This window comes from Euphorbia lathyris, chromosome 5 (genome assembly GCF_963576675.1).
Source record: "Euphorbia lathyris chromosome 5, ddEupLath1.1, whole genome shotgun sequence".
Classification (NCBI taxonomy): Eukaryota; Viridiplantae; Streptophyta; class Magnoliopsida; order Malpighiales; family Euphorbiaceae; genus Euphorbia; species Euphorbia lathyris.
This window is the reverse complement of record NC_088914.1, coordinates 32,769,806-32,841,894: the sequence shown is the minus strand read 5'-3', so window position 1 is coordinate 32,841,894 and position 72,089 is coordinate 32,769,806. Positions and strand designations below refer to the sequence as shown.

Here is a 72,089-nt window from a genome sequence, read left to right as displayed (position 1 = left end):
ATTCCGCCGCTCAACCCACTGAACCATCGCCACTCTCACCAAACCTAGCCCTCACTCAACATCACCGCCACTTTCTTTCCTTCTTTTCTTCCTTCACCAATCCATGCCACCTCACTCCCTCAATCCCACTTTCTAATTTCTTTTGATTCCTTAACTCACACCACCGCCACTTTCTTTTCCATTCCACAAACCCACCATTCACAAACTCAAACCACTCACCACCACTCACCACTCACTCCTCTCTAATTTCTTTCTTTCCTAAAATTTGAACAGCATCTTTAATCTTTCTTTCCTTTAATTTCTAATATCCATCCATACAAATTCAAACCCACCAAATTCCACTTCCTTCAATCACAGCAATTTTCTCAACCGGCTACGAACGAGGTCTCTGCAACTTCGATAGATATAGCGCCTGAGTCACCGCTTACAGCACCACAGCCACAAGCACCGCCGAACTCCTTCGTTGTTACACCAGTAGAAACTTAAGCCGTACCAGAAAGTCGTACAATACCTCCTCCAAAAGGGGTAGTAAGCTTTTCCACAACTCGTTTATATTTTGTTTTTAGTTTGAATTTTATCTTTTTCGTTATGGTGTTTGCTGCCCTTCGCCCCTAATTGTGTGAATTCCGCACTGAGATAGTGCGAGGAGAAAGTGGGGGAGGGTTTTTTGATATAGAAGTGTGTTTTGGTTATTTGTTTGTTTTGATTTTGTCTAACTTTCATAGAGATATACTGTTTCATTGCCTCATTTTATGCCTGTTTTTTTCCAGAATTCTGTCTATTTTTGTCTGCAATAGTGTGGGGTGTCCACCCTTGTTTTTTCCCTAGAAATAACAATGCTAGCTCTCAGCTTTGCACTCGGTTGAAACTAGGTTGCCAACTTAGTACTAAAACCCCTAAGTCTTGTTTTGAGTAAAGCTGTCAATTTCAAAAGGTCAGGGTTGCATAATTGTCTTGAGCATGCATATGAACCACTTGATTAATTTCCCATTACATGACAGACGTTTTGAATGAAACAACACCAATTTACCCCAATTTTTGGAAAGATTTTGAGCCTAAATGCAAGAACAAAACATTACACTTTGTTCTATATTTTTCTGAGTGTTGTCCAATTCTAGTTTGAAATTCTAGAACTTGCCATGTTATGCATTTCGAGACCACATTGATGTATTCGAGCATTAAAAATGATAAGGGCAGTAGGTTTTTTTTTCTGTTAGCCATTTCGAATAAACTTTAAACCCTTAGTCTTGCCCAGGACTAACAAAAAAATAACAGTACCAGCCCTTAGTTAGCCACATTTGAGCCTTCCCCCATTCTTGACATACCCCTGTTCAAATCCCTTGGCCAGGGATGTTCTAGCCATCAGAGTCTGTACATTCTCTCGCTTAGTTATGTGTTTAGTTGTTGCTTTAAGCAATCTCCGTATTCGAATTAACCACAAGCTCATCAAAGTATGAGGATTTAGCACAAGCCTGTTGCTTATATGTGGTTGTGCTTCAAAAGGTGTCTAAATGGATATTAGCTTGGAAAGTAGTAGCTTTCTTATTCTAGTTTGAAATATTATCTTTAGAAAAAAAGAAACAAAAAAAAAGCCTTAAAGAAAAAAAAAGAGAAAAAGAAAAAATCAGAGGCACAAAAAAAAAAGAAAAAACAAAAGCAAAAAGAAAAAAAAAGAAAAAAAAATGTTTCGTTAACTTATTCATTTTAGTATGTTTGTAGTTGTTTAAGTTTGTCTTGAACATTCATTCAATCTGAAGTTTAAGAATTGTGAGTCGTTTGTAAATAATCGTGTCTTGATTCCATTTTGGCCATTTTCAGAGTAAATGTACATTTTTATTACTCTCGATTTCCCTTTCTTCCTCATTTCCTTTCCAAACCTTAACCCCAGCCTACGCTACACCCTGTTTTAAGTCCCTTTGATTTAGTGTCTTGAATTCATACTAAGTGGTGGAGATTTGATATATTGGCAAGCTTATGGTAATTTAATTCTAGGTTGCGACATGAGTGATTTCTTGAAATTAATTATAGCCTAAACACTTGAGTGCAATGAGCGATTTTCGTGAGGGTGTTGTTGATTTTAATTCATACCTTATGTACGTGGTCAAAAGCTTGTTTGCTGAGATTTTTCAAGTGGTTACATTGTATGTTTAAACATGAATAATGTCTTGGCTTTAAGAGTTGATGGCTGATAATCTTTACATTATGAGGGGGGATCGGGAAAGGTTGGTAAACACGAAATCATAAGAGTAAAGAACTGTTGACATGATCTGATATGCTTAGGGACAAGCATTGGGTAAGTGTGGGGTGTTTTGATAAGTGTCCAATTCAACGTTCAAATGTCCACTTTAGTGCTATGTTATTTAATTAATTTAGTGTTATTTCGGATATTATTGCTTGTTTTGGTATGATTTGTCTCCACAGGACTCAAATGATTAAAAGGAGCAGAATTGGACTTAACTTGAAACAAATTTGGACTAAAAGGGAATTTGGAGCTGATTCAGAGGAGCTGAAACGAAAATGGAGTTAGTCTTGCCCAAGACTAAGGATTTCGGGAATCGCAGACTCCAGAATGGATCAGGACTCTCCCTTATTCTATCAAGAATGAACCTGGACAGTTGGGAATGACTAACCATGCACGAAATTAGGAGATATGGGAAGATTAGAAAAGATTTGTGATTGGGAAAGATATTATTTTGTTAGCTAATTTTTAGGGATATATTTTCTCTACAAAACATTAGGTTTGAGATTAGATTATCTCTCTCTCTTCTCTCTTAGACTTTTTACATTTTTTGCAGAGAACGTATCGTTCTTGAGACTGGAAAAACTAGAAACATTTATTTTGTTCTTTATGGCTATTCATAGCTAAATCCTTTATTTCAGTTAAGGGATAATTCAAAGGCAGGAATCTTCAAGTATTGTGAGATCGTTTCTCTTCTAGTATTTTCTCTTTATTCATATCATTTGTTTATTCACTGTGTTTAGGGATTTTATCTCAATTGTTAGTTTGCTTTTGAATGATACGGTCGATTGTTCATTTGATTAAACTGGCATATAGCTGTCTGATTAAACTAGATAATCAACGAGTCATTATTTAGTTAAATCTGAGTTAGTAGCAATTGATGCTATAAAGTTGAAATCTAGATTGTATTTGGGGATAATCAGATTGACAAACTGAGAACTCTCCATGTGACATTAATACATCTATTTTCAACTTTATCACATCAAGTGAATGAGTAATTAAGTTTCTGAATCGATATCGCTGAGAATCGGTTGGCTTAGATTAGGTTCTTCTAATTCATAACGATGTTAACGGGTTGAATCTTAGCCGCTGAGGTAAGGTTATTCGTTAATTAGGAGTTAACTACAGTCTTACTTGGTTAATTCATTATTTAGGAAGAATATACCAAACTAGTCTGATATGCAATTTAGAAGAAACATCATTTCTATCAATGATCAAGACTAACTAAATTCCTTGCCTGAGAATCCCTTAGTTGAAATTCTAATTAATCATTTTATTCAATTTCAACTCAACTTCATTACTTTTGTTAATTTAGCAAACATCTATTCCAATCCCCCTTTTTACTTTTTATTTATTTGCTTGGTTATATTTACAAATTAGATCAGTATTAGTCCTTTGGGTACGACCTTTGCTTACCCTTGTGTAAGCCTGAGGGCTGTGAAGTTATATTTTATTTTTGGTGGATTCGACAACTCGTCACCTACCATCCATGACAAATCTCAGCGCAAGACACAGCTCCCATCCTAACCGATGTCCAATTTGTGATGATACGGGAGAGGACAAGAGTCATATTTTTCTGACATGTTTTTTTGCTAGACATGTTTGGGAGAAGTATTATCAGGATGGACGAATGGATGGGATTAGCGACTTTTTTCCCTGGTTTAATCAACTATTGGAAGTAAATTCACCAGCAGCTGATATGATTGCGGTAATACTTTGGCAAATTTGGAAAAACCAAAACTGAGTGGTCTGGGAAAAGAAATTCAGTATCGTGGACGGAGTTCTAACAGCTGCCAATAACGAATATCAAAGTTGGATTTTGGCGAGTCGTAAAAAGGAACAGCATCAGCAGGAGATCGCCGAGCATCAGGATAAATGGAAGAAACCCAGGCAAGGATGGCTAATTTGCAATGTCGATGCTGGCATGGGGAGCGGAGCACCTGATGTAGAGGTATCGATGAAATTCAGTTCGGCTGGCATGTTGATTCGAGATCATGAGGGTCGATGTTTGTGGGCACGGAAGATAGGATTTCCTGACACAATCAATCCAACAGTTGCAGAAGCGGTTGCGGTTAATGAAGCCCTTAGTTGGATTAAGTCTCTTAATCTATCCAGGGTGGAGATTCAATCGGACTACTATGAAGTAGTCCAAGCAATGAAACATCAAAATTTCAATCTTTCGTATCTATCTGATGTTATACAGGAGAATTGTTCATTACTAAGAGATTTGAGTTCAGTTTCAATCTCATTTATTAGAAGATCAGCGAACCTAGCAGCTCACACTTTAGCAAAGGCTGTTAGTTCTAGCTCTGATTTTGGTGAGTGGGCATGTCCACCACCGTTTATTTCCGATATTCTTTCGTTTGATTTAATATAATTCATTTTATTCTTTCAAAAAAAAAGTACCTATATATAAGTGTATGAAAACATCGTGCTGCACTAAAATTGTTAAAAAATAAAAGGATACCCTCGCTTTGCTTCGGGGCAAGGTGTATCTTATATATTATCCTTATCAATTGAATCTTATTCTATATAAATTTTTTGTATATGGTCTTTCAAACTATATATTCTCATATAGAAAGAATATAATAAGTAGTTTTTTTTTAATAATTGTTAATTTCTAATAGAAATTCAAATTTGAAAATACACAATCAAAAAGGTTTTTACATAGTCTTTAGAGGAAACAAAAAATTTATTGATTCAAGGGTACAAAAGTGCAGTTTTGCATACAAAACAGAAATAGTTAAAGTAAATAGGTGCACAAATGATATTCGCATTAGATAAGCAGAGTTCGAGTGGGATGGATGGAGTTGGATGCAGCCAAATGTTTTCGTTTGCTATATCTGTATAAGAAAATAAAAAAAATTATAATTTTGAAGCAAAATTTAATGGTATTTGTTGAACAATTAAAAGGAGGATAAACTAACCTAGGAAAGGTTAAACTGGGTTCTTTAATGTTACTTTGACGATGTTGAGGCGGAGCTGAAAGGAATAAGTTTGTTAGAATATTAAAAAATGAAGTTATATTATGAAAAAGTGATCATATCATACTTACTCAGAGCGTCTTTTTTTGGTCGGAGGATCAGTGTTCGAGTTATTAGAGGATGACTGACTATTTTTGAAATCTAGAATTCTTCGTGTAGTTGGTGTGATTGAATATGAGGATATTGGTGATGTTAAATGAGTTGAAGGTGCTGATATCGGGCTTGGAATTTCCTTTTTGGGAGTTAACAGAGTATCCTTGAATATGTAGATAACTTTAAAAGTTCTATTAGATGGATCTTGAACTATATTACTAACTTGAACTTGAAATATTTTTTCACTCCCATAAATTTTGGTCATAGCAGGAGGGGTTTCATGCCTGTCTTTGAATCCAGTTGCTATTGTACTTGCTGGTATTCCAATCAAATCTGCAGCCATATGACCAATAATAACAAAGGTTGCTATTCCTGTTGCATCTTCAACAACTAACCTGACCCTGTACCTGCATTTAGGAAAAACAAATCTTGTTCTTTAATTTTAGATAAGTATGTAGGAAAATAAAGTTTTTTAAAAAAATTCGAGACAACACAAACCATGTCAATGGGAACTCATCAATGAATCTGCAATTTTTACACCAAAGTTTATCTTCAAAATTTTGAATACTACTTTTGCATCTTGGGCAAGCTCGATACCACCAACCTTCACTTGGATCAATTTCTTTGATTGTTGCTTTGCAGGTAAATTTAATTTCCTAAAATAAGTTGATGCAATCAAACTAATATTAATGTTTATTGAGTAACTATGATTATACAGTTCTTTACGTGGGAAGGGAAATTGTCAAACCTTGTCAGTATGAATATCAACTTGTAGTAGTTCTGAAATAGTTTTTCTATTTGTCTCCTTTTCTTCTTCTATGTTGATGACTTGAAGAGACTTCTCTTTGTTTTTCTGAATTGATGGATAAGGTCTCTGGACGCTGAAAATGAATAAAAGAAATGCAAATTATGTCTCTAAGTGTGGTATGTATGTATTTAAAAACATAGGTTGATGGAAATACTTTTCTAAGAAAGTAGAAATCTCTGGAATATTTGGATTGATGAAGAATTTAGTTGCAACTATGCTGTTCAGTGTGAAATCATCTACAAATCATTTTATAAGTTAATGTTCAAGAAACATTGTAGGTATATAATTTCACTAAAAAATTGGAAAAAGTACCATTAAAAGGTTTTGGAATCATAGATACGAAAGCAACAACAATTGGTTTATCTTGTGCAATGGAGACAATATAATCTTCGGGAAAAGTGGTTACTGATTTGGACCATAAAGTAACCGTCATTTCTTCACCACTGATTATAAGAAAGTATGATTGCTAAATTAGAAAGCAAAACGCAATGGACACACACACAAATATATATATATATATATATATATATATATATATATATATATGGATTAGTTTAATACTTTATTCAAAAGAAGAGAGCAAAAATAGTGTGTTATACAATTACCCAGAGTTTTTCAGGAGAATTTCACGCTTGTTCTTTATTTGATCAATTGTTCGAATTTGGTGAATCGGCCCAATTTTCATAAGTAAACCGAATGTATCTATGACATTTATTTTTAAATTAGTGTGACTAATAACAATGATAACATCAAAGTAGGTAATTAAAATTCTATATTAGAAGCCAAATATATATTAATGTGATTATGTGAAATTACCACAAACATAGTCGAAAAGGCCTAGACGTTCTTTGATTTCATTGAAGCTGAGGAAATTGAACTTGTCATATGGAATTTGCGATCAGTTTCCTCTAACATCTTGATATATGTGTTGTAATGGAGTCTTAAGCGAAAAGGGTGGGTTGTTATTCGGTAATTTTGTTGTGCTGGTATAACCATAAATCCGGATATATGATAAAGACCCCCTTTTGAAAGAAGCTCACGAAATTTCGTAGAAATATCATTGGAAATTGTTGCGTGAATTATGTCGCCCTACAAAAGTGAAAAAATAATATAAGAAAAGGCCAAGTAGTAAGTAAATATGTATATATATATATATATATATATATATATATATACACACACACACACAAATACAGAAAGAGTTACGATACATGTTCATCGATAAGTAGTAAATCGAAGCTGAAAATGTGGTCGACGTTTCTTGTACTAACAAAGTCCCAGCATCTCGCGACACAAACTTTTATTCAAATATTCTTGCTTTCCTTATTGATTCTTGAAACATGTGTGTAAGACATGACTTAACCCTAGAAAAAAAGTTAAAAAGGCTATAAGATTATAACTTGAAATAAATATTTATATGTAGTTAATTCATGATAAGTATTCGAATTATGGAAAGTAAAAAATGGCGAAACTAAAAATATAATAAATTAATCGAATTATAGAAAGTAAAAAATAGGAAAAGTAAAAAATATAATAAATTTGAAAATTTATTTTAAGATGAAAATAAATGATCAAATATTTCCGAATAAACAACATTTTTTGTAATATGCATAGAAGGATCATCATGATAGTTGAATGAAGCATTACACATTTCTGATGGTTGTGGAACTACAATTCGTATATTTACACTATTAGTTACTCGTGACAAAGCAACATATAAATGACCATGTGTGAAAACAGGTTCATTTAAAAATAGACCTACTCGTTTAAGGGTTTGACCTTGGCTTTTATTAATAGTCATACAATAATAAATTTTTAAAGGAAACTGCCTTCGTTGTAGAGTAAATGAGAATTTTTTATCAGTGTAATTCAATGTTATTCGAGGTATAAAAACCTTATTGCCAGTAAAAGAACCGGTTAGAATATGAGCTTCAATGACTCTATTTCCTAATTGAATAACAACTAATCTAGTGTCATTGCAAAGACCAATTGCTGGGTTGAGATTGCGTAACAACATAACAGGGATATTAATTTTTAAAGCAAGTTCATGGTGGGGATACCCATTTGGATTAATAGAGTTCAAAAATTCGACTGGGTACAAAGTTTCAAATTCTTCAAGGTTAGGAGTTGTTTTACATATTGAATCACAACTGTAGTATGTTCGCTTATTTCCTGGAACTAACTGTAGCATACGATCATTGATTATATTTGCGTATTCATTTCTTGGTGTTACAATTGCCCTTTCTTGTAGATAAAGGAAATCCGTATAATTATGTGTAAATCTCGGATAAGTTTCGTCTATAATAGTTAAGATTTGATCTTCATTTGGCAGCAGTATAATGTTTTTTGGTAATGTAATCCAGTTTTTTTCGGTGTCAACTGAGATATTTTTGTATGTTTTAATTTTACCATCACCAAGTGCTAAGAGCCAGTCCGCAAAAGAAGTGTATTTCTCATGCAAAAAGTTATTTTGAGTTTCATTTAATCTCATGTTTGTTTTTAATGTGTAGATGTTGAAAAACTTCCATAAATAAGAATTTGTTATTGATGCATCTAAAATATCTTCTTTTGACCCATTTGGTACAACGGGCAAAATTTGTCTAAAATCACCACCTAAAATAAAAGGTTTTCCTCCAAAAGGAAGGTCATCATTTTTAGAATCGTTGTTATGTAAAATATCTTTTAAGGTTCTGTCAACGGATTCAAAAGAAAAACGATGGTTCATTGGAGCTTCATCCCAAATAATGAGTGAACTTATTTTAATAAGTTCAGCAAGTTTGGATCATTTTTTAATGTTGCACGTAGAAAAAGATGATGGCTCTAATGGTATTTTGAAACGGGAATGAGATGTCCGTCCGCCTGATAATAACAGTGCAGAAATTCCAGAAGATGCCACGACCAAAACTATTTTAGACTCTGAACGCAACTTTGCAATAATTGTTTCATATAAATAAGTTTTCCCTGTACTATCGTGGCCATATAAAAAAAAGACTTTGGATTCTTTATTAGTAACAGTGGCAATGACAGCATCATAAAAAACCTTTTGTTCAAGATTTAGAGTGTTGACCATTTTCTCGTGGTTTATATTCAATTGGACAATATCATACGATAGTTCCTCTTGAATTAAGCGGTTATGTAATGGGGATTCATCAGATGAAAAAGGTAGTGGTAAGTTGTAATCAGACAATGAATATCCATTACGATTGAACAACTTCTCTAATTTTTGTAATACATGATTTTTAATATGTGTTGTCGCTAGGAAAGATGTTGGAAGGTTTAATGTTTGACGGAGTTGATGTTCAATGTCTTCTGATAAATTGTTGATAAAAGAATTGAGTAGTTTATTTGGCTCTGTGACATTACAAAAGATAATAATTATGACAAACAAATGTCGTAATTGTTGTGCAGAGCTTGTGAATGTGCATTCTTTTAATGCATCATGCCATTCTTGATCGTTTCCAAGTAAACCATATGCATCACATGCTGATTGGAAGGTTGGATGGAGCACACCGTTAATGGTTTTTACTTCATCGAAATTGCGAGGCCCTTTAATAAAATTTAGTAGCATTCTCAAATAGTAAAGTTCACCTGAGTTTGGATGTACATATGCAATTCTTCCAAGGGACATGCGTCGTGACAACCAAATTTTATTTTTTTGAATCCCAAATCAATTTTGTTGGAAATTATGCATATGTAAGTTCTCGAGCATGCGAATGTAGGTTATTTGTAACCATCCATTCAGTTAGCATTGTTTTATGCGCTTCAGATGAATGAAGTATAGTACTCAATCTATTATGTTCATGGTATAGTACTACATTTTTATCGGGTAGATGTATAGTTAGTCGTTCGATTGATGGTTCTCTATGATGAATAGGAAATTCAAATAGACGCCAACATGCTTCAGATGGAGAAATATAACAACAATCTAAATAATTTTTTATCTTATCTTTTAAAATTATATCATTGTTAAGGTTATTTTCTCCATCTACGTAGTTTTCTTGTACAACAACACGAACTCTATCAGTTCCTTTACTAATATATTTGAAAAGGTATTTTACCATAGTAGAATAACAACATGATTCAATATTTAAATGTGCTTGATACCTTACAATCAAATCGCGATTATGGGGGACAACATAGCGATTGTCTAGACGTATGCCATTTTTTTCAACAAAAACACCATTGTCTCTTCTCTTGTAAGAAATAAAACCATGGTCATCGATTGATGTTGAGTCTTCAAATTTTTTTGGGTAGAACTTAGAGCATCTATTATTTTTCATGCAAGGATATTTTGGGTTTAATACGCCACATGGTCCATGTATCATGAATCTTGAAACAAACTTATACCCAACTGGATCTAATTTAGGACATGGCAGTTCAACACTAATAAAATAATCAATTTCTGGTGTCGTTAGATCTTTATTTTCTCTTTGTAGCCACAATAGACAATGTATATGAGGTAAGCCTCTTTTTTGGAATTCAACTGTATATAAGAGTGTTGATGGCTTTCCAAAAATTTGTTTATTTTTTATATCGTCAATTAGGCTATTAATTTTCATTCTAAATACACGTGCAACTATATTTGGTCTATTTTCAGGTTTTTGGGTTTGTGATAAATGAAGTATTTCACATATTTCAGGCCATAGTGGATTACATGTGAAAGTTATAAACAAATTTGGGTTAACATAGAATTTACAGATGGTCATGGCGTCTTGATAATGTTCTAACATATATCTAGGACTACCGGTATAACTGGAAGGTAATATTATTTTTTTACCAATGTTAGAACCATCATGGTCACCTTGGAAAAACGCATCACAAATACCTGAATATATTTCAGACCTAAGGCTTGTTTGGTTGCGATGAATGAAATCCAAGCGTTCTTGTTCTACACATGTGTAAGCATCGACAATAAATTGTTGGAATAAACGACCAGCTCTAAAGAATGATGTACGTTCCCTATGGCGAGCATACAAATGGTAGGCATAATATTCTCTTATGGTTACAGTTTTTCGTTTTATTTGTTTATGAACAGGAGAAATTGAATATTTAATATCCTCGGTATATCCATCTTCTCCATAAGGAAATAGGATTGGATATTGCATAGCCATCAAGCTAGGATGCAAAATGTTTACACGTTTTAATATGTTGTTCTATGTTTCTACAACTATGTCTCTAGTTAAGTCATAATGTTCAAAATCTCCAACAATTAAATTTGCTATTTCATTTGATTGAGGTACTTCGTATTGCCTACTATCTGATTGACGTCCTCCAATTAAACGTAGCTTCAAAGGAATGAGTTCATTTTCATTAAATCTATCTCGAATCATCCTAAATGTTTTGGCTAGTTGATTGTGTTCGTCAAACATTTTTGATAAGTTGTTAACAACATCTTCATCATACGCCTTTTCATTTGTTCCAAAATTGAAATGGGACAATCTATTTAATATCTCCTTTTGTGTGTCGTATATATATACTTGGGCAAACTTAGGTGTATTATTTGGACGAGGCAATAAAGACCCAATTAAATGGTGATTTTGACCTGAAATTCTAAATACATATGGATCGGGTGTTTTATTTATAGTATTATCAATTTTAGCTCCAATTGAAGTAAATGAAAACATGGAATTATTGTTGGTCCCATATAACGTGACAAGGTTAGTTCCAAGGGGGGGATAGGAACTATTTAAAATTTTGTCCGTTAAGGCTGACTTCTTTTCTTTTAGAAAAGGTTTACACAGCGGCGCTAAGTAGTTTTAAGACACAAGCTTAGTTAACTGGTGACTAAGTCTGCTTCTTTCCTTGAGTCATGAGATAACACTTAAGTCTATTCCTGAACTCAGCTTCTTAGTGCACTCAACTCAGTGTCTGTTCGTTACTTAGTCAGTTTTATAGCAAGCAATATATAAAGGAGTTTAAATGTTAGAAATATGTTACTCAGCAGACATATCCTGGTTCGGCCTCTCCGCCTACGTCCAGTCCCCGGAACTCGTTCCGAGCTTTTTGAATCCTCTACTGAGCTCTTTAAAGGTAGAGCACGAAACCCTTTACAACAAAAGCTGAGTATACAAGAGTACCTTCCTCTATTCCTCTACTCACTCCTATAACTACCGCTGAGTACTATAACCGAGTACTCAGCTTCTCCTTTCTATTCTTCTAGAAATGATAAGTGTTTGTCCTAAACAACAATTGCTAAGACACTTTAGATGAATGAAATCACTCTAGACTTTTACACAATGATTGGAATTGGTGTAAGATTTGCTTTGCTTTTCTCACAGAACTTCAAGTATGAATTTGGTCAGCGTTTCGACTTGATTGAAGATCTGCATCGAATGAAGTATTTGAAAGGCCTATTTATAGTGACACTTCAAGCACCGGTGATTTCGAATTTCGAAATAACCGTTGGAGGCTAACGGCTTCCTGTCGCTTTCACTCTGGACGTGCTCAGTATCGTTGGCCAATGAGATTCTTATATCTTCTGTCTTCGGCAGTGCTTAGTAGCTTTTCGTCAGAAGAACAGAATGTTTCGACATTAATAGTAAAGTCTTCCAGACAGCTTATTGCGTCTTCTGAGCTTTACCCAAAGTGGAAATACTTTGTCTCAAAGTTAGTTCTGTTCTGCCGCTGACTTGTACTTCTTGTCGTTCAACTCAGCAGCTTCATCTTGAAGCAATTGATAGAAGGCTTCTCGATCCTTCTTCATGCTGAGTTAGTGCTATGCTTAGAACAACTGCATTTTGTCTTCCTGTGCCGTGAGGTCTTGATCTGTTGACTTGGGCTTGACTTCCTCTTATGGGCCTTTAGGCTTTTTATCTTAATGTCTTTAAATCAAATTAACTCAACATTGAACAAACACATTAGTGTGAATAAATCAAAGCATTTAAATTTAATGTGTTAGAATATTTTTATCATTTACATAAATAATTTTGTCAAATCAAAATCATGTGGAAAGGTGTTTCAACAATTATAACCTCGAATATTTTCCATAAATTTTACGGATTTAGAAGTAGAGTTGTGACTTAAAAGGGAATCGAGATAGGGTGGAGGATTTTTGAAAGGAGGTAGTTTGATTAGACCTTTCTTACAACATTTATTAAATTCAGGATTTGGTCGCATAACTGTGATTTTCACAGCTTCTTCCCTCCAAAAAGAAGCACCACAAAAAGGGCATAAGCATGATGGTATTCCCATATTGGATATTTCAACATCTGGGTAAAAAAAAAGAACTTAAAGGCATATAGGTAGAGGTAACTTTAGATATGTGTATAGAATACGAACTTTTAATGTAGTCGGTTGTCGTGTACAAAGTATATATGGTTGGATCGACAGAAATGTGTATGTCAACCAATAAGTCTTCTGGTCGGTTAACACGATCTATTGAAGAAGTGAATGGAAGATGCTGACCGGATGATGTCGAGTTTTTAAAAGGGAAATCGATGTTCATATTGTTGGTCCCGTGTAACGTAATAGGATTAGTTCCAAGGGGGGGGTTAGGAACTAATGTAACTTTTTCGCTTAATAATGCTGACTTAATTGAATGTTTAATAATTTAACTCAGCTTTTAGGTCAGCAAGGCTGAGTGAGATGTAAGACAGCTTTAATCAGATACTGACTAGAGCTGTTTCAGTATTGAGTTGGGAAATAACACTTTAAATTAGTTTCCAACTCAGCACTCTGGTTACTCAGCATCGGCTTTTACAGATTATTTACTGAGCAAATTTAAGCAAGCAACACATACACACACACACACACACACACACACACACATATATATATATATACATATATATCAAGAGAAAGGGTTAGAGATTACTCAACAGACTTATCCTGGTTCGGCCTCACTTCCTACGTCCAGTCCCCGGAATCCTTCCGAGCTTTTTCAATCCTCTACTGAGCTCTTTAAAGGTAGAGCACAAACCATTTACAATAGCAACTGAGTATGCAAGAGTACCGTCCTCTATTCGTCTACTCAATCCTATCTACCACTGAACACTATAACCGAGTATTCAGATTTTCTCTACCACTGAGTACTATAACCGAGTACTCAGCTTCACTCTTCTAACCTTTTACAAATGATAAGAAATTGTTCTTAATACAACAAAGAACACTTTAGATGACAGAGTCAATCTAGACTTTTACACAATGATTGGAATTTGGTGTAAGAGCTTGCTTTTTCTATTCAGACAGCTTCTATTTTGGATTATCACTTTGTGAAGATTTTGCTTGTCTGTATATCTTTTGTATGTATGTTGTACGATCCAAGTGATGATTTGGCCTATTTATAGCAATCTTTGTGGCTTCAATCATTTGAATTCTGATATAGCCGTTGTATGATAAACGGTCTTCTTCGTCATCACGTGGTCATCTTTCAGAACCGCAGGCCAATCCTGTCTTCTGATTCGCGCAGGAGCCAGTGTCACGTCCTTGTCCAAAAATTTCAATATTTGTATTCCGATACAGATTATAATATATATATATATTAGAGTATTAATTGGACATTATAACTATATTGGGTGTAATTTAATATTTTTAGGTATAAACTATTATAAATTTCATAAGATAGTATAAATTAAGAGTACCACAAATACTAATATACAAACTTTAATGTAGTAAATATCTACTAAACTAACAGTATATATAATTATTATTATACTTTTTTATTATTAGCAGAATTAGTGGTACATAATTCTAAATTGGAATGTAAAATTTGATTTAAGGCTTTAGTTAACAAGAATCCATATAAACAATGATATGGTAATTTATCAATATGGAAACTTTCTATTTTATTTATATAAAAAAATAGAATAATAGAATTAAAAGAATAATTGTATTATTATTATTACTATAAATTCAAATGTTTACATTGTGAAGTGTCAAATTGCATGTAATGTACATCACATGTGTTGCTTAGAATATTTACATATTTGACACATGTAAATTTTGCATGAAAAATTCATGTCATTTGTTTAATAATAATAATAATAATAATAATAGTAGAAAAAAAGGGATTTCTATTTCAGAATAGGGGAAGTTTTATAAAAAAAAAGGAAAAGAAATGGTTTTCTGGAAAAAAAAAGGAATTTTGTGGTTTTTACAAAGAAGTGATTTACTTAAGAAATTGATTTTCTTTAAATTATATATATATACACTATGGTTTCAAATTGATTTTCTGTAAATTCATTTACTTAATAAATGAAGTTTTATTTTTCTTAAAACTCTTAAAGAGCAAGAGTAACGAAGCTTATGAAATTTCCGCGACCGGCAACGGAGACCGAAATGACATTTTGGCGACGACACTTCGGTAATGATATTTTAGACTCAAATTATTTTTAAAATGTTATAAGTATGATTTTGAGTAAGTTTAGTTTCGGTAGTTTCGTTCAATTTTAACAGATTTAGATTTATGATTAATAATTTATCGGCTATGGATAATCCATATAAATTTTAGACTAGTTGTCTTTAGATTTATTAACGTGAAATTCGTTATTAATGAACTTTTAGCAACGTTACGAATTTAAAAGTATAATCGGTCCAAATTAATTATGCCGGTTTAAAAATTATATTTTAGTGACCGAAAATATTCCAATAAGAATATTTTGATTAGTTTAAATCCTATCAAGTTAAAATTACAATAAGTTATAAAATAGACATGGTGATTATTGATAATTGTCTTAGAAAAATAGAAATGATTACTATTGATAATTGTCAATTAGAATCCACAGAAGAGTTGAATATAAAATTAATTGTATATAAAATCAGTACAAAAATGAGGAATATAAAATTTGTACAAATAGATTTATGATAATCTCACGAGTTAAATAAATAGTTAACTACTCTAATTTAGAGTTACTAATCTCGTGCTTAAAATAGCCGATAAGAATATTTAACTTTATTGATACCATATTTTGGGAAACTTGATTTTTGGGGTTGTATTAAATTATGAATTGGTGATTTTATATGAATTTTTGACAATTTTAGCTATTATTAAAGGAGTATTTGATTTTAAATGATTTTATATTTTGAGTAATTTTTAGAGAATATTTGAACAATTGTGCTTCTTTTGTGGAAGTCAAATGGTTTATGGTTTATGGTTATGAAATTTGATTGTGAAAAGAGATTTGAGCATGTTATAATTTTATGATTTTATATATATCCATCTAGAGTAATCTGGATCGGTGGTTTTATATTGGAAGCCCATGTTCAGTGAGGGACATGGCCTGTGTACACAGTTGAAAGACCTAGCGGGTATGGCAAAGAAGTGCTGAGTAAGACCATGCGGGTTAGGCAAAATTATGAGATATCTCGGTTCTATTATGGGGATTGATACGTAAGGGGAGAAACTCTAGGATGGATATAATGTTAAGTTTGTTGATTACGAATATGGTTTGCTAAACCGTTTGTTTGATTATGAATTTGGTTTGGTAAAACGTTTATTTGGTTACAAATTGGTTTAATAACCCGTTTATTTTGGTTACGAACTCGTTTAATAAAGAGTTTATTTGATTATGAGCCATGTTTGATAAACATTTTATTTGATTACGGTTTATTTTGTATTTCAAAAATATCGATATTTATTTGTGAATTGATTTCATTTGTGATACGGGTTGATTTGATAAAGTGATTTGGGAACTTAAAAGTTATCGATTTGATGTATATCTTTTATAAAATATATTTACATTTTAAGAGAATTATATTATATGAATTATCATAAATTCGAGATACTACATATTAATTTATGCTCAATAATTTATTGTGAACAAGAATAAAATTATATAGTAATAAAGTGAATGTACAATTAAATGATTAATGAGTCAAACAAGATCTGAATAATTAAAGAGAACTACCTAATTTAAGAGAACTACCTAAGACAGGTAGAACTACGTGGCTTTGATTCCCGATTTAAAGATTAAAACGTTCGGGATACGTAGGAAGCTCGATAGAATTATCGAGTCCAAACCAATTAATTAATAAAAATTTAGGTAGTCCAAATAAAGTTTATCTATTAGAAAATTTAATTAAGAATTGAACGAGTTAAAGATTGAAGAGCCGAATTCGTAGATCGTTATCTTGTTTTCTTTTCATACCCGATGCCGTTTTGGGTCGAGTGTGACAGCCAAGCTTGCCAAATTCGTCTTTTTACGCCAGGTTCGTCTTCTAGCGCTAGGTTTGTCTTCTTACCAAAAGTCCAAGACTTCTGATTTGTGTCAGACCTTGTTTGTCAAGTTGACGGATCATTGACGCTGACTTAGTTGTTACTCAGCTTGACTCAGCGGCTTCGCCTTTAAGCTTTTCTGAAGAAGACATTTCTTTCCTTAAGGCTGAGTTGCATTCTTACTCAGCGTCTGTTGTGTGGTTTGCTTATGCTGACTTTGTTCTGTCTTTCTTTTATAGACTTTCATTTCATGTTCTCGTTAGTTAACTTACTCAACATTGAACAAACACATTAGTACAATTAAATCAAAGCACTTAAATTTAATTGTTTTAATCATGGGAATGATTTTGTCAAATCAAAATCATGTGGAAATGTGTTTCAACACATATGGGATAAACAAAGTCTTTTAGGAGATCTATTTGAATTATTTAAAAATGAGGTTAAGTAGGTATTGTCAGTGTTTTCTGCCAAAGAATTTAGAAAAGTTAATGGTAATGTAAATGCTAAATGCTAGTAATGTCTATATACTATAACCAAAAAATAAAGAAATAAGTTACCAAAGCAAATTTCAATGGGAATATTTGTAAGTTCATCTTCACCAATTGGAGATATTGATGTTGATGCCATTAAATATTTTTTTATGTAATATTGTTTGCTGGAAACAAAAAAAAAAAGTTAAATTGGTTTTTAGAAAAACAAATAAAATATTCATAAAAACAATACAATACAAAAGGCAAAATGGTGAGAGATGTAATATAATTATTTAAGTTGGAAATAATTGTATTAGATAAAATTGTTAACTTAAAATTTAATAATATTTAAATCTATGGAACGTTTGTTTAAGACTTCGGAACCAAAATTGGAATCAGAATGTTATGGAATCAAAATCGGCATGACTATTTATTTATTTTGTTTGGTTAAATGTTATGAATCAAAATCAGAATAACTAATTATTTATTTATTTATTTATTTTGTTTGGTTGAATGTTATGAATCAAAATCGGAATGACTAATTACTTATTTATTTATTTTGTTTGGTTTAACCCGAAATTGAAATCTGATCATTTTTAAGAGTGTTTGGTTCAAATTTCGGAATTGAAATAAGTAAATCAGTTTTTTTTTTGAAATTTTAATAGATAAATAAAATATGAAACCATTAAGCATAACTTTAAAAAAATTATAAATTTAGTTATAAAATAGGAAAAATAAAGTAAAGGGTAATTGTGGTATTTTAAAATATATTTACTATAGTTTGACCATTGACCCAAACATAAAGATTAAAGAGTTAACAAAAAAATGGGGGACTATATAATTATTTTTAAAATATAGTGACTAAGTAGCATATTATGTAAAAACAAAGGGACCTTATAATTATTTATCCTATTATATATATGGGTAGTTATTATTATTTTTTATGGTAGTTATTTGGATTACTTTCTGGCAAAACGTGGTTAGTTATTTTTTATTTTTTATTTTTTTAATTTTTTTTATGAAATATTTTCTTTCTTATTAAATTTTGAAGGAATGGGAATGAGATTTGATTCAAGGGAAAAAAAGATAGAATAGTTGATTTTCATGGGATGAATGTGATACTCATTCATATATCAAAATTGTAAAATAAAATATTAGTAAATGTAATTAACTATTGTCATTCATACTTCCTACTATAAATATGTCTAACCAAACACACCCTTAGAGAGTATGGATGTTCTAAACTTATAAATTTATTTATATTTATTATGATATAGTTTTCACAATAAGTTTGTGCAAAATAAAAAATAAAAAATAAATAGACATGTTAATTATATCGAATTACAAATATCATTTTAGGATATTAAAGTAGATAATAATAATAATAATGCTAAATTTCCACCGGATATTCCATTTAGGAGTCTATTATTTTTTTAATACATATTTCAAAGGAAATAACACTTATCAATTTCTTATTTTTTATTAAGCAGAATATAAAAGAACCCAAATATTTTTAATTTTTTTTGCAAGCACGTTTTGTTTTAATGTTAAATTAGTTTCGTTTGATATAATTAGAATTAATTGTTTTTGTTAGAAGTGTTCTGTAGTATTTAATATGGTTAGTGAATTTTATGTAAGAAAACTTATTTTCAACTACATAAAATTCTATTTTTTTACTCTTTTGGGTAATTGAATTAAATGTTTTTTATAGGAAAAAAAACTGAATTAAATATTTAAGGATCTAGGACCCTTTCATAGTATTCTATGTTTAAATATTGATAAGTTTGAGTTTAATGAAGATTTTAAAAGGAATAATTTGATTACATATCCACTAAATATTATATTTTTTTCTTATAAACTACTTGTAATTACTGAAATTAATTTGACCTACTTAATTAATAGTTGATTGATAAACAATTAAGCATGAAATAACATGACACTTCTACTATTTAACATACATCAACAATTAAACGACAACCAATAGTTATAATATATAGCAAATCTAAAAAGGACATCAAAATTTCTTAAGTCTGAAAAAATTAAGACTATAAAAACTTAGCTTGTCTATCAGAAAATAAGATACAAATTTAGACTGAATTTCTACAACACATCCAAAGTAAAAATGTTAACTATGGCTAAACATGAAAGAAAATTAACTTATTCACAAATTTGTATTACATAGGTTAAAGAAAATGGGTTAAAGACATACATTGGTAGTAGACTGGAATGTTTATAATAAAAGCTGTGAGAAAGGAAAATATAAATAGATGCATTCAGTATTCTAAAAATAGTATAAAAGTAGTTAAATATATCAAAAGTGTGACAATTGAAAATATTAAATATATGTAGTGCAATATAAAAAAATAGCACTCATCTAATAGTTGAATGTATTTTTTGTTTTGTTTGCATGATACATGAAAACTAACTTAAAGGGAAAGTATCCAGTAATAAGATGGAAAGAAAAAGAATTAAAATTAATATGGGTACGTAAAGTTGTAGAGAAAAGAAATACCAAATAGTATGAGAGGAGCATCAATGTGAGCAATAAATTAAGTTGGATAGTGTATTTATAGTATATATATATATATATATATATATATATATATATATATTATAATATTTTTCTAACTATTGGGTCCCTTGAGTTGCAAAGTATAATATAATTTTCTAACTATTAGATCCATTGAGTTACAAAGTTATTGTATTTGACAGAGAAAGAAATAAAGAGTAATTTTCAACTTAATTTTGACAACACCTAAAAAAAATACAATTTCATCTTAACCTTAATAAAGCAGAAATTGAATGTCTCACTATAGTGGGAAGGAATGTTGACAATTGTTTTTTAAATTCATTAATAAAAAAATGTTTCATTACAAACACTATTATTAATTAATAACATTTATAAGAAAATCAATTGTTATGTTCTTAAGTTAAATTATAAAATTATAAAAAAAAGCCTTACAATGATGAAATGTCATGTATATTAAGTGATTGAATGTATAAATCATTGAATAAGTTGTAAGAGTATCAATTCTTTTTATTATTGAGAGCCTTATTGGTTAACAGTATACATCCATGGTCATTGAACTTCATTTCTTATCGATGTAGCCACTGAACTTTACACTTTTTAACACCGACGGCCACGTAACACCTCACAACGACCATTGACGGCTAAAAATAAAAACCAAAGCATTAATGATAGTCTAAGGAATTTTAATTCTTGAAAATTTTCGTTTCGAGGTCATTGAGGTGTTATTTGTTTAGGAGAGAAAGTGAATTTTTAGAGAAAGAAAGCTCGAAAAATGTGATTTTAGAAAATAAAAAATGTGGTTTCATGGTAAATATCGTTTCGAACAACTTTAATTCTTGAATATTTTCATTTTAAGGTCGTTAACGGTCATTTTAAGAAGTTAGTTAAAATAGAGTGGTCACCGGTGTTAAAAAGTGTAAAGTTCAGCAGCTATACCGGGAAGAAATAAAGTTGAGTGGCCATAGATATAATTTACCCAAAAGTTTGGAATCCATATAAATATAAATTTGTGTGCAATGATTAAATGTTGTACAATCATTTAGTTTAAATTATCTCATTTATTATTATTATCATTATTATTATTTTCGTTTTTTAATTTTTGAAAAAAAGTTTTATTTTATTGTTTTTGAAATAATCTATGTGCAAGCATTAAATGCTCTGTTATTTTTGTCCGTAAAAAACAGAACATAACAATTAATTATGTTTGACACAAATTTGAAAAAAAAAATATTATTATCTATGCCCATTCCTTATCTATATAGTCAATCTGCAAAACATTTATTTTCCTTGAAAATGAAACCATGTCTGAATAATTAAATACAAAAATATAAAAGTTGACTGACACGATTCTTTTCCTTTTATTTTCTACACAAATCTCAACCATTATTTATTGGTTTCACACTTTTTTTTTTTTGATAAAAAAACTATCACTTAAACCTTTAGTTTGGTTACAAATAGTATAAATCCTATCAACTATTTTTTGTTTTATTATGTTGTACCATGTTCCACGAATTGTTTTCAAGGTAAATTACATCTCTGGCTACTGAATTTTATCTATTTTCACATTATAGCCACTCAAGTTCATTTCTTCTCGGTATAACCATTGAACTTTAAACTTTTTAACGCCGGCAGCCACTCAATTTTAACTAACTTCTTAAAATGACTGTTAACAATCGTAAACGACCTCAAAATGAAAATATTAAAGAATTAAAGTTGTTTAGAATGACATTTACTATGAAACCACATTTTTTATTTTCGAAAATCATATTTTGTGGAGCTTTCTCTCTTTGAAAATTAATTTTGTTTCTCCTAACCAAACAACATCTAAATGACCGCAAAATGAATGTTTTAAGAATTAAAGTTGCTTAGAATATTATGAACGCTTTGGATTTTTTATTTTTAGCCGTCAATGGTCGTTTTGAGGCGTTAAGTGGCCACCGGTGTTAAAAAGTGTAAAGCTCAGTGGCCATACCGGGAAGAAATGAAGTTCAGTGGTCATAATATGAAAATGAGTAAAGTTCAGTGGCCATAAGTGTAATTTACCCATTGTTTTTATATTTATTTACCTTATTAAATATATTATTATTATTTAATTAATTCCAATTTGTTCGTATTCTGATTCCGATTCTATTATTTGAACCAAATACTTCTAAAAGCAGTTCAATTCTGATTCCGAACTAAACCAAACAGAAGAAATAAATATGCATTCTGATTCTGATTCTGCAGCATTCCGATTCCGATTACAATTCCAAACGCCCCCTAATATCTTTCAAAGTATTAATCTAGGTTTCACATACAAAATAGCACCAAGATAGACTTAACGTTCTAAAAAGGATATCAATTTAAGCCCGAAGAAAGGATTGGGCACGTCATTCTTATTATCCCGCCAAGTTCTGATTTCTCCTTCCACTCCACGTACAATTGACAGAACTTAACGTAGTAATTTCAATGACGTGTCTCATTCCATTATCGAGGCCTAAATTTATACTATTTTTTAAACATTGAACTTATATGGTGCTATTTTATACGTGGAGCTGTCGTTGTGCTTCCCAAAAAACCATAGACGTTAGGGGTAAAATTGCTTCTGACCCAAAACGTTGGGGGCAAAATTATACCATTTTAGACGTTAGAGGTAAAATTGCTCTTGACCCAAAACGTTAAGGGTATTTTTGCACCTTAACCCTTTATATTTTGATAAGTATAAGATTATGATAGTTTTATCCAACTAATCTAACCCAATAATATATGTATTTTTACATAGCTTTATAATTCATTATGAAAAAATAGATAAACTTCATAATGAAAAAATAGATAAACATTCTTTCAACTGTATCTTTTAAAGATCTTTTTCTTTCTTGTAAGTTTGAGTAAAATAATATATTAATTCGTTGATTCTTGCACATAACCAAAATAAAGGAAAGGAAAAAATGATCAAAACTTCAAAGCTCTAGATTCTTGAAGTTCTTTAGGTAGCTTTCTATTCTCTACTGTTAGTGTCGCAGAACATCTTTTCAAATATTCAGAATCCGTCTTCTTTTGCTTCAGTTTGGTCCTATGCAATAAAAAGAAAATAAATAAAAAAATTGAGCAATCTAATTTATTCAATTAATCCAATCCAATAGTACATATTCCCTATAATTTTTCTTTGCCAAACAATTCCATCCAAAAACCAGACGACAAATAGTGAAAAGAATGTATAAACATGATACCATGCTCTTCTGCTTGGAACTTGACTTCAATCTATTGTTAAATTAATTTCTCATAAACTGTACATTTGTGTTATAGCTCAAGAAACGCAAAAACACAATATTGTTGCTTTAGAATAAATGCAATTATTCTATAGGATAATTAGAGAGTTCAAACACCATTTAACCATTGAAAATCTATGGATAAAGTAAAAGGTTTCAGATGCATTATTAAGAAAGTTATGATTTGATTCCCAAAATAAAACACACAAATCACATTTACTCCAATAATCTATCAAATAAACTTCAATCATGCATATTGTAATATAAATTATAATATAGGTAAGCAATGGATAAAATTAAATTTTCAAAGAATGGTTAGCTTTGTACAATGTCATTGATTATGTTTTAGTTTTATAAATTAATAGCTGTAAATTTAAAACACCAAAATCACACTTAAAAAAAGCATTTCTGAATATTTGTTTTACCATCAGGTCAAGGTATAATACTAATTAATATTGAAGGCTTCACATATAAAGGGACCTAATTCCACAAATTAACTTGAGTTACTATTTCTATTTATCACCAATCCAATTATAAGTAAAAAAAGAATAGCACGTGATTCAACTCAAAAGCAATAGGGTGAGAAAAACAGGGAACCACAGAATCATGCATATGAACTTTAAAACCTCATTGACTAAATTCCTAAAATATCTTCAACCAAATTCAAAAGCATCAAAAGATCTTACCCCTATTATCCAACATATGATTTTACAGATACAAATCCAACTTTCATGATATTTTCGGGTAGCATTGCCTCTCTGTAATGCTAACACATTTTAACATACATTTAGCATTTAACACATGAATGCTTCAATTTACCACAGAGCCTTTAAACAATAGTTCAAATGCTAATCCCAAACATTTCCTTTCTAAAACAGAGGAAAGGGATAATGGGAACCATATGAACTGAGATATAAAGATTTTTCACCATCCCTTGTAGAAAGATAAGTAGGAAAAGATTAAAGAAATAATCATAATAAAACAAACAACAAAAAGAAACACAATTAAGATAGAAATATAATTAGAAAAATTCATGGCAAATATATAAAAGCATATGGAAAAAAATTCGAACCAAAAATTTAAATTAACCATGAAATTTCAATTTAGTATAGCATTTGAATAAGTAGTTGTCTGTCAATGAAAATCAGGAAATACTAAAGGAATCATAAAGAAACAACAAAATGAAATGCATTAGTGAGGAATAATAAGATGGAAAGAAAGAAAATATAGAAAGAGGGAATTAGACCTTACCCAAAATCAAAGTTTCCAGACCCAAGTTACAACAATATTTGATCTGGAATGAAAATAAGAGTTAACTGAGTTAAATGAAGAAGTAACAAAGATACAATTATGTAGAAGAAAATAAATCTTTAAATCAGATATAAACGCACCCATTTTCCTATTAAAAAATGACTTGGAATTGATTGAAGTTTAAAGGAATGGATGTATGTAGCATCAGATCTGAATCTAAACTTAGAGGCCCAAACCGCAACAACATCAGATCTGAACGGAAACTTCTAGACCCAAGCCACAAAAACATGAGCCTGAAATGAACATTGAAATCAATTGAGTTACATCACAGATCAAATAACACACAAGAAAATAAAACTTAAGATAAAATAAGGATTCAACATAAAAACCAAACCGGAAACGGATTTACAACTCAGAGTAAAGTAGAGAATCGAAACCCATCGGGCGATCTGAGGTTGGATTCACTGAAAAAACTGGAAAATTAGTGAAAAAGAACTGAAGTTAGATTTAGTACAAAATAGTGAAGAAAAACTAAATAGTGATATAAAAAGATGAAAAAGAATCACAGATCGGAATCATACCAGATTAAAGGCATACCACATCACAGGTAAAAAATGGATCCTGCTATAAACAACATAAAAACCCAGTCAAAAACAGATCTCCAACTCGAGTACATAAGAGAATCGAAACTGAGAAGAATGAAACAACGATAACGCCACCAGTGGCCGATCGGAAGATGGATTGACGGAAAAAATCTGTAAAATTACAGAAAAATAAATGAAAGCTAAATAAGGATATAAAAAAAAAAAGGGCGGCCCGGTCGCATTACGCGTCCCCGCTGAGCGAGGGTCCGGGGAGGGGTCCCACCACAAGGGTGTATTGGGGGCAAGCCTTCCCTTGCCAATTTAATTGGCAAGAGGCCGCTCCTAAGAAGCAGGAATAGGAAACATACCAGTGTTTGACATAGATGCGAAGAGCGGATCCACCAGAATAGTAACCACCAGTCTTTATATAAACCTAGAAAACCTCGCATGCGTCATCTCCTTTTGATTTTTGAGGGAAAATTTGTTGCTAATCATGATTCACAAAGAAGAAACGGAAAAAGCATGGTGTAATTCACATATTAGAAACAGGAAAGAAAAAGAGTACAAATTTGAGGAGGCTGTGTGAAAGATGAAGAAGGAGAGCAAGTGGAGAGAGGCGGAAGAAGTGAAATGATGGAAAGGTTAGGAGTAACTGACGCGGCCTCACGCGGTTGTGGAGTGAGGCCGATCTTAGGGATAAGTGTACCCCGTCGTTATCAAGTAATAAATCTGGAAAGTCCAGGTATCGAATCCACATGACTTATTTACCATAAGTATCGAATTACTAGGTCTCAGGTGTTATCTAGGCTTATGGGGTTTTGAGTTGGTTTTTCTTAAGTTAATCTACTCCTAGGTTGGATTATACTACTCCTAGCTAAGTTATCTGATTCTAACTAAGTTATTCTATGCCTAATTAAGTTACTCTACCCCTAATTAAGTTAAACTACTCCTAAGTGATCTTTTACCAATGCAATTATCCGAAGAAACATGAAGGGATACGATGATAATGAAAATAGATTGTTTAAGCAATTGAATTAAAACCTAAGTCACTTGTGTCCGAGGCGATTAACCCGACCTATCCTCCTAAAGTCCCTAGTTCGTGATTCCCTTGTAAGGCCGAAACTAGCTCTAAGGCTCAGCAATTTGGGCTTAATCTTCTATAGGGTCGTCAATCCTATAGGCACTGACTAGGTCAGATTCAGCTCGCAATATGTGCCAACTTAATTTTAGGATTATCGAATGAGTTAAACCAATCAGACAAAGCGTAAGACAAAGATTGAAACAATAAAACAATTGAAGAAACAAAACTATAATATATATCAAAGATGAAAAGTATTGTCACGAAGTTACAATGAGCCTAGGATTCATAACATGTATCAGAGGCTAGACAGAATGTAAAAGAAGAAAAATCCCTTTCAGGGAACCTGTCTACCAATGCAGGCGTCTTCCTAGGACTTAAGGATGGAGCTTGAGCAATCCTCGATGAACGGAGCTTCGGAGGTGTCTTCAATGGAGGTTTGAATGATATGGAGGAGGTGGAGAGGATTTCTCAAGATGAAAAGCTAAGAAAATTACAAAAGATAAAAGATATAATTTACATTGGAAAAATCCTATTTATAGGCGTGGCTCGGGCCCTTTTGATGACCTATTTCGTGTCCTTATGCAGGTAGGAAGTCGTGGGGTCCATCGTGGCGTCGTGGGGGCGGAATTGGTCTTTTTGACCAATTCCCGCAGGTTTGCTCGCCGAGCAGGGCGAGCTGCTCGGCGAGCAGGCACAGCCTGCTCGGCGAGTAGGAGCAGTGCCTGGGCGGTGCCTGGGCAGTGCCTGGGCAGCTCGCCGAGCAGCGCTTGGGCTGCGCGCCGAGCAGCGCCCGGGCTGCTCACCGATGCTCAATTCGCCGAGCGACTGCCGGGGGTCCCCGAGACACGATTTTTGCCTAAAATTGATCATGTTTTAACCTGCACACGCACATAAACTCCAAACAACATTAGTCCAAAGGCTAAATTGACCCGCCAATCGCTTATTTTGAGCAAACGCTTTGTTTGGTGCGACTTTTGACGGATCAATTAGCTTCAAAAGATAGCGGAATTATAATATGCATGCCATTTTGGCCGTATTTGCCTAAATTGATCATAAAACGAGCCTGAACAACGAAAAGTAAATAAAACATTTCCAATTTCTAACTAACTCACACAAAAGCATTTAAATGCGAGAATTGCTCGCTTATTAACTAAATAACGCTAAAAACCATTCTAAAACCGTACCCAAAGATAGGGTTTTTTGACCCCTATCAGTAACCCTAAACAACTACTGGGTGAGAAAGGTCTGAATTGCCCATAAAGAGACGACGTCGTTTTGATGCAAGTGTGCTAATTACATAAATGTCTACATCACTTCTTTTTGGATAGGGGTAATTTGAAGAATAAGATCAGAAAGAATTAAATGTCAAAAAAGGACAAATAAAGTGAAAGATATAAAAAGAATTAGGGGTGTAATTTGAAAATTTTGACAAAATGTTTCAATTGTACTATTCAATCTCTTCACTTTTATAGTATATATATAATTTTGACGTTTAGTAGCTATATGGTAAATGAGTAAAATTTAATGGTCATAGTTATAATTGACCCCAAACATGATAAAACATTTGATATAAAAATTGGTGTCTACCAACACTATAGAAAGGATGGGAGTGTTCATAAAAAAAAGATGGAGTGGAAATGCGGAAAAAGGGGTGGGAATGTGGAAAACAAATAATAAACAATAAAAAATCACATAAAAACTAGTGTTTATATAAAGTTAGAATCCCAACCCTTGAAATAATATCAATGGTTGAGATAATATTAATAGGACCTCTCCTGTTTGACCTCAATGGGAGAGGATCCTGATCCTTACAGTACTATAAGGGGGCGTTTTGGTTCACATGGGGTAAGGGAAAATGAATGAAGAAAGGGAAACTAAAGGAAAGGAAATGAATAAGCATTGATTCCCCGATGTGTTTGGTTATGTTTAGGAAAGGGAATACAATTCCACCCCATTCCCTTTGTGGATGTTTGATTCAAATAGGGAATCAAAACTATTGTTTTTTTTAATAAAAAACTATTGTTTTTAACTTCATATATAATAAAAAAAAAATCCAACTCTTTTACTATAGTTTCCATAAAACGTAAAATAACTTCATATATAATCTCAAACAATCCAAAACGTCACTCACTTGCTACCCTTATTGATAATAACGTAAAGTTCATAAAAGTTAAATTTTAAACTTAACAAAGTTCATACAAATAAAAAAAAACAAAAACCAATAGTCTTCTAAGCATAATACTTCATCATCGGAAAGAGTTTAAGCATCTTCATTGTCCTTTTCACCAAGAAAATCTTTGACAAGCATGACTTTCAAAGCATCGGGACAATTAGAAAAAAGCAGGAGCTTGTTCGGATCTGCAATTAGAATTTGAGCCACTTTCAAAGCTTGTTTTTTAGTTATACATTCCAAAACAAGCAGCTCATCCAACACCTTTTCCCCTTTCTGAATTACATATTGCTCACGTTCATGAGCATATTGCTCACGTTCATCAGTACGGGTCATTACATTACCCATGGTTGAAAGATGTGCATTCATATCTTTCATAAAACTTTGTAAGCTTGCTAATTCGGAATTACCAGCACTAACTTTCTTCTTACATCCCTTATGCTTTGAAGTGTTCTCTCTTTTCATTTTCTTTGACGGATGGGAAGATTCCGCCATTTCACCAACATTATCACTAGCATTAGTATCTTCCTCATCACTTGAATCAAGCACAACTTGATTGGGTATAACAATTTTTTCCATATTGCCAACCGCATCAACAAAACCCTCAGCTGATTTGCCAGTGGCATAATCTTTGCCATAGATCTCCATCAAAATGTTCAAATGAGGAAAAGCTTTCCCATACAAATTCTTACAACTAGGATGACCCTAACAAATTAATAAATGTCAATTCAAATAATTAATCGCTTATAAAGAAACATTTGTCAACAAATACTTATAATGTTAATTAAAAAAATATAACTAATACAAAATAATCATACCTTGCAATACTCATCGTATACGTTCCTCTCTACAGAAATAGTGTGTTTTTCATCATCCCACTTGAAACCACTTGTATTTAGCATTTGAGCCATAGCTCTAAATTTGGCAACAAGTGTTTTGATCCTTAAGTCAATATGTGGTGAAGCTTTCAAACCACAATTAGGAAGGGTCTTTCCAATCATCTCTTCCAAGCGAATCATATATCCATTTCTGAACCCATTATCACACTTCCAATGTGGATCAGTAGACAATTCAGACAAAGCAGCTACAAGTGCATTATCTTCATCTGAACTCTAAAAACTTTTGTTCTTGCCTCTCCCACTTCCACTTGACATACTTTCATCCATCTAATTAAAATATACAAAATTAAATTAAAACACTAGTTCAAGTCCAAGTAAACACACTAGTTCAAGTCCAAGTATAACTAATACAATTCAAGTTAAAGAAAACATACTAATACAAGTCCAAATAAAAAGAACAAATACAGATAAAACAAGACAATAAAAGTTCAAATATAATAGGATATCACAAGTTCGACTTAATGATTTCTAGCTCTCTAGTTGCTGAACATGTTTTGAGCTAATGTATTTATGAAAGTTGTCTATGGATCAGATACATCAATGGAGGTTATGTATTCCTCCTCATCGTCTTCATCACCATCACTAACAACCTCTACAAACATTTCATTGTCATCAAATGAAGGCATGTATCTCTTGACCAAGTTATGTAGTAAAGCACATGCAAGTACAATGCGACCATGTGTTTCTAAACTAAACCAAGAAGGGCTTTTAAGTATTCCCCATGTGCCCTTGAGTAACCCGAAGCATCGTTCAATCACGTTTCTAGCCGATGCATGCCTTAAGTTGTAATACTCCTCAGCACTTTGAGGTTGACGCGGACCACTGGTCCACTCCCTAAGATGATAAAGATGTCCTCTATATGGTGCAAGGAATCCCTCTCTATTAGTATATCTACCATCGCATAAGTAATAACAACCTTTGCACATTAAAGAACTATTTATTATACACTCACTCATTTAAATTGGACTCAATGAAACATTTTTATCAAGTAAATTACCTTTTGGAACTTTTAAACCATTAGGTCTAGAGATAGCATCTCGAAGAATATGATCATCATGTGTCGATCCCTCCCAACTAGGTAAGACATATATAAATTCCATTTCAGGTGAGCACACTCCTAATACATTCATTGCTAGGTTACCTTTTCTCGTACGATATTTAGAACGATCCTCAGAAGGTACATTTACACTAATCATTGTACCATCAAGTGCACCTAAACAATTTTATAAAAAAAGAACTTTAGATCATGTAATGTTTATATTATTGTAATGCAATAAGTGTTAAATTGTTGTACCTTGAAATACTTCCACCTATCATCATTGCAATCCTCTGGTATTGGGGTAGGTTTCTTAAGCAATACAACATGTAGCTTCAAGATTGCCATTAAACAAGCATGAAATTGTCTACTAACCGTCTCACCACTTCTATAAAAAAAGTGCACCAACCATTCTATTCTTTTTATGGTGAGGTAGTGTGTATAAGAAGCCTGCAACAATCTCCTTTAAACACGTATTTCTTGTCTCACTCAAACCACCAATATCTCTAACCAATTCAAGAAGTGCACCAAATGTTCGCCGATTAATACGAAGAAAGTTTCTGCACAATGTGTCACTTTCTCTAATCATTCTATTTAAGTTGCGCAATCTCATTTTTCTTCTAGTTTGTTTATCTAGTCCTAGACGTTGACCATTATGTAATGTTTTTCTAACTGTGTACAACATCAAATGGACCGATACAATACAATTAATTAATGTAACGACATATCGAATAAACTCGTAAACTCTTCTCCTTCTCAAGGAATGAGCAATACGTGCCATTTCTGTACAATAAAACATCAATAAGACTTTCAATCAAATAATAAGGCTATTATAATATACAAAAAAACACATAACACTATCATGTATAGTTAGAAAAACACATAACAGTATCATGTTTAGTTACAAATAATCATGAAAACTACAGTTGAGGAAGTCCATTGATGAAAACTACAAAGGAATTGTTGTTAATAGAAGCTGCAAATTTGGTGTCATTTGTAGGTCCTTTACATGTCTGATTAATAGGGCAAGGGGTGGTTCCAAGTCCTACTGTCATATAAAATTTATGATCAACATTAGCAGGGAATTCAGAGTTCACCAATCTACGGTATCTGCTAGTGATATTGGCAGCGGTATTAGTATCATTTATAGGAGGAAGAAAAGGTGTGATAAAAGTAGTGTTTTTTGGTTTAAATGATGATTTAGTTTTGTATTCTAGAATTCTAGCAACTGTAGCGTTATCTATAGGACCTTGAGAATTAGAATAGGGTCTAGCTAACATAAAGAATTTGGCATTTGGGGAAATGGGTTTTGTTTTGAGTAAAACATTTCTTGTCTGGCCAGGTGAAATCAACAAAACTTGAGTTTCAAATGGAGAGTTCTTCTTTTTGTTATACATTTTTAAAAAAACAAAAAACAAAAATTCGAGTTTATATATTGATTACCGCTTTAATCATGCTAAACAGTCCCACACCAGGTCTTTTTTTCTGCTCAGCGGTTTTTTTTTGTTCTACCATGAATTTCTCTTTTACTTTTGGAGGAATCGAGCAAATAACGACAGAAAAAGAAAGCAACTGGTGTAATACGCGAAAGAGGCTAACTTACCGTGCCGGCGTGAGATGCGACCGGAGAAGGGAGAAGAGGCGACGGTTGGAGAAGGGAGAAGAGGCGGTCGAGAATAGAGTCCGATATTGGATGTTCGCAGATGCGTGTTTGAGCTGGGAAAGGGAATCCAATTCCCTGCTGGGCCTAAGGGAATGGGCTAAACTAAAGTGGGGTAAACCCATTATCTAAAATGGGTAGAGGGAATGAGTTTTTTTCCAAAACAAACAATAACAAAGGCCATTCCATTCCCATTCCCATTTCTAAAGACCCCGAACCAAACGCCTAAGTTTATTAAATGTTAACTTTCTTTTTTCTTCTTAGAAACGTCTGTCATGCTAAATGGTCACAGGCCTGTCACCGGGTTGAATTGAATTAAACCTTCCACCAGTTTTCCTTCTCTCTCGTACACTACGCAGCTACAGCTGAAGAAGCTACTTCACTTGTGCTTCGTTCTTTCTTCTCACTGCTGTCCCCTGCTCTTATTGACATTGTCCACTGAAAATGGCTTCGATCTCCGTATATTCTACGCTCTGCAATCCGTGTTACAACGACGTCGTTTCGTTTCCAAGTAGGCGTGCCTGTACCGTCACTTTCAAAACTAGCTTTTTTGGCTTTAAATTGCCCGGGAAACCGGTTTCATTGTCAAACTGCAACACCCCCCGATCCAAACCCGTTATCGCAGCTTCTACTTCTACTTCTACTCATACCTTCGATGTTGTGATTATCGGTGCCGGAATCATCGGTTTGACTATTGCAAGGCAGTTTCTGGTCAGCTCGAACTTATCCGTGGCCGTCGTTGACAAAGCCGTTCCTTGTTCTGGTGCTACTGGTGCAGGTAACCGATTACCAATCTTTCCCCAATATCTCATCTAGCTCCACTAGATAGTAAGAAATGCTGATTCTTCGCTCGTCATATGAGGTGGTTACAGGGCAGGGCTACATATGGATGGGGCACAAGTCACCGGAAAGTGATACATGGGACCTCACAATGCGGAGCCACGAACTGTGGTCTATGCTAGCAGAGAGCATCCGTGATCAAGGATTGAATCCATTAGAGGTCTTGGGATGGAAGAAGACCGGTATTTTTCAAATTATGCATGAGACTGATATTCGATGCTCACATTCATGTGAAAATTGAATTGCATTTATATAAGCTCTTTTGATAGCTTTTGTTGCTGATATTGTAATCTTCAGGAAGTTTGTTGGTGAGCAGAACGCCTGAAGAGTCAGAGGTGTTGAAAAGGAAGGTGAAGCAGCTCTCTCAAGCTGGATTGAAGGCAGAGTATTTGTCCAACCATGACTTGCGTTTGGAGGAACCTGCTGTGGAGGTTGGGGAAGGTGGTGGAGCTGCCTTTTTCCCAGATGATTGTCAATTGGATGCTCATCGTACGGTTGCATTTATTGAAAAGGTCATTTCTTGTGCAGCTATCTCAAGTGATGGGCAGGAATTTTCTTTTTGCTTTTTTTTCCCTTTCAATGTATCCTATTTATTTTCCAGTATCTGTTTGGCTAATTTGTAGGCAAATAGAAATTTTGCATCAAAAGGGAGATACATAGAGTTCTATCACGATCCAGTGACAAACTTATTGAGGTTTGTGCCACTCGTTTTTTATTGATTTGCATGCACAAGACCCCTAAAATGCTAATGCATAATATTCATATCTGAAGGTGTATTAAGTCTGAAGTTACTGTTCTTTTTTTTTTTCTTCTTCCAGATCTTCTATCAGTGGGGAGATCGAAGCTGTTCAGACTTCCAAAAATACCTTGTATAGTAAGAAGGCAATAGTGGTTGCTGCAGGTTGTTGGAGCGGGTCTTTGATGCGTGACCTATTTAAAGAATCTGCATTGGATGTACCTGTTAAGCCTAGAAAGGTTGGAATTACCAAGATTTCTTTGCATACTTCTTATCTTCTCTATTTCTCTCTTATACTTTTGGACGTAATTTACTACCTGAAATGTTTGCTTATGCATTGAGTTAACTTCAGGAAAAAAGTGAATTGCATTCACAGCTGAAACGTTGTTGTTGCTCTCCTCCAGCTCTAACTCATTTGCTTTTGATGTTTTCTCAAGAAACACTGCTTTTCAATAATGATTGTGCTTTATTAATGTTCTAATGTTTTTTGGGCTTTACTAAATAGACTGATAAAATTGTGAATGGCTGATCTGTTAAAAACCAAATAATGTTTTCACTTATTTGCTGAGCAGCATTAGTGTTTTTGCTTTAGTTTACTCGACGAAATCATTTTATTTTTATACATCTTCTGTTTATGACCTATGTTGCACTGAAACTCTTCTTCATTAGCGTGTCCATGTTCCGTGTCCATGTCCGTGTCCGCTTCCATTTCTTTTCGGTTTCCATTGCTGTTTCCTACCTTTTTTTTAGAAATAAAGTTTCCATTTCCATGCAACAGGTTATAACCATCAACATTTGTAATAATATCTCTTCTATATGACTGTAATTGGAAATTAATATGGTCAATGCCAAATATCTGCTTAGCTGTTTGTCTACATAATGGATCAAATTTGACCAGAAAGAGCATAATGGTTGTGGACTTTGCTGTTTTTCTAAATAATGGACCAAACTTGAATAGGAAGAGCATAGTAGTTCTGGACTTCATTAATGTTTACATTATGCCTCGAATTGTACTACCAATGATGTTTGATGTACCGGCCTGTGTCAGAAAGTGAGAATTTCATATACACATCCATCATATTTTCATCATCCTATGACTTTTTTGGTGAAGTAAATATAACTCCTAAACATGCCAATTTACGCTCTTATTGGCATCATCATTAGATGTGAAAGAATTATTACGACAAGAACACAACACAAATTAAGTAGGTTCTGGTTTCAGAGAGAGAACTAGTGTCAAATTCGGATCAAATTAATAACAACACGAGATGAATCGTGACCGAACATGACATAATTAAGTAGAATTACTATTTTACCATTAAAATTTTATTATTTTCTTGTAATATATTGAATATGCTATGTCAAAATGTAAAATTGTTAAGGGTATTTGGAAAAAAATATCTTTTTTCTTTGTGTACTTTGATTCAAAGTTGTTATGAAATTGTAGTTTATTGTGCAAATTATTGATTTGATGGTCTGGTATTTCCCTGTTTTGTTTCTTTGAAGTTATGCTGTTTTGCATATCTAATTTGTATGTTTATATTTTTGTTTAAAGATGATTGAACTTCTATGGAAATTATGTTTATTTGAGACTCCATATGTTTTTGGATCGGGTTAACAGGTTGGATTGTGTTAATAGGTGGAGTCGTGTAAACAGGTTAAGCATGTTATGTTTGTGTCAGTTTTTTTGACTTGCTGTGTTTGTGTCGACCCATTTGATACTAATCCAAAAGTCGACATGACACGACATGCTGTCAACATTTCTCCCTAATTAGTCATTCTTAATGAGTTAGATACTTATTTTTTTTTATAGCAGGAGCGTGGCTGTATATATGTCTCTAATAATCCTGGAAAGGAATTTTATTCATAAAGGACTAATTACCTTTTCGGATGATTTCATTCTTTTGATTTATTCTTGTACTTTTTGGTTTTTGTTCTTGTGATGCATCCACTTCAACTTGACCTACGTAATTTATGTCTTGAACCTGATCTTCTGACAGGGTCACTTGCTTGTGATTGAGAACTTTAGTTCTTTTAAATTGAATCATGGCCTGATGGAGGTGGGTTATGTTGATCATCAACAGCCAGAAGTGACCAATCCAGTATCAGGGCTGGTTGATAATAGGAAGACCCTTTCTGTTTCAATGACAGCCACTATGGATGCTCTGGGAAACCTTGTTCTTGGTAAAATAGTAAAAAAATTCTAATCCATGGCATATCGTTCTTTTAATGCTTTAATCTGTTAATTCCTACTTGCTTAGAAGAGTAAGCCCCGTGTGATATAATAACACTGCAGGTCCAAGTTCTACCATGTGATGTCAATTTTTGTTTTCTTTATTATTTTAAGTATGATATCAATATACATATTTTCAGCAAGTCTCTTCTTACCTTAATTTATTTTTTGGTCTCCCTCATATACCTTTTGTCCACAAGCATATGGTGACTATAATGATTTTTTATCGTTTCTAGAAGTGCTTGTGTCATCGTTTTCTTTTTTTCTTTAATCTTTTTAGGTAGCAGCCGAGAGTTTTCAGGATTTAGCACTGAAGTAGATGAATCAATTGTTGGCTGTATATGGAACCGTGCTGGAGAATTCTTTCCCAAGTTAAAAGAGCTTACCCTTGAAGATATTACTTTGAGCAGAAAGCTGAGAATAGGATTACGCCCATATAGTAAGTCCATTTGGAGTTCTAGAGTGGAAAACAAAAAACTTCCAAATCATTAGACTTTTTTGGATTTTTTTTTAATAACTAAATAACTAGATTCCTAGTACTAAGAGTGTGAATACTGAAATGTATACTTTGATCTGTCACCTTGTGCATTAATAATGTTATGCTGTTTCCAGTGCCTGATGGGAAGCCCGTGATTGGGTCTGTGCCTGATTTTTCAAATGTGATAATTGCAACTGGGCATGAAGGTGGAGGACTTTCTATGGTAATAGTTGCATACTTTGTGTTCTCTCTTACTAACATCAGTAGTTGGTCTGTCTGTCCAATCCTTTGTTTATGTATATTGAGCTTGTTAATCTGGGTACATTCTTCCATTGTTGAGCTAAAGAAAACCATAAGTGTGCATGTCGTTTCATCTTTAATCCAATGGAATTTCCTCATGTATTGCAATTGAAAAATCTCAGGTAAGAAGTTAATTAGTTTTCATCTGAATTTCAGGCTATGGGTACTGCTGAAATGGTTGCTGATATGGTGTTGGGCAATGCTGGTACTGTTAATTATGCACCATTTGTTGTTCAAGGTCGATGTTGTTGATGCAGCATGTCCCAGTCAAGAGAAACAGTGGAAAATACTGATTGATGTTGAACAGGCAGCTGATTCTTAGGGATCCTCAGGATCAAAGGGAGTGAAGTTTTGTTCCTATAGCAGCCGACTTATTTGGTATTTCTGTTTAAGGGTCTTTGCTTGATCTCTATCTTTGAAATTTGTGATGTAGATTATTTGTTCAAACATCTATCTTTTTTTACACTTCATGTACATATATGTTCTGGTTGTTTTCACTTCCTTCCCTTTCGGAAAAGGATATCACGAGATGGTTTAGTTTGGATACTTATTCTGTTAGATGTTCATAATTATCCATAGTGAATGAAAGCAATAAAAGTTTATCATCGTAAAAGAAAGATGAGGATAAAAAGAAAGAATATTCGGACAAGGATAAGCATGAGGCTAAATGAAAAGTGTATTTCCTTAAGGCCAAAGATCCATGACAGAGAAGGTGCTGGAAATGGGGAAATTCTTGATCAGAATCAGGTTGGGCCAAGGGAATCACAGGTTTACACCCGAAAGAGAAGGATTGATCAACAGGGCAAGGGTAGAGATGGAAATTAGTGAGGCAGTTTGTTATTCGTAGGGATATTAAGGGTTAGTTATTTATTTCTAACTGATGGGTTGGACACTGAGAGTCTCTTAGTATATTTGAGTATTGTGTTGTGGGGTGAAGGGTAGGCTGGATTTATGTATTTTCTGTTTCAGATAGCAGAGCTCTCTTGTAGACAGAGGGTTGCTCCCTATGGGGATTGAGTCCATTCAATCCATTTTTGCTTTCTTTTATGAAATAATATCATTCTATAATCTTCTCCATTCTTCTCTAATCCTGCATATTGGTCTCAATCTGTTATTTTCGTTGTATTTCTTATCAATCCAGAAGATAGATGATCTGTTTAAGCCATAAGCAAATGCAGTCTTATATATGCTTATTGGATAAGCGCAAGGCTACATGAATATTGTATTTCCTTAAAGCTAAAGGTCCACAAGCTACATGATATGTTTCCTCTAATCCATGAGCAAAGTACAGTCTCATCTGTAAGCAATTCTTCGTTGTTGTTGTTGCATTGCTCCCATTATTGCTTTTTTATTTTTATTTGTAAGCTCCTTAAATATAATGATGCTTAAAGATAGAAGATTCAAAACGTGGAACTTAAGATGGTTCAGAAGTTCTTTTATTTTTTTTCTTTCAAAACTTATATATAATTAAGATATCATATGGATATGCTGTTCGGGATCCCTTTTCCTGTTATGCCTTCTTTGGATCCAGTATTTGATGTATTTGGGTAGAGAAGTTCGTAAGGTATCTTGGTAGTGCCCCTTCTGTTCTTAAGATCAGGGTTTGAATTCCTCTCAGAGATTTTCTTCTCTATTTCTTTGAGAACTTCATTGAACTTCTCAAATTTCTGCTGAACTTCCTTATTGTCAGTCCACTCTAATGGCCTCTGTCCCAAGTATTCTTCGTCTGAGCTATGATGTGAGAGGACCATTGTCAATGCTATGCCAAGGGATGTCTGGAATCTTCCTGGCAACATGTTAAGATAGTATTTATCTGGATCTACTAGGAACTCACCGAATTCCTTTTCCCCTTCCTTTGGAATGAATTTTCGACATAGCATGGGACGATTAGGAAGGTAGCTGGCATATGCAAATTGCCCAAAGTTCACAGCAGCATGAAAGGCTGACGAGATCCATATGAGAGTTGTTAGAGTCTCTATTAGGTTGGAGATACTTGTCATTTCATACCACCATGTTTCGTTACATTTATCACCATGACCGACTTTTATAATCTCTGACCACCATTCTTGAATTTCTATGTCAGACTTGACAGTATCATTGTCTATGTAGAAAATAGAGCAAAATTCTGTAACCCATGTTCTAATGGCACACCATATTTCAAGTCCATCTGCACCATAGGGATAATCCTCAAAGAGGAGCTGAACCCCTGTGGGATTACCTGGGTCTTTAAGGGCCAGTCGTCTGAAAAAACACTTACATAAGGAAATATTAGAACTAAATAGTTGAATAAGCACGAAATCTTTCACCAAATTTATTTTTTGAAGCTTCTGAAAATGAATCATTCTTCCTTCATGTTAATGTCAATATATAGATATAGCATGACATGCTTATGTGTATTTGAAGTGCATCCCGTGGCATTATGTAAATGCTTGTTTTATGTCATGAGATCAATTAATTTTGCTTCAAATGTGGCTTTTGCTCTTCATAGAATGCAATCAAGAGGACACTATGCTTTAATGGATTTTGTTGTGGACTTGACTTAAACCTTTAACTTTCAACATTCAAGAATGGGGGTGTAAACTAATTTAGTAGGTTGTCTTGTGATGACCAACTGGTCTCTTGTGGATAGGACTGTAATTGAGCCGAGCCGAGCTTTGGCCTGCTCAGGCTTGGCTTATCAGAAAATTAACGAGCTCGAGTTCAACATTCTGTTCGTGAGCTTGTTAACGAGCTCGTTCACAAGCTTTGCTCACGAGCAGCTCGATAGCTCGATAATTCAGTTCATGAACTTCGCTCGCGAACAACTCATTAACTATGTTAATTAATTATATTGATTTCAAATTTTTTTAACACAAGAGTACATAGTTTTGAAACCTTAAAAACTAAATTTTACATAAAATTAGGTAGTTTTACATTTTGACCTTTATAGAAATATTATTATTGAAATAATAGTCGAACCAAGCTTGCTTACGAATGTGTTCATGAACATTACAATTGAGCTTGAGACGAAGCTCGGCTCGTTTATAAATCGAGCCGAACACGATCTAGCTTTTATCGAGCAACTCATGAGCGGCTCGGCTCACTTTTAGCCTTGTGGAGCCAATTAACCTAGGTTTGACAACCATTAAAAAAGTTTATTTGATCTCCCTGAATTCCACATTATGAACAGTTTCATAATGCATAATAACTTTATGTTAATGACGGAAGGAAATAGCAAGGATTGTATGGTTTACAAAAACTACCTTTTGAGAAGATCAGCAGGGAGAGCTTGTTCATCAAGTCTCCAGTCTTTATAAAGCTCAGATGACAACTCCATGGATGTTTCACCAGTGAACAATGCTTTTTCTAGAATTCCTCCTGAGTTAATAAGGAAACTCCGAGCCAGTGCATTTATATGCATAGTATCTTTGAAATGAGGATCTAATAGCCGGTAAATTGGGTGCATTACACTCAATTGTCTTCTAGTTGCAATAATGAATGGCTCGATTACTGCATGAGTGTACAACCTTAAAATGCAAACAGCATCCAGAGAACTGTATTCAGAACCATGTAACAAAGAGCATGTAACTTTTATTTGTTACTGATAACAGCAATTGGATTTAAATATTTTTGGAAGTTTCAATTAATAATCATTTAAAAACATGTAGGCTTACTAGCTGAATACCCTAAACAAAGGCAATTTAACCACGAGAAGCTTAGGAAATTTGGTAATTTTTTTTATTATAAGTAATTTATATTAAATTACTCACCAATGGCTGATCAGTTGATGGTAGGCTGAGTCGTTAGCTGCAACATGTGCTTTAGCAAGGTGCCAAAGAGCTGCTTCAGTGCCTTGATTTGCTGGTAGGAACACCTGGCTGTTATTGTTTTCTGTAAGGGATGCAGGCAAGCTTAGCTCTATTGCTAATGGCTTTAGTGTGGCGTTATTCCGCAAGAAAAATAGTGTTCTTGATGCATAAGCACATGTGCCTTTTTTGTTTATTCTGTCCAAAACTGGCATGAGGTAGTCATGGTGATCCAAAATGAATATCCTCCATTGTTCCATTGCCTGAGATATTTTGGAAGTATAAAAGAGATGTAATTAATGATAAAACATCTCACATTTTGAACTTTTGCATTTCGAATATGGAATAGCAAATTGATGATGCACATGCTAAGTGTGCAAGGGAGAGATCCAACGTGTCAAGGGCAAGAGTAGTTTGGGGTTGTGGGAGGGAGGCATTTTAACTGTGAGAAACCCAACTATTTCTTTGTGTGGGTAGTGAGCATAGAAGGCTCCAACATGCGTCTTAATTAGAAAATTGTGCAGTTACCCCAATATGAGGACTATCTGTCGTTGTTGTTGGTTCTGAAATTTAATTTCATATCCATGGGTATATTTCCTGCATGTGCTGAATAATTTACCAGGTTCTTTAAAGTTTTAGTATTTGTGTTCATTGCATGTAAATTATCTAGTCTGTGATTCCTAGTTAGAATGTGTGTGGTTAGAAGAAGCGATTTTATACCTCAATAACATTCAAGCCATCTAAGTTCTGCTCTATGTCTGATGCCCTTATAGCACTAACGCCATGTTTTCCTTCTGGTGGGAACTTCTGCAAGTTACATTAAGATTAAAAATAATTGGTTTGGACTTTCAGTATAACATGATATATTACATATTGTTGACATTATGAGATGGAATTAACTTATAGTAAGAATGCTTAACTGTAAGAATGTCATCTTAAAATGCTATGAACATATGCCCATATATCGCTTTGGAAATATTTTAGTTTGTCGTTTATATGTCATATTTCCAATGTAAATCTCAATTGGGCATGAATTTAGAGAAATTGACAAATCTAGGTAGACTATTGAGCATAATTTTTTTTGTTTGATGTATATTGTGTGTAGGATACGTGCATTGTGGTTAGGTTAACAGATTTGAGTAAGATCTACTAGCTCTGTTTTCATTCTAGGTTCATTTAGATGAATATATAATGCTGTTTTAAGCTGTCATAATAGTTGTAATGAGTCTATTGTGATAGTGGAAACCTGCAAACATTGAATTTGAGCTGGATTAATTCCTGCAATCATTTGACGTCCAAATTCATCGTCATCCTTCCAGGTGAATTCATTTTCTGAAGATTAATTTACAAAATGAATCTGTAAATGCTTCAACAAATAAATGCAGCATCCAGCACTTGTGCTTAATCATTACTGGAGCACTTTGGTAGGTGCATCACCTGTTATAATCTGAGGCAATGGGAATTCCTTTATGTTTGCTTTACTCGCATGCAAGATTTGTGTGAAAAGCTCATCCGGTACAATTTTCTTTAGTTTCTCCATGACCTTCCCATCAATGGCTTGACTTTTCTTGCCAGTTAACATGTCATGTATGTCATCAAATGACTTGAAAGTACTAGGATCTTGTTTGAGTAGGGATTTTGTCTCGGGAATAACAAAATGTACAGCTGCTTGGACTGAATTTGATATCAACTCTGAAAGCTTTTTGGGGCTAAACCGCTCGTCTGGAGGAACATATATATCAAGGTTGATTTTTTCTGGCCAGCTCTCAGTAGAAGAATCTATATTTAAATAATTGCAGAACAAAAAGTGAAAATCCTAAAATGGAAACATAGTAATGAAAAGAGGGGTGAAAAATATTTTGACCTCCCCAGAGGGAACTAATTGGTTCTGTTGGATACCAGTGCTGCAGGGAGGGCGACCTGTTCTTCCCCTACGAGGATATGGGTGTAATTCAGATCCACCCAGGATTGGTCTAGCATATTTTTGACCTTTATCTGGTGAACCAAGATCGTTGTAGAAATCATAATCATAGGTTCGATCCCATTCCTTCATCTCTCCTGTTCCATCTCCTCTCAAGCTTGTAAGTTCTGATTTCCTCAACTCCACCAAAGCAATAGGTGTTTGATTTGGCAGATAACTCTATCAATGCAGCACAGATTATTGTACTTAGTTGCATTTGCAGTTTATAGATATAAAATCTTAAAATTTATATGTAACTTACAGTGTTTGAGAAGAACAAGCGCTCTGATTTTGTCTTTTGGACTGGGTATACCCAAGACCTGCAGTTAAAATGGATGATTTGTTTGTCTAGAGCTTCAAGGGTTGCAGATTCAAGGTAGAATTCATGTTTATGTTGGTTTATCATAACAAATGCTCCTGGAGTTCCAAACTCTGGCTCAACATGGAGCTTTATTTTATATGTTATTGTTTTGGTTCCATTGTGTTTCTTGCTCTTTCCATGCTTGAGGTGGGCTTTCTCACTCAGTTTCCCTTTACCAGTTTCTATCAGAAATGAAGTAAAAACTCAGCACAAGTATGATGCTATTGGGATGAAATTTATTCTTTCATGCTCATAGATAGTTAGATACTCTTCTTAAAAGATTAGACAGTGTGGGATTACGAGTTATGCATAATATTAGTAGTCTTTATTTAATATCTACTCATGTAAATCTGATGGAATAATATAAAATGCATGCATCGATGATAGAGATTGTGTCTAGGATGGTAATTCAAGCAATTCTAATTAGACTAGGAAAGCACATGTAATATCCTAATTAGAATAGATCTCTCTAGGCTGTATATATATCTGTTATCCTAGATCTCTCTACCTGGCATGCTCGTTTGGGTCACGCGGCGCAGCCAGTTGTTAGCAAATTAGTTTCGGATAATATTATTGTAGCTTCGAACAATAAATCAAAATCATTATGTGATGCTTGTTGTTTAAGCAAAATTCATAAACTTCCATTTATCAAATCTACTTTTATTGCCACTCAGCCTTTACAGTTAATTTGTTATGATGTTTGGGGTCCTGCTAAAATTGCCTCTCATGATGGGTGTCGTTATTACGTTCTATTCTTTGATCATTATACAAAATATTCTTGGATTTACTTTCTCAAACGTAAGTCTGAGGTTTTTGATGTTTTTGTTCGTTTTCGTGCTGTTGTTGAAAAATATTTTGGTTTACCAATCAAAAATTTTTCAATCTGATTGGGGGGGCGAGTTCCAGGCCCTTACCAAATATTTGTCTACTGCTGGTATTGTGCAGCGTTCTTCTTGTCCTTACACCCCTGAACAAAACGGCTGTGCTGAACGTAAACATCGTCATATTGTTGAAACAGGATTGGCTTTGCTTAACCACGCTAAATTACCGCCTATTTTTTGGTCATATGCTTTTGACACTGCAGTCTACCTTATTAATCGTTTACCTTCCTCTGTAGTGAATTTTGCCATACCATATCATTTATTGTTTGGCTCTATGCCTGATTATTCGCAATTGCGTGTTTTTGGTTATTTATGTTATCCGTGGTTACGTCCTTATTCAACTCATAAACTGTCTCCTCGTTCTACTAAGTGTATTTTTTTGGGATATAGAAAACTTCACAAAGGTTATAGGTGTTTTGACCCAATATCTGGAAAATCGTATGTCTCACGTCATGTTTTGTTTGATGAACAGGAGTTTCCGTATTCGGGGTTAGTTCGATCACCGTGTTCTAGTATCCATGATCCATCACCGGCCATTTTACCCACTCCAACAGTTACGTTCCAGCTGCTTTCGAGTTCCTCAGACCCTGCTCCGTCAGCTCCTACCACTGTTTCTGCGCCTGTTTTGCCCACTGTACAGAACCCGGATTTTGGAACACCGGTTTCTGCTGTTTCTGCCCCTGCACAGAACCCGGTGATTCCAGAACCGGTTTCACCTGCAACGCCCAGAACTGTGTCGTCTGTTTCTGACTCTCAAGCTGGTTCTCCTATGATTTCGGTGGAGTCTAGTAATCAAGCCTCTGTCACATCTGATTCTACGACTCCATCAGCTTCTCCTTTAATCAATGCCTTACGTGATCCTGACAAGCGCCTGGTAACTCGTTCTCAGGTGGGGACTTTTAAACCTAAAATTCTACAAACGACTGTTACTCCTACAACCTTCCTACAAGCTTCCAAATCTCCTGAATGGCGAAATGCTATGGTTGAGGAATATAATGCATTAATTCAGAACGGAACGTGGGAGCTTGTTGACTTGCCTCAAGGGGCTAATCTGATTGACAGTCGCTGGATATTCAAGGAGAAGACTAAAGCTGATGGCACAATAGAAAGATATAAGGCGCGTTTAGTGGCCAGAGGTTTTAATCAACGCCCAGGTATTGACTATACCGAAACATTTAGTCCTGTCGTAAAACCTACTACTATCCGTCTTATTCTATCTATTGCTGTGTCCCTGGGATGGGAAACCTTGCAATTAGATGTCTCTAATGCTTTTCTGCATGGTGATTTACATGAGGATGTATATATGAGTCAACCTGCGGGTTTTGTTGATCCTTCATATCCTCTTCGTGTGTGTAAATTGAATAAGTCATTATATGGGTTGAAGCAATCTCCTCGGATGTGGCATGAAAAATTGACGTCCAAGCTTGTTCAATTTGGTTTCTTTGGTTCGAAGACTGACAGTTCCTTGTATTGTTACATTCATGGCTCGGTGCGTATTTACTGTCTTATCTATGTTGATGATTTGTTATTAACTGGGAATTCTCCTATTTTTCTTCAACGGCTGGTCACTTTTCTTGAGAGTCAATTTGCTATTCGTAATATGGGGTCCCTACATTATTTTCTGGGCATTGAAGTAAGTGTCCTCTCTGATGGATTGTTGTTGCATCAAAGCAAGTACTGTAAGGCAATTTTGAGTAAAGCGAACATGCTTGGGTCTAAACCCGTGGCCAGTCCTACTAATCCTGCCGAGAAATTGAAGTTGGGGGATGCGCCTCTCTTCGCTGATTCCACACTTTACCGAAGCATCGTTGGGAGTCTTCAATATTTGACGTTTACACGTCCTGATATTGCCTTTGCAGTTAACAAAGTTTCACAATTTATGCATCAACCTACGGAAACTCACTGGGGGGCGGTCAAGCGTATTCTGCGCTATTTGAATGGTACTTTGGAATTGGGGCTGCACATGAAGAAAGGTCCTCTTGGACACTTAACCTGTTTTTCCGATGCTGACTGGGACGGTGATCAAGATGGTCGCAAATCTACGACTGGTTATGCTGTGTTTCTCGACCCAAATCTCCTCTCTTGGACCTCGCGAAAGCAACGGACAGTTTCACGGTCATCTACCGAGGCCGAGTACAGGTCCTTAGCCACGGCTACTTCGGAGATCAGCTGGCTTCAAATGTTGATGAACGAAATCGGTTATCCTACGTCAAGTCCTCCTATTCTATGGTGTGACAACTTGAGTGCTGTTTATTTATCTGCCAATCCTGTGTTTCATCATACTACTAAATACTTGGAAATTGATTTTTACTTCGTTCGTGATCGGGTCCGTTCCAAGTCTTTGGTTGTGCGTTATATCTCCACGGAGGATCAAACCGCAGATGTTTTTACCAAGCCTTTGGCTCGTCGGCGATTTCAGTTTTTATGTGACAAGCTTACAGTTCGTGCTCGATCTGTACAGCTTGAGGGGGGGGGGGGGGGGGGGGGTGATAGAGATTGTGTCTAGGATGGTAATTCAAGCAATTCTAATTAGACTAGGAAAGCACATGTAATATCCTAATTAGAATAGATCTCTCTAGGCTGTATATATATCTGTTATCCTAGATCTTGTAAATCACGTTTTCAATAATATACAGAATCAGTATTCCTCCAATCTTACAATCGAAAGGTCAAATTTCGAGTGGCCAAAAGTTTGATAACGCACACCTTAAGAACTTATATTGTTGTTCCTACTGGAAGCATATAACTTCCTATGCATATTAGTGGAATCAAATTGCATAGGGTTGGTTTGAAGTTCCAAAGGAAGTAAAGATGAATCACGCTGTATATATGATATAGTTTTAAGCCTAATTGTAATATTTTTGTTAGAGCCAAGGTGAAAAAGACTTCAGTTTTTACCAACAGCTTTGCAGAGAAAAGTTAAATATTTGAGATTTGATGTAATTCAATATTAAACTTACTTGGGTCAACTGTTGTCCTGCTATAAACATGTATATATGCTGACTTTCCAGGTCCTGATTTCCCCTGACTTAGTTGAACAACAAATTTTCCTATGATAACATAGTTCTTATCAGAATGAGTATTCTTGCTGTGCATGGCTCCCATGCATGCATGCAAGGCGGAACACGGTTTATGTGATTCCATGTTAATTTAAGGATTATCCTGGAGAATTTTGTATGTGAATGGATAAATTCAGGTAAGTATGCGTGCCTTGGGTTGGTACAAAATGTGCAATTAAAAGATATATTCTTAACTTACTGATGTCAGCTATGCATCAGATCCATTGCTTGACTTGAAGGTTTTACTTGTATGGAACTTCTTTTGAGCAATTTATGATTTGTTTGAATTTGCAGGTGGATTTACCCCACTGAAAGAGAAAGTTGTTGAGTAGGTGCTTTATTCTTTTCTTGCTTCTGGATTAACTCTTGTAGCTGGGATGTTGTTTGCCTTCTTTTACTTTTTGTCACTATATATGTCCATTGAATTTGAAGGCTGAACTCCTTGTTTGTGCTGTGCTAATTATAAGCTGAGTATCAATTAAATACAGCAACGCATTCTGGGAAAGTCATATTGAATCCTTTTCTATTTGAATTAAATTTGAGTCAGAATCAGACTTGGCTTGTCACTTGTGTATTAAGGTCCCTTTTGATAAGATGTAATGTCCTTTGTAATGGAATGACTATTACATTGAAGACCCATTACCCTATTTGGTTGCACATTAAAGACACGTTACCATATTTAGTTGCAGATTAAAATTTTGTTGTATTGGAATGAGAAAACCATGAGTTAAATTTTTGTTCAATATATCTTGTAATCCCTATTATATAGAAAAATGACTTGAATTTTCGTTACATCCAAAACATGTAATTCTAATTCCTACTTTCAAAGCTCCGTCTAACATCTTATTTATTAAATCTCATATCTCAATTTAACCTCTTATTCTTGTCAAAAACGCAAAAAGTAGAAAAATATGAAAAATTGAAAACTAGAAAAAAGAAAAAAAGGGAAACCGGTAAAAATGAGAAAATAGAAAAACGGTGAAAAATGTTGAAAATGGATATTAAAAAAACGAGAAAAATGTAAAAAAATGTATGAAAAACAAAAAACTATACACTAATTTGTTGATTTCAGTTAATTTAATTATGTATTTGATTTCGAGCATTTTCCGTGTTTTTCACGGTTTCATATTTTTTTTTTGTTGATTTTAATTATGGAAATAAAATTTTATGATTACATTTAATTTAATTAGGAAAACATAAGTATTGTAATGGTAATTACATTCCATCTTTTTCTTTTTATTTGTCAACCAAACATGGTAATAGGATCACTATTCCATTCCATTACAACTTTGATTAGGTTACATTACATTGCGGTATACCAAACGAATCATAAGTATCTTAGACATAATTGATGTTTGAATTGTCCGATGTGACAATTAAATAATACTCAAACCAGTATTTTCAAAGATTCGGTAACACAAGGGTAAAATTGATCATCATTGGAAATGATATGGATAAATTTATATCATTTCATACGTTGGGGTCAAATTTATACTTATTCGAAAACGCCCTCTTCTTCCCATGCGGGTTGGGGTGACCCAAAGAAAGAAGAAATGGAATCACTGGAGAGCCGTCTGCAGTTCACACTTGGGCAAAGACGACTTACTTTGGAAGCGGAACATGAACCGATTTCCGCTATTCTGGATTATTCATTTGATTCTTATCAATAATTGATCAAAAATTTAATGTATCAAATTGAAAGATTTAGGCTTAATTAGTAATAATAGAAAAGATCAGGGGCCTGGGAATGTATTTTTCCTAATTATAATATAGTGAAAAGAAATCAACACCACAGTAGAATCCGCACAGAATAGAGTTACCGTAGATAAATTCTCGTTTCCAAACGACAAGCAATTAGCCCCAACTCTCGTCATTCTTCAGAGCCCTCAGAGATGGCTATTTCCACCCTCCAAAGACTCTCCTCCCAAATCAACCGCCTCCCTTCCCTTTCTCCTTTCACCAAATCTGTCGTTTTCCGATCATCCGCCACATCCTCTCGGCCTTCCGCGAAAGTCTCCGATAGAATTGTTAAACTCTTTGCCATCGATCTTGACGGTAAGAAACGGGAGATCCTGGGCCTCTCAGGTCACACTCTCCTCAAGGCTTTGACCAATTGTGGACTTATTGATCCTGCTTCCCATCGCCTCGAGGATATCGATGCTTGCTCTGCCGAGTGCGAGGTCAGCATCGCTCAGGAATGGCTTGCTAGGCTGCCCCCTAGATCTTATGATGAGGAATATGTTTTGAAAAGGAATTCAAGAGCTAGGGTTTTGAACAAGCACTCCAGATTGGGATGCCAGGTCGTCCTTACGCAGGAACTTCAAGGTATGGTTGTTGCTGTTCCTGAGCCAAAACCCTGGGATATTCCGTAAAACCATTGTGATTTTAGGGTCTTTTTTTTTGTTTTGCTTCGTCATGCTGTTTCAAATCAAATATTCAATAATGTGCCCTTGAAATGGATTTCTATTTTCTTGTTAATTTGGGATGTGTAAGAATGCCCCTGAATTGGGTATCCTGGAATTTTTCAATTTTATCCTTTTGTTTTACTTATTACGATATTTCTGCGAAAGAAAATTTTGTTGGTGGCTTTCGCAACTATGCATTCTGGTAGTGTTATATTTTTGGGCTTTGGTATGTTATGCTCTTTCATGAAAGAAGAAGCTATTAGAGAAGCAACTATTGGAGTTTGTTGTTGTAGATAACAATGGGTTTGATATGGAAAAGCTTGACAGGTAAGCTTATCTTTCATGAAAGAAGAAGCTATTAGAGAAGCAACTATTGGAGTTTGTTGTTGTAGATAACAATGGGTTTGATATGGAAAAGCTTGACAGGTAAGCTTAACACTGATCAAGCCACCGCATAAGATCTAAATGATAAAAAATATTATGGGTGACTCGTGGTTTGCTAATTGCTTAGTGTTGATTTATTTTGTATGTTTTATGAAATGAAACGCCCTTCATGATCGAGTTCGGATTATAGCACCACAAACTGATGTCCTTTTCCAGTTTGTACTTTGCTATTCAAATGAATAATTGATTTATTATGAAATTCTTCAAGGTTCATAGGAGTTTTTGCCAGGAAAATAACTTGTATCAAAACAAATGTTGGTGGTAGTTAAGGATTACGTTTGAGCAAATAGTGCTATTACTTATCACTTTGATATTCGACGCATAGAACCATATTCTTTCATCAACTTGTTGTAATTGTTGTTAATTATATTCTGCTATTTTTTTTATTAGTTAGTATGCTGTTCAGTAGTAGAAGTCGAGGCTGAAGTAATTAAACTGACTTGAACCTCTCAAGTTTAAAGTTTTCTTTCATATCTAATGGTGGTATCTATATAGTGTTCTCTTATATCCGATTCAAGATATTTGGACCCTCTGCATAACTTATATACGGAATTGTGTGAGGTTTCCAATTCCAGAAAAATGCAAATTTTGTATGTCATGCTGAATTATGTGGTAATCTGTGAAAAATCTAAAAAAGATAATTCAATATGACTTATGAGTTACTTTGATTGGGATAATTGTTGAAAAATAGAAATGCTCAAGTCAAGAGTGATGCTTGAGAAACTCTAGTTAGTAGTTATTGAGATGGAATAAACATGTATAGATAAATACTAAGGTTTGATGTATGTCTTTGAAGTTTGTGATCAGTGTGTACTATTGCTGGAAGATTGTAAAGTTGGGTTTGAATGAGCTTAAATCTTTGGAACCTTGATTGTAGCATTTTTTAGACACCATAAATTGGAGACTGTCAAGTTTTATTGGTCATCCTTGAGACTTTGCACCAATTTGATGAACAGTTGTTTCATTTTGTGCTATTGTTATAGATTTCCTAGTTTCCATTCTAAGTGTTTCATAGAAACCTTACACAATATCAATACTATGTCATGGTTCATGAAAGCATTGTTCAACCTAGGAGATCTTTTCTTTGTGCAAGTGCTATCGCCTGAACAATGCCACTTTCTTTTTATTTATGGTGTTATCTTATTAGCGACTTTAAAGGTAGTTGCATGTGTTTATGTTTTGGGACATGTGGTTTGGAATCTGTTAGACCATCCACAATGCAATGATACAAATTTTTGTATCATATAAAAAAAAAAAAAAACCCACTTTTTTCAAAAAAATCTAATACACTCAACTACCTCTCCATTAAACCAATTTGTATCACTTTTTACGTAGGACCCACTTGTCATAAAACTCTTACACATTCCAAATAAATTATTATTTCTTTCCACCAAACAATTAAAATAATTATTTCATCATTCAACCTAAATAATTCCATTAATATATATTGTTTAAAAAAATAAATATCAATTATATCTATAATTATTTTGAACCGAAATAATTAATTAAAAAATATAATTAATTGCAAAAATAAAAATATCACAAAAGATAATTTTTTATTCAAATAAAACACGAGAATACGAAACGGAATAAAATACAGTTAAAAAAAATACAAGCCAAATAAAATGCAAGATATAGTATTTAGGTGTTTTTTTGGTTGTGTATATATTTGGGATGATATGCAAAATAAAATGGAATGGGTATTTATATTGAAATTTTCAAAAAAAAATCAAACGGATATACAACGGCTATTAGGAAATTGATATTTGTGTATTTAAATAGGGAATTGATTTGTGCTGCAACGGTAATAAAAACCCAGGGCTTCAAACATTTAAAAAAAGAAAAAAAAAATTAAAGGGACACAGTCCACCTTTGCGGCTGGATGCGCCTCAAGCGCGCGTGTAATACACGCGCCAGCTGAGGCGCGATCTCAGCCGCTAGATGGTCCGTGTCCCACAATTCCTGATAACCCCTCAATTCCGGCCTGTTGTATTACTTTTGTGATACAATTCTATTCTCTCTCCACTTAATTCAGTGTCCTCCAACCCAATGATACAACAAATTGTATCAGTTTCACAGAAGTAATACATCCATTGCACTTGCTCTTAGAGACAATATGTCATTGTTCTACATATACTTGATGCTGGTTGAATGCCACCTGTATTAAGAGTTTTAAAACCACTTCAAATTATGTGTGTTGGATACTAACGTAATTACGTATTAGTACTGAATTTCATTACATCAGTCATTTTCTACGTAGTGGTAGGCAAAATAATTTTCATTGGTCAGGTGTATTTATTTCTGGAATACTGTAAAATTTCTCCATGATCTTCTAACAATTCCGCTGCTACTTTCTTGTACAACAATGGCATCCACACTTCATCCTTATTTTCATGTTTTTCTGCATATTCTATGCAACCGATAACAACATTCCTTACTTTTTTGTTCTTCAACTACCATGTAATAAATTTGCGATTTTATTTGCAAGAGATTCATCTTTTTCAACATAACTACCATGTTTATGAAAATATATCTTTCGTTTCAATTTTAATTTTCGACATACTTTTACACTTTTCTATCAAACTAACAAACCAAAATTATCCAGCTCTGAACACAATGATCTCATCTGAAAAAAGATCAGTTGCCCCTGGCCTTGGCCCTGTTTGGTAAAGAACTTTTTAGAGTAAAATTAGAGGTTTGAGTCACTTTAAAGATTTTGACTAGTTAAACCTCTAATAGTGGTTGATAACAACCCAAATTATTCTTGAATAAGGAATAAGGGAAAATTAATAGAAATAATGGCAAACCATTATTCCTTCTAAAAGAGATATTTATACATGATTAATGTGGAATTAATGATAATTAATGCAGGGGAAAATATGCAAATAATGAGGAAAAGGAAGGAGTCTCTAGCATTATGCCACGCCACGTGGACCATGGTGAGATACGCCATAACGAGATACGCTCGATGAGAGCGAGTAGCGGAGACCCGCCATAGCTCTCAAGGAGAGCGTACATACGCCTTGACGGATCAAAGAATACGAAAAGGGATATTCATCTTACTGACAGAATATTATCCCAAGGACCAAAAGGGTTATTCACCTTGAAAACACCGCAAGAAGTACCGGATGGCGGATCTCCACGGTTCAGCTCAGTGAGATCCACTGGCGAACCTATGAGGCGAATCTCCTCTTTCACCTGATTCATCACAGTAACGGCTAACCGCCGACTCGGCTATAAAGACCATTAATGAGCTATCAACCAGTAACCGCCAGCTTAAAGGTAACCAGTAACCGCCATTAATGGAGCATTAATGGAGACCTTCTAGTTGCTGAAGGTTACGACTTCCTAGCTATATATAGCCTACATCCCTAGGCTATCAAGGTACACTTTTACTTACCCTTTGTCAATTCAGTTTGCTCTCTTGTTCTTCCTTACTGACTTTGGCATCGGAGCTTCCCCCCGTCAAACCCAACGACGCCCCCACAGGGACGGAAGACAATCGGAAATTCTCCACTAGTTATCAATTGGTGCGGTGATCGTGGATCTCTAACAAACAGAAGATCACAAAATCTTGATTGTATAGAGTTTCACAAAGAACAAAACAATGGAGTCAACAGAATAGAAATCACAATTTCAAACTTTGGCTCAATCAGTACAACAAATCTATCCAAATATACAGTTCTCCATATATTGGTGGGAAAGAGTTTTCTACATTGAATCTGGAATTTTATGATGAAAAAGATAAGTTTCCTCCCCTTTCTTATTCCATTTTTAATTAAAGAAAATTGAGATCCCCCACTCTTATAAAGTGCTATGAATATCATTACATGTTATTATGATAAATCTAATAAACTGTGAAAGATGAAGTCATAGACACAAATCTTTCATTAAATCTTGCATGCTTACTATGCTCTCATATTTTTATGCATGACAAGTGTAATATGATATTATCATTGAATTAGTACAAACGCATGTATAAGACCCGTAATCTTGGGATTTACAAAAAAATTCATCCATTCAATGTGATTTTGTCATTTGATATTAAAATATCATAAAAGGGCTCACGTAATTACAAATGATTTAGATCTGGTCGGTCTTTTGGATGAACATGCATATAACTATTAGAAGAAATTACAAAAAAATCATATTTGGTTTTTCCTTGTACAATTCACCATCTATATATGGCTTTTCTCCTATATAGTACTTTTAATATCAAAAATTCATATATGTGTCTATTCATATAAAAACTGTTTATTTGACATTGTTAGAATTTCTGTTACCAACACAAGAGACTTGAAAATATTGAGTCTATTTGTAATTATCCTGTAATTGTCTCTAACTATTAAGGCCATTATGGGCTGATGAATTACCAAATTGGATAAACAAAACTTTCATGTCCTGAGCTAACTACAAAATAGTGCAAGTGTCGGTTTCGGATCAGAACATTAATTTATGCAAAATTCTTAGGATATACATGAGAATTCCTTAAAGATTGGAGGAGAATCATGGTACATGTATTTTTCTTCTAAAATTACCATTTCTCTTCTATTTTATTCGTACAAATGAAATGATATAAGAATAATTTTATATATAACTATATTATTAAATCATCACTTACCTTTCTTTAATTACACCTCATTCAAATGAGGCTTTAATGATCTCTGAATGCCATTAATGTATGGATGCACAATATTAATTGCAAGTAAATAGCAACTATGTAAGATATCTTACCCAATATAGAATGCCATAACTTTTATGACGTTTAAAATAAATATGCTATCTTGGATATTAATGCGCATTGAAATACAAAAGGACATTATTCTTAAACCATTCTCATTATGGTTATTTATTAAGAATTCATTATGACCGTTATACGTGATATTATTATTAAAACAAGCACGATTAAAATTCTATTATGAATTTGTTTGACATATAATATTTACTCGGTTTTATCTTTTGACTAAGCTCATTCTAGAGTCAGGGACCAACGTGAAGGAATTATTAAGTTGATTCCAATATGAACTAAAAATTCCATAAAGAGACATTGCATCATACATGATATTTGCCAACAAGGCAAATGCAAACATTCTTTTGCTATGAAGTATGTTCCATAGATCAAGTCACTGATCCCCAAGGTAAGTGAATATAGCTTTTATGACTTACCACAATCTTTTAATAATGGACATAGCATGCCCCACTTCTGGAGTTCTTTCAGTGCTAACCCACATGTACAAGGGAGTTGCTAATACTACAACCAGTGCAAACACTGATATGAAAAATAAAGCTCAATCCAAAGAAGTGTATATGCAGAGTCACTTCAGAAAAATTCATTGACTATGTCATTGGCCAAAAAGGAGTTAGAGCAAATCCAGATAAAATAAAAAACCTTGCGAGGAAAAAGGTGAAAAAAGCGCCTAAATAAAAGCCATGCGAGGAAAAAGGTGAAAAGAGCGCCTAAATGAAAACCCCACAATGGGTGAGAAAGATCCAGAGGTTGAACGGGCGGATCATCATACTAGAAAGATTGTCAACAAGCATATCAAGGTATAAAACAATTCCTAGCAGAACCACCCTTGATGAGCAGACCAATCTAAAGGGGAGACCTGCATTTGTATCAATCTGTCATGGATAAAGATATGTGCACCGTGGTTATTTAAGAAGAAGAAGGTCAGCAGTTCTCCATCTATTATGTTAGCAAAATGTTGAAGGATGCGGAGACAAGATATCAGAAGTTAGATAAAATGGCTCCCACGGTTGTGACAACATCCATCCGCGTTAAACCATATATCCAAGCATAACCTCAACATGATCGAGATCAAGATCAAGAACCGGCTTCACCATCATGATTCAACATTGAACACACGAATGATGAGATTGAAAGGCGAGTGCATGCCGCTCTATATAGACAAGAGAATAATGCAGAAAGGTACGCCATCAAGTTAACATGAATTCGCCATTCACAGCACGGATCCTGGGGTACGAAGCGGACAGAATGTTTAAAGCTTCCAACTTGCCACAATATAAAAGAAAAGATTCAATATAAGCGGGACATTACATATCCCGAACCCAAAGGAGGGGAGCATGTAACCGTTGGAAGAAACGCCAAAGCGTACTACAGGTTGGCCACCACATTGGTTGGCCACCACACTGAAGCTTGCTGGGAGCTGGCAAACTAGATAGCTTTGTCCAGAATAACAAATAACAAGATGACAAGCAGAAGACAGATCCCAAAAATAAATTCAAAAGTGTCATTAATGTCATAGCAGATGGACCAGTGTATCAGCCACCCGTGGAAAAAGCAAAAATATCCGCTCTGGATAAAACATCCCTCCATTGCTCCTTTTGCAGAAACAGGTCCGGTAATCTCTCCACATGAAGATGCATTGGTAGTAACAATGGCGATTCAAGGATGGGAGATAAAATAAAGCAAGTAAAGACACGGGCAGTTCTCGCAATGTCATCACCAAAGGTGCATTCGCCAAACTAAAGGTTGATCCGATCCAAATAGAAACAACCATTGTTGACATCACACTATCCAGACCAAGGGCCAGAGGTTGCAGCCCTAATTTCCATCCGTCGTCTGACAATGTACATTCCCACCAGCAAAGGAGGAGTAATGATTAGCGGGAACCAAAAGGTGGCTAAAGAGACTTATACTCGGCGTCACTATCAATCCGCCCACAATCCAAAGAGGACGAAGGTGAGAAATATTAACTTGTCACTACAGCTTTGGGCGACACAGAAACGCTCCTTATTGCTGATGGAAAGCGGGTGCGGATCGCCAAAGGATTAAAACTTGAGATCAAAGAGGATGTTAAAAAAGTTCTCATTGAGTCTGAAAGCATATTTGCATAGGAGAATGAGATCCCCACAGGAGTAAGCCCAAATGTGATTACTCATAAGTTAAACATCATTGAGGATGCGGTTCTAGTTGCTCGGAAAAGGCGGAACCATGGGCCTAAAAATCAGTATTTTTACATATTCTTATATGTGCATTAAACTGTTATAGTATCCTACATTTTATAATTTATTCTTTCTCGCCATACTTCTTATATTCATTTGCCTAGCTTTTAGTGCTGATATACGCCCAGTGGCTGGCGAATGAAAAGTTCCACAGGCGGATCAATTACCTCAAAGATAGGACAATTGATCCCATCACGGGTGGATCCCCTTTCCATAAAGATAAGAAGCACAGACCCTCAGGAGCTTTCAAATGAGCTCAACTCTCTCCTCAAAGACAGGAAAAGGATTGACCACCATCAAAAGCGGGTTAAAATCGTCTCAAACATGAGATCATTACACCCTCAACTTTCTCCTCAAAGATAGGAGAACATTCTCATGGGCGGATCCATCTTTAGATGATCACCATTCGAGAAAGAGTTAAAACATTCCTTGGACGCAAGGACTTTACACTCTCTCACTCCCTTCCCAAAGAAGGGTTCACAAGTCCTACGGGCGGATCGCTTCACCTCAAAGATAGGTAGCAAGTTGATCCCCTAGGCAGCTTTACTTCCTCTAGAAGGAATAGAACAGCTTCTAAACCTTCACAAAGGTTCACACATTGGGGTACGGCTGGCCACCTACCCTAAACAATCGGAGAAATCCTAAACCAGATTCTAGAAAATTACTTGCTAAAAGATATAATGCATTAGTAAAAATAGTTCTGGAAAGCAAAGGGTTCATCCAAATAATGAAGCCTCGTCTTCATCTCCAAATAATGAAGCCTCGTCTTCATCTCCAACTAATGAAGCCTCGTCTTCATCTCCAAATAATGAAGCCTCGTCTTCATCTCCAAATAATGAAGCCTCGTCTTCATCTCCAAACAATGAAGCCTCGTCTTCATCCAATCAATGAAGCCTCGTCTTCATCTCCAAATAATGAAGCCTCGTCTTCATCTCCAAATAATGAAGCCTCGTCTTCATCTCCAAGTAATGAAGCCTCGTCTTCATCTCCAAGTAATGAAGCATCGTCTTCATCTCCAAGTAATGAAGCCTCGTCTTCATCTCCAAACAATGAAGCCTCGTCTTCATCCAATCAATGAAGCCTCGTCTTCATCCAATCAATGAAGCCTCATCTTCATCTCCAAATAATGAAGCCTCGTCTTCATCTCCAAGTAATGAAGCCTCGTCTTCATCTCCAAGTAATGAAGCCTCGTCTTCATCTCCAAATAATGAAGCCTCGTCTTCATCTCCAAATAATGAAGCCTCGTCTTCATCCAATCAATGAAGCCTCGTCTTCATCCAATCAATGAAGCCTCGTCTTTATCCAAACAATGAAGTCTCGTTTTCATCAAAGTAATGAATCCTCATCTTCATCATAGAAATAACAAAGTCTTGCCTCCACAAAATGCACAAAAGTCCCTAAATGGCTGATCATTCTTACTGATCCCTAAGGGCGGGTCATTCTCCTCAATATGGCAGAACTGAAGAAAATAAGTCCCTAGAGGCTAACAATGGATACGGTTGGCCACCTATCCACGAAGAAGTAAAATCCCCTAAAAGCGTATCATATCCATATATGATCCCACATAGGGCGGATCTTGTTCATAAGATCCTGCATAAGGAAGCCCCAAAAGGCGCATCATTTCCATATATGATCCCCCATCTAGGGCGGGTCCACTTTCCTCCAAGATAGAAAAATAAAACACCATTTAGACAGCCCCAAAGAGCTTTTTATACCTTTAGGGGGGGCTTCTGATAACAACCCAAATTATTCTTGAATAAGGAATAAGGGAAAATTAATAGAAATAATGGCAAACCATTATTCCTTCTAAAAGAGATATTTATACATGATTAATGTGGAATTAATGATAATTAATGCAAGGGAAAATATGCAAATAATGAGGAAAAGGAAGGAGTCTCTAGCATTATGCCACGCCACGTGGACCATGGCGAGATACGCCATAACGAGATACGCTCGATGAGAGCGAGTAGCGGAGACCCGCCATAGCTCTCAAGGAGAGCGTACATACGCCTTGACGGATCAAAGAATACGAAAAGGGATATTCATCTTACTGACATAATATTATCCCAATGACCAAAAGGGATATTCACCTTGAAAACATCGCAAGAAGTACCGGATGGCGGATCTCCACGGTTCAGCTCAGTGAGATCCACTGGCGAACCTATGAGGCGAATCTCCTCTTTCACCTGATTCATCATAGTAACGGCTAACCGCCGACTCGGCCATAAAGACCATTAATGAGCTATCAATTAGCTAACCGCCAGGTTAAATGTAACCAGTAACCGCCAGCTTAAAGGTAACCAGTAACCGCCATTAATGGAGCATTAATGGAGACCTTCTAGTTGTTGAAGGTTACGACTTCCTAGCTATATATAGCCTACATCCCTAGGCTATCAAGGTACACTTTTACTTACCCTTTGTCAATTCAGTTTGCTCTCTTGTTCTTCCTTACTGACTTTGGCATCGGAGTGTCCCCGGCCGATCCCAACAGCGCCTCACAGGGAAGTGCTCCGATCAAGTATTTTTCCACAAGTTATCAGTGGTGTTTGGTGAAAAAAGCTTTGAAAGAGCTTATTGGGATCAAAAAGCTTATTTTAGGAGCTTTTTTAATTAGTTTATTACTCCATTTTTTTTCTGGACATTTTTACCTCTAATTAAATACTCTTTATTCTCAAATAAATGTTTTATCGTGTCTTTATTTGTCATTTTACACGAACAGCTAGACCTTTATATCACTTTTATCCTCTCCTACAAAATACTAAGGGGGCGTTTGGTTTGGGGTCTTTAAGAATGAGAATGGGAATGAGAGAGTTTCATTTCCTTTGTTCTTGTTTGTTTACAAAAAAAAAAAAAAACTCATTCCCTTTACTTACTTTAGGTTAAGCCATTACCCCACTTTAGGTTAAGCCATTACCCCATGCCCTCTAGGGAATTGGATTCCCTTTACCCCATTCCCTTTCCTAAACATATCCAAACACATAGGGGAATTAATTGTTATTCCTTTCCTTTAGTTTTCCTTTTCCCTTGCCCCATTATGAACCAAACGCCCCCTAAGGATTGTCTTCTAATCCATTGCGATGACAGTAGCATATTACACCAATTCTTTTTTAACTCTCATTGACACATGTCAGTAATAATTGGTTTGATAGGTTAAAGTTAAGAAAATATTGATCCATTAAAGCCTATTTGTTTGTTGGAAAATAAAATATTGTTTGGTGTTAAACTACAACATCGAACAAAGAGAAGTGGTATATGATACTATTTTTAAAAGGGTAAAAAAAAATTGAAGTATGTTTACAAATAATTTAGAAAAATGGTTTACTTTTTTTCGAGAATGATAAAACATTTTTCTCACATTTTTCATATATTTTTCCGTTGGATAACCTAAAATTTTATGTTTACTTATTTTTTTAAGCAAACAAAAAACCGGAAGAAAAAAAACCTACATACTGTAATATTTTCCGGCAATCATTTGTCCCACAAATGGTTTTCTAGTTATTTTTCTTTATAAACATGATTCACATGTTGAATAATCAAATTGAGAATTTAGATTCAAAATTTCCATCTTATCCAACTTAGTGAGTCTATTATTAGAAATATATCGTAGACGGAGATGCCATAAATATTTGGAATTAAATTCTGATTGATTATTAGGCTAGAGATTTTTAAGATGAAAACAATATCCATTATGTTTTTTAATCCATTTCAATGTTTTTTTAAATTTATTTGTTTATTCAATTTGAGTTCGTCGGACTTCTTTTTGGATGGATGGATTTTCCCTGATTATAATTTTCAGATTACACTAAGATCCGAACTAAAAAATAAACAAAAAGAAGAATAATGAACAGATAGTGGAAGTTCCATTCTGTAAACGTTGTTGTCGTGTGACCAAGAGGGTGAGTCTTGGCGCAACGGTAAACGGGGTCGAGTCTTGCGACCGGGCCGCCCAGTGGAAGTTCCATTCTAGATTTAATATAAATTATCCCAATGAAATTCTTACTTATCATAAAGGTAGGAGCAACTCAAACGCAGAACTTGTGAGCGTTTGGGCCTTTAAAAATAGTTGGGCCAAGAGAGCTAACCTAGCCCATCAATCTTTTTAGTGTAACTCTGGAAACCCTAATTTTGATCCCTATAAAATCTTCCACTTCCTCTCCTTATTTCACCACCGACTCCCTCTCTCTCTCTCTCTCTCTCTCTCTCTCTGCTATTCTATAGAGTAAGTTCAGAATTTCTGGTATTATTGTTTAAGTTCTTGATCGGATATTTAATGATCTTTCTTTCAACTATCGACATGAACCACAATCCAGTATCAGTAGCCTGAATCTGATTCATTTCTGATTTTTGATTACCGGCATAGTTATTGTTTATACATTTGTTATTAAGCAAACGCACTCTGTCCCTAAACAGTATAATGTTTTGAGGCAATTTCTTCGTTTGCGAAATTACATAATATTCCAGCTAACTCGCTCATATGATCTCTAACCCTTTGATCTTATCGGGCACATGGCTGGAGTACATTCATATTAAGTGTTTTTTTTTCTGTTTTCCAGATTGTCAGATGATCTAAATTAGGATATGTTCGATTATTGAATGGCATTTTAATTAGATTGAAATTGAATAGGCTATTCAACGGTTGGAAACATGTCGTAGCATAAGTAGAAACTGAAATTAAATTTAAAAATCAATCTGATTTAACTTTGTATATGCTTTAAGCCATCGGCGACTAACAAGAAATCATCAGTTTTAGTTAGTTAGAGACAGATTATGGGATGGGGTTTCTTGAAATATGCTGGCAGCGAATTCTTGAAATTGATAAGGAGTTGGTCAATGATACCAAGGAGAGTTCGCCGCTAAAACTGTCCCTTTTTAATGCATTTAACTAGAGCCTAGAGTTATTCCTGACTTTCTAAATCAACTACGAAAATGGAAGTGGAATCTGTGAAAATACAGAAAGATGCTAGCACCTTGTTAGCTACTGTACATAATTTTGTCAGTTTTATTCAGCCATTTATTTATTTTGGTTAGAATGAAAGCTAAACAGCTTGACAAAAGAAAAGCAATTAAACTGAAATGACAGAAATTATCTTCCCGTCTCCTATTCCTCTGTAATCTTCTCCCAAAATGTTTGATTTCTGGTGAGCTATTAGAAATGTCGTTCTTGTTCATATCTAAGGCTGCTTTTGCTAGCCAATTTGCACATTGATTTGTTTCCCAGTATGCATGGGAGAAGGTGATCTTACCGGTACAAGATCCATTCAAGAGAGATACAAAGCAATAAAAATCTTTATATGTATAATTAATATAAAGAAAATAGAAATAATATACTCCTAGAAGTACATGTAGATCTGACAAAAAAGAATTTCGATAAGATAACAGATTTTAAGCTACAAGCAAAGAAAATGCAAATATAAGGCTAAAACTAAATTTAAAATATAGATGAGAGGAGGAAGAAGACAACTTCCTTTCTTCCTCCTTGAGGTAGTTCCGGTTAGAAGAGAGTCAATTGAAAGTAAAGGAAAAAAGAAAAGAAAAAGAAAGTTGAGCTTTGAAGAAAAAAGAACTTTTTGCTTTAGTTTATCATTTTGTACGAGAGTTCTTTGAAGGTGAATGTGGTGTTCCTCTCGAAATGACTTTTGAGGAGGATGTTAACCTTTTTGTAGTCTGACTCCATTGAAATGAAGACATGATCCTGTTTTGTTGTGTGTTTAATTCAGCTATATATACCCTAAAGTTTTGTAACAAAGTTGTCCCAAATCTTATGTTCTTAAAACCTGATAACCATTGTCCATTTGCGTTCCTTAAAATTCCCCATGCAATGATAGCTTGAGTTGTGGTATTGTAGGATCCGTTTGTGTTTAATTTAACTCATTAACTTTGGTTTTTGCCAATTAATAAACTGATCGCTTGATCAACTCCGGTCTAGCTTCAACGCATTTGGAAATATAATTTCTGATGAATGTACTTTTATTGCACGAAATGTCGATTTCCTTCTCAAATATTGTGCAGTTTCTCCATTTTCATATATGCCACATATTGAGAATATTGAGTTCCAGTTTGTAGTCCACATCGTGGGAGTTTCCCATGTTGTCTTTGAGCTATTCATCCCAGCTACTAATGAAGAAGTTAAAGAAACATGTGTTGGGCAGTCTCTGAATAGGTGGATTAACGATTCTTCGTTCCGTTTGCAGTTATTGCATGTCGTATGTGTGTGCTTAGATGTCTTCATCTTCTCTCCACTTGTGTGAGTAGTCATTCCTGAGTCAGTATCTAAAGGAAGTGTTTTATTCGGTAAGGAATTTCAATTTTTCATAGACAGTTCCATTTCCAATTATAGTTACTCCAATCATCTCCTACGATTAGTTCGTAGGCCATTTTGGTGGAGAACTTCCCATTCGCTGATTCTGCCCATATCAAAGTGTCCTCATTGTTCCCTGTTGGGTCGACTTTGACAATAGCTATTTTTAGGACAGTTTCCATTGGCAGCTAGTTTTCAAAAAATTTCCCACATCCAATTACCATTTGCATCTACATAGTCTTTTACTCGTGAATAGAGTATGTCGATCGGGAGGTTCTCTTTGTCGACGCTCCAATCTACTCCCTTATGAAAAGAATTAACAACTGCTTGTATGCTTCGCTAAGTGTTTGAGCAGCGTTTTCTTGTCGCAGTGGCGTCGAGCACGTTTGTGTTCGGGAAGTACTTCCTTTTAAGGACTTTGATCCATAATGATTATGGATCTTTTATTATTCTCTAGATTAGTTTCATCAGTAAAGTTTTGTTTTGATCCTTCGCTCGTCTGACCCTTAGTCCACCCTATAATTTTGGTTGGCACACTTGTTTCCGTTGAACCATGCGTACTTTCCTTTCTTCCGGTTTACCTCCCCATAGGAATGTTCTATTCATGTTGTCCAATTTCTTTGTTGTTGCTTTTGGGAGGAGGTTTGTATTTATCGGGTGAGATGGCATAGCGTTGGATACTGACTGGATCAATGTTGCTCTTCCCTGCCAACGATAAGGTAGAGCTTTTCCATCCTGCTAACTTCGAGCTGATGCTCTCTAAATTGTCTTTAAATTCAATTTTGCTAGCCCTTGAAGCAAGTTCACTCTTAGATATTTACCTAGGCAATTTAGAGAGGGGGATTCCGCATTATGCACTCAGGGCCCTTGCAATGATGGAGGCAACGTTATTGGAGAAACATATTTTAGATTTTGATAGGCTAATTTTCTGACCTAAGTTTTGGCAGGAATAATCGATGTCGCCCCCATTTGGTTTATGTCTGCCTCTGAGATAAGGATAGGGTCTCTGCGAAGAAAAGGTGTGATATTCTCGAACATCATCTAGCTACCTGTATACCTTTCCATTTCTTGCCTTCCACTTTCCTTTTGATTTGCCGACTGAGCCTGTCCATGCATAGAACGAAGAGGAATGGTGACAACAGATCGCCTTGTTGTATTCCCCTAGTAGGAGAACAACTCTCGAAAAGTTTACCATTTATTGAAACACAGAACGAGGAGGTGGTGATGTAATGGATAATCAACTTTATCTAGTTATCTGGCAGCTCAATGTTTTGTAAAATGTCGACGATGAAACCCTATCATAGTATGTCGTATGCTTTTTCCAGGTCTATTTTAATTTCCATATACCCTATATTTCCTTTGGTGATTCACATTGTATGAATCGCTTCTTCGGCCAGTATGACTTTATTGTGAAGATGTCTCCCCTTGATAAAGCTCGTTTGTGATAGTAACAGTTTCAGCCGACTGACAATGATCTTTGTTATCATCTTATACATTACTAAACACAAGCTAACCACTCTGAACTGGTTAAATGTTTCAGGGGCTATGACTTTTGGTATTAAGGCCAGTATAGTCTCGTTCACCAGTGTCATTGAGTTGTATTGAAAGAACCATATAGCAAAAGTGTAAACACTCTCCTCTACTATTTTCCAATGTTTTTGGAAAAACCTTGCTGTCAATCCGTTGACCCCAAGAGCTTTATTTGCAACCATGTCAAAACTTATGCTTTCATTTCCTCTTCCTGGACTGCTCTGAATGCATTATTTTGCACTTCCTCGGAAAGTTTTGGGAAATTTGATGATGGTAATGATCCTAGATTAGTTGTTTCTTTAGTGAAGATTGCACAGAAGAAGTCGACTACCCTTTGCAATAGTTTAACATATAATTTCCACATATACAATTTTATTTTACCCGGAATATGAAGACTCCATAATCAACTGCAGCCTACACTAGTGAGGTTCCTTGTGTGTGTGTCTTCAAGCAAATGACAACCAAATTTAGACAAGTACAAACCATCTATAGAAAAATGTCAAATGAGCTTATCATCTTTAGTTGTCGCAGACACCATAATGTTAGAAATAATATCGACTTCTCGAGGCAAGAACCATTCAACCAACCTACTCTAATTTCAAATGTAAATTCCTGGTATAAAAAAATAAGAAACCATCGCATTTTTGTTTTCATTAGCGCAAACAGAGGTGATGTGACGGTCTTCTTCATTTATTAACCACGGATCATGCCATACTGAAACCGAATCTCCTGTCCCAATCCTCAAGTGAATACCTATTTGGATAACTTTAATCGAACTCCATACGCTCCTCTAAACAAAATTGGGGTTATTTTCCAATTTAGAGATAAGGAAAGACCCACGAACGTAGTATTTAGCTTTGAACAATCTGCTAACCAATGTATTAGGAGTATTAATAAGTTTCCAAGCCTAGTTTCCCACCAGTGCCAAATTAAAGTCCTACAAATTTCACAAACCTAACCCACCATGATCTTTACACATACTCAACTTATCCCAACTACGCTAGTGAATTCGCCAAGATCCATTCTCCTTCATACCTCACCAAAAAGAATTCATCATTTTCCACAGTTCATCACCTATTGATTTTGGAAGTAGGAAAGTACTCATTCAAAAGTGGGGAGAGCATGTGTTGCTGAATTTAGTAACATTTCCTTCCCTGCAACAGATAGCAACCGAAAGGTCCATCTACTGAAACATTTAAGAAGTCGCATCTTTGAGAAACCAAAAATATCCTTTTTATACCTACCAATCAAAGATGGAAGTCCAAGATACCTACCTGTATCTAAAGAAGAGTAAACATCGAGGAGAGCTTTAATAGTATTACGATCTGCCTCACTAACATTCGAACTAAAGAATACTCCTAATTTCAAAAAATTGATTGCCTGCCCTGACATAGTTTTACAAACTTCAAGAATATGTTTTACCTTCATGCGCTCTACTTCAGACACATTAAAGAACAGAAAATTGTCATCTACAAAAAAGAGATGAGAGATAATCGGAGCGCCATAACACACTCTACATCCTGTAATAAAACCCCTGGTATCTGTTTTGGTAATTAGCCTTTATAGAACCTATGCACATATAATTAAAAAAAATATGGAGATAGTGTGCCCCCCTGCCGCAAGCTCCTTTCAGGGATCACATGGCCTACTAACTCGCCATTAACAACAATTGAATGGACGACTGAACTTATACAAAGCATAATCCACTTAATCCATTTATCGCAGAAACCCATGCAAATCATAAATGATTGCAAGAAACTCCAATCAACTCTATCATAAGCTTATCAATTTTAAGTGTTGCCTCCTCTTTCCCTCCTCGTTGTTTCTGTTTCATAAAATGCAATGACTCAAAAGCAATTTGAAAACTATTAATCAATAACCTACCCGGAACAAAAGCTGTTCGACTCTCTGATATCAAATTAAGAAGGATTAATTTCAATTATTTGCTAGCACTTTAGCAACAAGCTTGTACAACACATTGCATAGTGAAATAAGTCGAAGATCAGTCACATTTTGGGATTAGAGTTATAATAATACGATTCAAATCTATAGGAAATTCACTACGATCCAACAAACCTGAACAAGCAGTAGATACACCCTTACCATTTTGAGGCCAAAAATACTGAAAAAACCCAAGATTAAGCCCATCACGACCCGGGGATTTATTAGGATGCATTTGAAATATAATAGCTATAAACTCATCATTCATCAAAGCAGACACTAAATAAGGAACCACATGGATAACAGACTAATCCAAAACCTCGAAAGCCATAAACAACTCATGAAAATAATTTCACACTATGACATTCATACCATTGCTATCCGTATGGATTGCTCCTTCATTAGTAAGTCCAACAATCAGGCTGACTTTTTGCTATGCATTGACATCATCATGGATTTTTTTTAGTTTAAGTCACCCTTTTTCAGCCAGTACGTTTTTGCTTGTTGTTCCAATAGATCTCTTTTTGTTCAAGCACCAAATTTAATTTTCGTTTGGCCTGAAAAAGAGATTAACGGAATGTGGGTCTACTTTATCTTGCATTTGAGCAAGTTGTTGTTTATGATGACTAATCTTTTTAGAAAATCGGATTCGACAATGTGAACCCCACTGATCCAGAAGCGATATACAAGCCTCCAATCGAGATGTTACTGACACCGATGCATGTTCCGCCCACCATTTATTCACCAAATCAGTGAAACCTTCTTCTTTAATTCAAGCATTCTCAAATTGAAACCGACGATTTCACGGAATTGGATTGCTAACCTTAGTCTCGAATAACAGCGGAGAATGATCTGAGTAAGGAGAAATTAAATTGGAGGGACTATACTGAGTGAACTTCTGCATCCAAGTGACCGATCCTAGAGCCCTGTCTAATTTCTCATGAACCCAGTGAGCGTACCTTTTCCCCCGCTCCCTAGTAAAAGAACTACCCTTCATACTTAACACAAAAAGCTCATTTGACATGACTGCCTCCAAGAATTGATTGATTAGAAATTGAGGATACTCAGGCCCACCCCACTTATCCTCCTGTTAGAGAATACAGTTAAAATCCCTAATGAAATAGCTAGGAAGCGCAAAACTTTCCATAATTTTGCGTAAAAGATCCTAGGACTCACGCTGCTTAGTTCTATCTCTAAACCCATAGAATCCTATAAGTCTCTAGTCACCCCTAACCATATCACCAAAGAAACCTCAATATGATGAGCCAAAAAGCTGCTCACATATACCTTACAGCCATCCTTCCATAAAGCTGCAAGACCTCCAATATGACCTACACATCAATATAAAAATAACCATCAAAACTAAATTTTATTTGTAAACATTCAATACGATTTTTATCCATTAAAGTTTCCATTAAGAAGACCAAGTTCGACTTGTGAGCTTTCAATAACTCACCTAGCGATCGAACTACTCGGGGGTTGTCGAGGCCCCGACAGTTCCAACTTAAGCAATTCATAATGTTCGAGATAAGAAAGATTCGATATACCAACAACCACTACTATATGAATAGCAAAACTTAGCCAAATCGAGATGAGAAAAATTTGATAAAATATTGAATAGAAAGATCTGTCAATCCTCCTTTTCTTGATTACCCATACAACATCAAAACTAAGTAAGATATTGCTATTTATTGTTGAAACATATATGTCAACAATAAATCTTCCTGAAAAATGTAAACTAGTTACCTACAAAATGGAAACAAAAGACGTAACTGACAGTTAAACAATGAAAAGCATGTTATGTTTACACACAAAATGGAAGCAAAGACATAACATGCAGTCAAACAACTTAAAGCAGAAGACGTAATCGACAATCAAACAACTTAAAACAGAAGATGTAACCGACGGTCAAATAACTGAAAGCAGAAAAAGTAACCAACAGTCAAACAACTGAAATTTGAAGATATAATCGACAGTCAAACAACTGAAAATAGAACGTTATTTAAAAACGTAAAACAATTACCTTACCAAAAAAACATAATTACGTTTCACCAACATCCAAAAGCCGAACTGATTGAGAAGACGTAACCGGAAGTCCTACAACAGAAAGCAAAAAACACTTTTACGAAGAAGAGATACTCTCACAAGGGAAAGACTATAATTCTAATGAATGAAATAAATTGAGAATAAATCATTTAATGTTTTTTATTTGAATTCAATTAAAGTTGTAGAGAAGAAATGGCAGAAAAAAAAACAAAACAAATGTCAATTAAAAGAATTGGATGAAGGTAATTAATCAGAAAATTGTGATGTAAAAATACCATAACGTTTACAAGTAGGAACACTTTCACCTTTAACGTCTAAAATATTACAATTTTATCTTTAATGTTAGCAGCTAAGATCAATTTTACCCATAATATTAGCAAGTTGGATCAATTTCAAACATTATTATAAGACACAAATAATTTGTTTCTTATTTTGCACCAATTGCACATAAGTTGGTTCTAAAAAAATCATATTTTTTATGATTTTTTTGATAGGGAAAGAAAAAAAAAATATTTTTTTTATGATTTAATAATAGAATTGGAGATTAATATTTTTTAATTCAGCAAAATATTTCACTTTTTTTTTTCCAACTCGTACAAAAATGAAATATATATTTTTTCTTCACGTTTAATCATATGTTTGTGATATGTTATTAATGAGTGATAAAATGACGCACATGTAAAGTGTAGATGAAAAGATTTATGACCGAGAAGACAATTTGATTAATAATTTTTCCAATTGACTCAAACATTGAGAATTGTAAAATTGCATCATTTTATATATTAGAGGTAAAATTGCTTTTAGATGTAAAAGTTAGATCTATTTTTGCATATTGTCTCCAAAAAAACCGCATAAAAAGAAGTTGAGTAGAAAAACGGTAATGTGGATGTGATAAAATTAGTAACAGAAATAGAAAATTTGGAAAAATTATGTGTAGAAAAGAAAAATAGTTTTATAAGATGAATTTGATTTTGAAGGTGGAAAACAATACTTTAACACCATAAATATAATCCTAAGGAAATCAAAATAATTCAAATCGAATTAAAATGAATTAATTAAATATATGCATTAATTAATTAGTGTAATAGTTAAAAAATATAGTAACAAACAAATTGCTACTCTTATTAAAAAGAAAATGATTACTCAATAATTTTTAAATTAAATTTTAACTAATAGATAAAAAAAACCAAATCATACTACCTATGTTTCATATTAAATATTTTTCTAGAAACTTTTTTTGTTTCATTATATATGTCATTTTATATGATCAGTCCACGTTAAGTCATCTTTTTTCTTGCTTTAAAGCGTGGGTTTATAAAAATTAATTAAAATAATGTGTTAGAGATAATATTCTCTATTATCTTATAAATAGATCTTTATCTAGTTAGCGTTTTAATCTGTCTATATTACTAGCTAGGTAGAGTTTCAATACGTTTATATCTTATACTTTGTATTCCTATACAAACTTTTATTTGTTTCACTATCAATAGAAGGTACTAGAGCTAATCACAATCAAGGTGATTCAAGTATACATTACTCCTCTTTCTATTTTTATATTCTCACCGTATATTAACTTATACATCTAACATAATGGACTTATTATAGAATAAATAAATAGTAGAATCAATAAATAAGGGAGAACAATGTCTTTTCTTTAATATCCTTAATTTCTATATAACTCTCTAAAACGATATGTAATATGAAACGGATATATAATTTCATTAATCTGAACTAATTGTAGATTCTTATATACTGATACAAAAAGTTCAAATGCAGGATCAGGGCCGTCTCCAGCATTTTGAAGGCCCTAGGCAATCTTTATACTTCTTTTCACATCAATATTCAATATTATTTTAAAAATAATAGATGTCAAATAATAAAACCAATATGTTATTAATTACAATTCAAATCATATGCTAATCTTGACAATCAAAATCAAATAATAACATAAAGTTAATAAATAATTATTTTTCTTACTTTTGTACATGTAAAATCAAGTTTATTCTTATCAGTCACGAAAGAAGCAAGCAGACGACAAAGTACTAAATCCTACAAATTAATCTTGGACGATTGAACTCAAATCTAATCGTAAGATTCTGTGGGGGGAAGAAAGAGAATAATTTATCTTGATATTTAGAGATTGGTTGAGTTAGACGTTTATTATAAATGATAAGGCTTAAACCACTATCTGACCGTCGAATTATCCAAAATTGTATGAGTTGACCCTCAATCTATTCAAAATGTTTTAATTTTCCCCCTCAATTGGTGAAATTTCACCATACTTTGAATCAAGACTTAATAGTATTGTTATTCTATTGACACGTGACGATATTTTGACAATTAGACTTGATAAATTTTAGTTGAGGGGTTTATTTTTATTTGTTTTTCTTGTTTTAATGTAATTAATTATTTTCACATAAGAAAATCTATGTGTCAAATAAATTTTAAGACATGCGACGTATCAAGTTTATATGTCAAAATATCACCACATATCAGAGGGATAACGATTTTGTCAAGTCTCCATCAAGATAGGGTGAAATCTCAATTGGAATAGTTCAGGAGCTAAATGTGGTCAAATAACAAAATTTTAAATAGATCATGGGTAAATAACACTTTACATCAAATTACAAATTATAATTAGGATATGGTACCAAAATAGGAATATGGTTTTTTGGGACTATATCAATTTAGGTTCTACGTACAAAATAACACCATTATAGGCTTAACGTTTAAAAAAAATGTACTAATTTAGGTCTCGATAACGGAACGTGACACGTTATTTATATTACTTTATTAAGTTCTGTCGATTGTACTTGGAGCGAGAAACCATAACTTAATGGAGTAATATGAATGACGTGTCACGTTCCATTACTGATGCCTAAATTGGTACATTTTTTAAACATTAAGTCTACATTAGTGCTATTTTGTACGTGGAACCTAAATTGATATTTTTTCAAAAACCATAGACCTATCTTAATACTTTATCCCTTATAATTAGTTTCATCTAGTAATTTATAAAAATTTATAAATTTATAAACTAACACAAATTTAATAACAAAATAATATTTGGGTTCTAATTTATATTGTTTCTCAAAGTGTTAGTATTTTATTTCTAAGACAGATGATAAGTAAATAAAAGATCTAGAAAAAGAAAAAGAAAATAAAAACGAAGAGCAAGCAAGCAAATTGAGTGAGAGACTTTTATTTATTTATTTATTTTTTATATGAAACATTGACATACAATGTTCAGGAGGCATTTTTTTATATAAAAAAAAATTTGAGGCCCTCACCAAAGGTGAGGCCCTAGGCGTCGGTCTGGGGGAACTCCCCCTGGAGCCGGCCCTGTGCAGGATCATGTAGATAGTAACTCATCGCTCACTTTAAGTAAATAATGCAATTTAAATTTTATAAACTAAAAGAATATCAAACTTTTGTTATAATTAATTAAAGCAATATGTTTGTCTTTAATATATATATATATATATAGATCTTTTCGATGTGACGACCCTTTAATTAGCATAGCATATTCTATTATATAATATAGGTTTCAAAAAAAGAATATTTGATTAATTTACTGCCTTTGAAATTAACGTTAAACTCTTCAAATCTTCCTAGCCCCTC

The 72,089-nt window shown here is 34.2% G+C and overlaps 3 protein-coding genes across 3 annotated transcripts; 2 read left to right on the top strand and 1 right to left on the bottom strand.

The window, feature by feature from the left end:
* The first annotated feature begins 32,517 nt into the window (after nt 1-32,517).
* LOC136229482 (uncharacterized) lies at nt 32,518-37,338 on the top strand. Its single transcript, XM_066018316.1, has 9 exons — nt 32,518-32,983; nt 33,078-33,227; nt 33,343-33,557; nt 33,669-33,739; nt 33,864-34,020; nt 35,782-35,965; nt 36,295-36,453; nt 36,627-36,715; nt 36,949-37,338. The coding sequence occupies exons 1-9, from the start codon at nt 32,650-32,652 to the stop codon at nt 37,042-37,044; spliced, it is 1,455 nt and encodes a 484-aa protein (XP_065874388.1). The 5' UTR covers nt 32,518-32,649; the 3' UTR covers nt 37,045-37,338.
* A 929-nt stretch (nt 37,339-38,267) lies between these two features.
* Nucleotides 38,268-46,947, bottom strand: LOC136229481 (linoleate 9S-lipoxygenase-like). Its single transcript, XM_066018315.1, has 9 exons — nt 46,740-46,947; nt 42,800-43,080; nt 42,477-42,717; nt 42,015-42,356; nt 41,824-41,909; nt 41,298-41,384; nt 40,542-40,840; nt 40,035-40,298; nt 38,268-39,033 (listed from the first exon to the last, which is right to left on the bottom strand). Exons 1-9 carry the CDS (start codon nt 46,921-46,923, stop codon nt 38,268-38,270), a joined length of 2,550 nt encoding a protein of 849 aa, XP_065874387.1. The 5' UTR covers nt 46,924-46,947.
* A 1,712-nt stretch (nt 46,948-48,659) lies between these two features.
* On the top strand, nt 48,660-49,433 carry LOC136231044 (uncharacterized). Its single transcript, XM_066020287.1, has one exon. The coding sequence runs from the start codon at nt 48,731-48,733 to the stop codon at nt 49,208-49,210; it is 480 nt and encodes a 159-aa protein (XP_065876359.1). The 5' UTR covers nt 48,660-48,730; the 3' UTR covers nt 49,211-49,433.
* Nucleotides 49,434-72,089: the final 22,656 nt, after the last annotated feature.

Bases quoted from the DNA above. Each gene is read 5' to 3' on its own strand.
- LOC136229481 (XM_066018315.1), bottom strand. From the start codon at position 46,923: ATGGAATCACATAAACCGTGTTCCGCCTTGCATGCATGCATGGGAGCC. The intron at 43,081-46,739 runs GTAAGTTTAATA...CATTTCTGATAG, and splicing joins CAGGACAACAGTTGACCCAA to AAACTGGTAAAGGGAAACTG. The intron at 41,910-42,014 runs GTGATGCACCTA...ATTAATCTTCAG, and splicing joins ATTGCCTCAGATTATAACAG to AAAATGAATTCACCTGGAAG.
- LOC136229482 (XM_066018316.1), top strand. From the start codon at position 32,650: ATGGCTTCGATCTCCGTATATTCTACGCTCTGCAATCCGTGTTACAAC. The intron at 33,228-33,342 runs GTATTTTTCAAA...TGTAATCTTCAG, and splicing joins CTTGGGATGGAAGAAGACCG to GAAGTTTGTTGGTGAGCAGA. The intron at 33,740-33,863 runs GTTTGTGCCACT...TTCTTCTTCCAG, and splicing joins CCAGTGACAAACTTATTGAG to ATCTTCTATCAGTGGGGAGA.
- LOC136231044 (XM_066020287.1), top strand. From the start codon at position 48,731: ATGGCTATTTCCACCCTCCAAAGACTCTCCTCCCAAATCAACCGCCTC.